Genomic DNA, 72,089 nt, shown 5'->3' with positions numbered 1-72,089 from the left:
CTCCTTAAGCCCTTAGATATTCATCCCACCCACAGCTCCTCTGCTCTTACGTCTTTAGGAGAAGACTTCTTTAGGAGGAGCAGCGTAGCTCAGTGGAAAGAGTGTGGGCTTTGGTGTCAGAGGTAATGTGTTCTAATCCCCGCTCCGTCACTTAGCAGCTGTGTGGCTTTGGCCATGCCACTTCACTTCTCTGGGCTTCAGTTACCTCATCTGCAAAATGGGGATGAAGACTGTGAGCCCCCTGAGGGACAACCTGATCACCTTGTAACCTCCCCAACGCTTAGAACAGTGCTTGGCACATAGTAAGAGCTTAATAAATGCTATCTAAAAAAAAGTCCATATCCTTACCCTCTGTTGCCTCCACTATGTATAATTTATTCTATAGGTTGTCTCCCCTTCTACACTGTAAACCCCCTGTGGTCAGGGATCAGATCTAACAATTCTATTGTATTGTAATCTCCCAGGGGTTTAGTGCAGGCCTCTGTACCTCAAGTGCTCAATACATACCATGGATTGTTGGAATTATTGACCGATTCATTCTTCTTTTTAAAAACCCATGTACTTCCGCCTCCCCCATCTCTTGTCCCCAGTGACCTGGCCTTTTTCTTCACCGAGAAAATTTAGACCATCAGGTGTGATCTCCCTAAATTCTTCCCTGCTCCTCTCCAATCCCCCTTCCTCCTGCCCCTTCTTCAACACTCCCATATCTCCCAGCAGTATCTCAAGAGGAAGTCGCCTGCCTTCTCTCCAATTCCACGCCCTACAACTACACATCCAACTCCATCCCTTCGCAATTATCAACGCACTTACCGCCGTCTTCAGTTGTTAGCTTTCCAGTGACTTTTTCCCCACTACTTTCAAACATGCTCATGTATTTCCTATCCTAAAAAAACTCTCCCATGGTCCCTCGGTGCTCTCCGATTGTAACCATATCGGCCTCCTACCATTCCTCTCCAAACTCCTAGATAGTTGTCTACATCTTTTCCCTCAAGTTCTTCTTCTCCAAACCTCTCCTTGAACCCCTTATATCGGGCTTCTGTCCCATTCACACCCAGGAAACCACTCTCTCAAATGTCACAAACGATCTCCTTATTCCTAAATCTCACAGCTTCTATTCCATTCTAATTCCTCCTCGACCTCGCATCCACCTTTGACACTGTCAAGCACCCGCTTTGCCTGGAAATATTATCCAATCTTGTCTTTACTGACACTGTCCTCTACTGGTTCTCCTCCTATCTCCCTGGTCACTCCTTCTCAGCCTCTGTCATGGGCTCCTCCTCTGCCTCCCACTCCCTAACTGTGGGCATTCTGCAAGGTTCAGTTCTGCATCCCCTTCTATTCTCCGTCTACACTCACTCCCTTGGAGAAATCATTTGCTCCCAAGCCTTCAATTTCCACGGCTATCCAGCTGATTCCCAAATCTACATCTCCAGCCCCAGTCTCTCTCCCTCTCTGCAGTCTCACATTTCCACTTGCCTTCAGGACATCTCTACTTGGATGTCCCCACAACGCCTCACACGTATCCTGTCCAAAACAGAACTCTTCATCTTCCCGCTCAAGAGCTGTCCTCCCCTGATTTTCGCATCACTTGTAGACATCACCACCATCCTTCCTGTCCCTCTAACCCATAACTTTGATATTGTCCACGACTCATTTCTCTCATTCAACGCACATCTTCAATTAGTCACTAAATCCCGTTACTCAACCTTCACAACATCGGTAAAATCCTCCCTTTCATCTCCATCCAAACTTCTACCACAGGTATCTGTGGTGATTCCAACGGTAATCCTATCCCACCTCAATTCCTATAGCGGCCTAATTGCTGCCCTCCCTACCTCTTTCCTATCCCTATTCCATTCCATATGTTACTCTGCTGCCTGGATCATTTGCCTAGATTTTTTCCATGAATCCAATTCATCCTTACTTGCTTTAACTCTGCCCTCTCCTCTGCCTCGCAAAAGTATTTCTCCATCTTTATTGACACCCATACTCATTTTCCTCACCAGTTGTTCCTGTTCCCTCACCTCCCACATCCCTTGTCCTTAATGTCCTGGCTTCCTTTTTTATTGAGAAAATTGAAACTATCAGCAGTGACCTTCCTAAAATCTCCCCTGCTCCTCTCCAGCTCCTGTCCCTTCTTCAACTATCCCTTCCTTCCCAGCAGTATGTAAATAAGAGATGTCCTGCTTTCTCTCAAAATCCATCCCTCTATCTACGCCTCCCACCCCAACCCTTTGCACCTTATTGAAACATTTTCCCCTACTCTTTTCCCTTCCTGATTGCCATCTTGAACAGTTTGCTCTCCAATGGCTTCTTCCCCACTGCATTCAGTAAATGTGGGGGAAGGAGATTTGAACCAGAATCATCTTTATTGTTACTGAGTAAAGAAACGGGAAAAGGGCAGAACCTGAAAGGACAGGATCAGAGGCCCAGAGTAGGGTCTGATTCAGAATTGCTGTTCCCAATCCGACTTATCGAGGATTCTCCTGGAGAAAGAGGGCAGATCTCCCTCTGCCTTTGGGAGCTGCTGTCTTCAACCTTCTCCTGGGGACAGAAATTGGCGCTTGGCTCAGCTTAACTCAGGCCGTCATGACCATCCATGAAGGGGAGGTTGAGAGATGAAGGGAAGGGTGGCACATTATAGATCTGGGAGCTGATGCTGGAGATCACCATATGATGAAAGAGCATACTTTGGTGAAGTATATTGCATCACGTGTCTGTGGGAAGTGGTTAACATTTGAACTCTCATCTCAGGGTACATTATCTCCTCAAAATGGTCCTAGTGATCTCCACTTCTATTATTCCATTTCATGATTCCCCTGTCGCTCCGATAGCTGTCATTTGGTGTTCCTGTCCGGCCTCAGCAGAATGATGTAGGCCTTGGGCCCAAAGATACAGCCCAGAAGTCTAGCACTGGAAGCCAGGTTGGAGAAAATCTCAGCTACCACCATGACCTTGCCCTTGATAATCAGATAGGTAGGCAGGAAGGGGACCCAGAAGCTGCAGAATACCAGTATGCTGAACGTGAAGAACCTGGCCTCGTTGAAGCTGTCGGGTAGCCTCCTGGCCAGGAACACCAATAAAGCTGACGAGAGCCAGGAACCCCATGTAGCCAAGGACGCAATAGAAGGCAAATGTGGAGCCCTCATTTTACTGGACACTGATGAGACCAGGCTCAGATACCATGTCCACGTCTGGGACCGGAGGGGAGGTTCCCAGCCAGGATACCCACTTGAACGAGGGAGCAGATGAGGACGATGGAACTGGGTGCCTTGGAGGCCCAACCAAGTCCTCATTCTGCTGATCAGCCGTGTGACTTTGGGCAAGTCACTTAACTTCTCTGTGTCTCAGTTACCTCATCTGCAAAATGGGATTAAGAGTGTGAGCCCCACGTGGGACAACCTGATTACCTTGTATCTACCTCAGCGCTTAGAACAGTTCTTGGCACATAGTAAGCGCTTAACAAATGCCATCATCATCATTCTGCTTCCTGGCATGGTGGCCCTGAAGGCCAAGACCACAGTGATGGTCTTTGCCAACACGGAGGAAATAGCCAAAGAAAAGACAACTCAAAAGACTATTTGTTGCAAGACACAGGTCACCAGGCCAGGACCGCCAATGAAGGTCAAGGAGGACAGGAAGCACAGCAACAGTGCTGTGAGGAGAGTGTGACTGAGAGTGTGGTTATTAGCTTTCACTATGGGCATGTCCCGGTGGTGTATAATTATCCCCAAATCCAGAGCAGTGAGGAGTGATAAACCAAGAGCTATGAACACCAGAGCCATTCCCAAAGGTGTGTCATAGGACAGGAAGGTCACTATTTTCAGGTTACACTGATCTCTTCGATAATTCAGATACTGATCTTCAGGACACTTTGTACATTGATCCATATCTGAACGGAATAAATGGGATTTCACACCATGCCTAGGATAAGGTGGGTAGTTCCAGTTGCTGAATTTAAGAAGTTCATAACAGAGGTGGAAAGGGGAAAAAGGAGGGGCAACAAGGATGATCAGGTGGAGGGAGGAGCTTCATGAAGAGGACAATCTGAATGATGGGTTCTGCTTAATCTAGAGAATCAAAGGCTGAAAGGGAAGTTGTTTGAAGTTTCCCAAATCTCAAAGAATGGACTGGGTAGAACGAGAAACGTTGTCCCGCAATCCAACAACCATCATGACAAGAGGGCAAATAGGAGGATGGGTGTCCAGGAGGGCAGCTAACACACACACACAACCTCTGAACATCCTGATGCCTCTGTCAGAGACTGAATCCCAAGTTGAATGGACAGGATGGCTGCTTTAGGTGGCATGGGTGAAAGCTTCTGAACAGTCATCACTCCATTATCAAGCAAATAGTCAGTCAATCAATCAAACAGCGGTATTCATTAAATAATTACTCCGTGCAAAACACTCTCCTAAGCACTTGAGAAAGTACAGTTGAATCACTAGACATGGTCCCTTCCCTCAAGGAGTTTCCAGTCCAGCCGGGAATAAAGACACCAAAAGAAATACTGGTAAGGAGAAAGCAATGGAGTTGAAAGGCATAAGTGTAACCCGGAGGGTGTGTGTGTGTGGGGGGGGGAACTGATGGCGGTTGACGACCCAGTGCTTAGTTGACTGTGGAAGTATTCCAGATTCTAGGCCTCCTAAAGTGTCAACTCCTAATCCCAATTGGTTTCTTGTTCTCAGAAAGCCCTCCCAGAAAGCTTTGTTCTGACCACCAGTCTTTTACCAGGAAAACCCGTCGCTGCAGACACCTACCTGCCTGATTGGTGATCTCTCATTTAGAATAGGGGACACAGTCATAGCAGCAGACAGCTTTTCCTTCCCCAGATGTTTTCTTGAACACTGGTCCACAGCTGTCACTGCACACGGAGCAAAGGATCTGATCAAGGACATGAAAGAGGGATTCGGCTTTCCTTTGTAAGACTCAGGGGAATGGAGGAAGAGAAGAAAGCCTGTGGTGATCTCAGGGCAGTACTACACTCCTTACAAAGAGGCACGAGACAGTCAATTCCAATCATGGACAGATACGAGACCATTGTTTCACCATTTTCCACAGCCCATGGGCCTTCTGGGTCGGAATGAAAATCTTGCATCTCATTCAATAACTCGCCCTCCCAGCTCAGTTGTACAATTCCTGGGATGGACATTAAAAGGTATGAAGCTTTACTAGGTAGGAGGAGATGGGGTACACACAGTACGAAAAGAACAGAACCAACCCAAATCAGAGACTCTCACTCATTCATCCCCCAAAATATCGAATCAACTGGATTCACCTGCCTCCATGCCTATCACTTCAGGGTAGGCCGAGATCATGGTCGCTCTTGTCCTTCAGAGATATCTTTGGATGGTTCGACACTTTTATCTGTAAATCTATTTGGGTAACATAGCTATCATTGTGTCTCCTACAGTGCAGAAACAAGCTCTTCTGCCAGTACGGTTGGTACATCTTCTTACATTTTTCCTTCCTCACTCTGTAATTTATTTAAATGTCTATCTCTCCCATTAGGTGGTACTTCATAGTAACACCTACTCCAGATACTAGTCACAGTAGTCTACACCCCATGAGACCCCAACTCCAACTTTATGAACCATTTTGATCCATTCCTCACATTCCTTCTCTCTTTTTCCATCCGTGTATTGATCCTTAGGGACTTCACTATGCACATAGATGTTCATGATGACCCTTCCTCTAGCAGGTCTCTATCACTCCTCAAGTCCACTGATCTTGTGCTCCACCCCAGCTCACCCACTCACCATTCATTCATTCCTTAATTGATTCAGTTGTATTTACTGAGCACTAACTGTATGCAGATCACTGTATTTAGCTCCAGGGAGAGCAAAATGCAACAGTAAACAGATTCGTTCCCTGCTCACAATGAGATTACAGACTAGAGGGGGAGACAGACATTAATGAAAGTATGTAAATTACATTACAAATATGTACATATATGCTGTAGGGCTGGGAGGGGGGATGAATAAAGTGAGCAATTCAGGGCAATACTGAAGAGAGTGAGAGAAGAGGAAAGGAGGGCTTAATCAGGGAAGTCCTCGTGGAGGAGATGTTTTTTCAATAAGACTCTGAACAGGTGGAGAGTCATTGGCTGTTGGATTTGAGGAGGGAGATCATTCTAGGCCAGAGGAAGGATGCGGTTGAGTGGTCTGCAGTGAGATAGATGGGGTTGAGAAACAGTGAGAAGGTTAGCATTAGGGGAACGAAGTGTGCTGGCTGAGTTGTAGTAGAAGGATAGGGGGCAAGTTGATTGAAGCAAATGGTAAGGAATTTCTGTTTGATGTATAGATGGATGGGCAACCACTGGAGGTTCTTGAGGAGTGGGGAGATATGGACTGAGGGTATTTGTATAAAAATGATCCGGGCAACAGAGTGAAGTATGGACTGGAGTGGGAAAAGACAGGAGGCAGGGAGATCAGCAAGGAGACTGGTACAGTAATCAAGGTGTGATAGGATAAGTGCTTGGATTAACAAGATAGCATTTTTGATGTAGCAGAAAGGGTGGTGTTAAATGATGCTGCGAAGATGGAACCGACAGAACACACACACACACACACACGCACACACACACACACGCACACACACACGCACGCACACACACACATACATAAACTTGGACACACAATTCATCTCATCATTTCCAGCCTCTGTACAATCTCTGTCATCACCAACTCGGAAATCCCCCTACCTGACCACAACGTCCTCACCTGGCTTCTCTCCTACACACCTCCTCCCGACAAACCTGTCCTATTCCCCGAAAGAGACCTCTGATATTTTGATCCATCCAATTTGCTCAAGTATGTATTTATTTTGATGCTATTGATGCCTTTCTACTTGTTTTGTTTTGTTGGCTGTCTCCCCCCACTTCCAGAATGTAAGCCCGTTGTTGGGTAGGGATTGTCTCTATCTGTTGCCGAACTGTACTTTCCAAGGGCTTAGTACAGTGTCGTGCACACAGTAAGCGCTCAATAACTACAATTGAATTAATGAATGAATACTCAAACTATCTTCCCTTGATGACCAAATTGGCACCCACAACCACCCACTCTACTGTACGCACATGCTCCCCTATTCCTTCGCTGATCTTATACCACTAACCCACAGCCCTGGATCACTTGCACAGTCTGCCTCCTTCGTTGTTGTGCACAAGCCACAGAGCGCCACTGGCAGAAATCTAGGTAACAGGCCAATTTTGTTCACTTCAAGTTTATCCTTGAGTACTTTAACTCTGCCCTCTTCTCTGCCCATCAAAATTCTTGGTCCATCCTTATTGATGCCCAACCCCATACCCCTTACCAGTTGTTTCATACATTTAATTCTCTTCTCCAGGCCGTTGCCCGTCCCCACCCCACCCCCACCTCCATATCTCTTGCCCCTAATGACCTGGCTACCTACTTTATTGAGAAAATAGAAACTATCAGGCATGATCTACCTAAAATCTCCCCTGCTCCTTTTCAGTCTCTCCCTTTTCCTGCCCCTTCTTCAACTCTCCTATAATAATAATAATGATGATGATGGTATTTGTTAAGCACTTACTATGTGCCGAATACTGTTCTAAGCTCTGGTGTAGTTATAAGGTAATCAAGTGGAGCTCACAGTCCTAATCCCCATTTTACAGATGAGGTAACTAAGGCACAGGGAAGTGAAGTGACTTGCCCAAAGTCGCAAAGCTGACATGTAGCAGCGCTGGGATTAGAACCCATGAACTCTGACTCTCAAACCCATGCTCTTCCCACTAAGCAAAGTTGCTTCTCAAATCCCATCCTATAGTCACAGTCCTATCTTTCCCAGCAGTATCTCTAGAGATTTCCTGCCGTCTCTTAAAATCCATCCCATATACCTGCACATCTGACCCTAACTACTCACACTTTATCAAAGCATTTTCCCTCACCCATCTTCTCTCCCTAACAGCCATCTTTAACTGTTTGCACTCCAATGATTTCTTCCCCACTGCTTTCAAACATGCTCATGTCACCCTTATCCTAAATAAACTCTCCCTTGATCCCACAGTTCCCTCCAATTATCACTCTACCTCCCACCTACCATTCCTCTCCAAACTCCTCAAGTGAGTTATCTATACCCACTGTCTCAAATTCCTCTTCTCCAATTCCCTCCTTGGCCCCTTCCAATCTGGCTTCTGTTCCCTCTGCTACTCAGGAATCAGCCTCTCAGAGTTCATAAATGATCTCCTTCTTACCAAATCCAATGGCTTCTACTGTATTCTAATCCTACTTGACCTCTTGTCTGCCTTCCACAGAGTCGATCACCCCCATCTCCTGGAACCATTACCCAACCTTAGCTTCGCTGACACTCAACTCTCCTGGTTCTCTTCCTATCGCTCTGCCTGCTCACTCTCAGTCTCTTTTGCAGGCTCCTCCTCTGCATCCCACCCGCTAACTGTGAGTGTCCCTCAGAGTTCAGTTCTGTATCCCCTTCTATTCTCCATCTACACACACTCCCTTGGACAATTCATTCATTCCCATGACTTCTGACTTCAACTACCACCTCTATGCAGATGATTCCCAAATCCACATTTACAGTCCTCATCTCTCTCCCTATCTGCAGTCTTTCAGTTGCTCTTATATTGAAGATATCACTACGTGGACGTCCTGTCATCAATTGAAACTTAACATGTACAAAGCAGATCTCCTTATATTCCACCCAAACCCTGTCCTCCCCCTTAACGTTCCTATCACTCTAGAAAGCCACCACCGTCTTTCCCGTGTCACTAATTCATAACCCTGGGGTTATCCTTGGCTAATCAATCTGATTCAGCATACCTACTCAATCTATCACTAAATCCTTTCAGCTCAATCAAATAATCAATCAATCAATAAATCATATTTATTGAGTGCTTACTGTGTGCAGAGCACTGTACTAAGCACTTGGGAAGTACAATTTGACAACATATAGGGACAGTGCCTACCCAACAGTGAGCTCACAGTCTAGAAGAGGGAGACAGAGAACGAAACCAAACATATTAACAAAATAAAATAAATAGAATAGATATGGAGAAGTAAAATAAATAAATAAATAAATAGAGTAATAAATATGTACAAACATATATAATATATACAGGTGCTGTGGGGAAGGGAAGGACGTAAGACGGGGGGATGGGAAGGGGGGTGGGGGGAGAGGAATTAGGGGGCTCATTCTGGAAAGGCCTCCTGGAGGAGGTGAGCTCTCAGTAGGGCCTTGAAGGGAGGAAGAGAGCTAGCTTGGAGGATGTTGGGAGGGAGGGCATTCCAGGCCAGGGGGACGACGTGGGCTGGGGGTCGATGGTGGGACAGGCGAGAACGAGGCACGAAGAGGTGATTAGCGGCAGAGGAGTAGAGAGTGCAGGCTGGGCTGTAGAAGGAGAGAAGGGAGGTGAGGTAGGAGGGGGCGAGGTGATGGAGAGCCTTGAAGCCCAGGGTGAGGAGTTTCTGCCTGATGCGCAGATTGATTGGTAGCCACTGGAGATTTTTGAGGAGGGGAGTAACATGCCCAGAGCGTTTCTGGACAAAGACAATCCGGGCAGCGGCGTGAAGTATGGATTGAAGTGGGGAGAGACAAGAGGATGGGAGATCAGAGAGGAGGCTGATGCAGTAGTCCAGACGGGATAGGATGAGAGCTTGAATGAGTAGGGTAGTGGTTTGGATGGAGAGGAAAGGGCAGATCTTGGCAATGTTGTGGAGCTGAGACCGGCAGGTTTTGGTATCGGCTTGGATGTGAGGGGTGAATGAGAGAGCAGAGTCGAGGATGACACCAAGGTTGCAGGCTTGTGAGATGGGAAGGATGGTAGTGCTGTCCACAGTAATGGGAAAGTCAGGGAGAGGGCAAGGCTTGGGAGGGAAGACAAGGAGTTCAGTCTTGGACATGTTGAGTTTTAGGTGGCGGGCAGACATCCAGATAGAGATGTCCTGAAGGCAGGAGGTGATGCAAGCCTGGAGGGAGGGGGAGAGAGCTGTGGCAGAGATGTAAATTTCGGTGTCATCAGCGTAGAGACGATAGTTGAAGCCATGGGAGTGAATGAGGTCACCAAGAGAGTGTGTGTAAATAGAGAACAGAAAGGGACCGAGAACTGAACCTTGGGGAACTCCCACAGTAAGGGGATGGGAGGGGGAGGAGAAGCCCGCAAAAGAGACAGAGAATGAACGACCGGAGAGATAAGAGGAGAACCAGGAGAGGATGGAGTCTGTGAAGCCAAGTTTGATTAGCGTGTTGAGGAGAAGGGGGTAGTCCACAGTGTCGAAGGTAACTGAGAGGTCGAGGAGGATTAGGGTAGAGTATGAGCCGTTGGATCTGGCAAGCAGGAGGTCATTGGTGACCTTTGAGAGGGCAGTTTCCGTGGAATGTAGGGAACAGAAGCCAGACTGGAGGGGGTCGAGGAGAGACTTGGTGTTAAGGAATTCGAGGCAGCGCGTGTAGACAACTCGTTCAAGGAGTTTGGAAAGGAATGGTAGGAGGGAGATGGGGCGATAACTAGAAGGTGAGGTGGGGTCTAGAGAGGGTTTTTTTAGGATGGGAGAGGCATGGCATGTTTGAAGGCAGCGGGGAAGGAACCAGTCGAGAATGAGAGGTTGAAGATGGAAGTTAAGGAGGGGAGAAGGGACAGAGCGAGAGATTTAATGAGATGAGAGGGAATGGGGTCAGAAGCACAGTTCAACCTTCACAACATCGCTAAAATCTCCTCTTTCCTCTCTATCCATACTGCTACCATGTTAATCCAAACACTTATCCTATCCTACCTTGATTACACTACCAGCCTCCTTGCTGACCCCTCTGGCTCCTGTCTCTCCCCACTCCAGTCCTTACTTCATTCTGCTGCCCGGATCATTTTTATACAAACACCTTCAGCCCATGTTTCCCCACATCAGGAACCTCCAGTGGTTGCCTATCCACCTATGCATCAAACAGAAATTCCTTACCATAGGCTTTAAAACACTCAGTCACCTAGCCCTTTCCTATTTGTTGACAGATACTGTGCTATCACAAGAACTCCCCGACCTCTATCCTCTAGGTGACTGAGGAATGAGTACATATGTAGACTGAGTTATCATGGTAACTTTCATATTCAGAAGAAGGCTAATAATAGAGTGAAAAAAGCAAATGCGATGATAAAGAGAATCTGAGTTTGCAAAACCATTAACATTCAACATACCACATTCAACAAACTGATTCTTGTTGTTGTTGGTTTTTCTGCTGGAGTTGGTTATTTCAGTTTGTGTGAATCATCAGTGGGAAGTAAAGCCCAGGGATGCTGCCTGGGAAGAATCATTTCCTTTTTGTGTCCCGACAGACAATGGAGTTGATTTTTACCTCCTCGATAGACTGTAAGTTCCTTGTGGGCAGAAAACCTGTCTCTTCATGCTTCTGTACTTCCCAATTTTTAATACAGTGCATTGCACCAAGTGGATCCTCAATAAATACTCCTCCCTGCCTCCCCACAGCCACCTCCCCCTCTTATCACTACTAATAGTACCACTACTACTATTCCTACTACTGCTAATCATATTACTACTACTACTACTACTACTACTACTACTACTACTACTACTACTACTACTACTGCTACTACTACTACTACTACTACTACTACTACTACTACTACTACTACTACTACATTACCTGAGAAAATAGCTGGTCCCACGTTATCTGCTACTTTCTGATGTTGAAACATTTTCCAACTGGAGCCAGGGGGACAAATTGTCCCACTTTGACATGGGCTCTGATGCCATTCTGTAAAATATGATCATCCAAGATTTCAATTCTACTCATTACCCTGTGGAGCCCATCCAAATCGACCTGGTCACCAGCCTTGGTGTGGAATCGAGTGTTCTTTAGGAGCGAATTGAGCTGGAGGGAGAGATTAACACCAGTGACTAGATTCCAGCCCATCACCGTCTGCTCACCCGTTGATGTTCCCATGATAAACTGAGCCAAAGGAGCTGAGGGGACTGGACAGACCAGCTGGAGATCTTTAAAGACAAGGTAGGTGTTAACTGGTGTATTCGGGAACTGATTCCATGAAGGAGGTGGATTTTAGTATCTCTAAACATCTCTGGCACTTCGGTAAATGATCCTCTGACCTAGTGATGGCCAGACCAGCCAGGACCAAAGTAAAAGGCACTCACGACCTAGAGTAACTGGGTTCATAATGCCAATGGCAACAGGCTGACAGTAGCCTCCTTAGGGAGCTGGAATTCAGGGAAGAAGGGAAGCATTACCTGCCATGGATGAGGAAATTGACGTTATCCATCCCTCAGCATCTCCATGTCCTTCCTGGCCAAGAGTTCTGGTGGAGGGCATGAGCTATGGCATACACAGCACTTTACACACTGTAACTCTGAAAAGACAGATCCATGCCCCAGAAGGCCATGGGCCGGCTCTCCAAAGTACCATTTTCATTACAGAGCCCTGGCACTGGCAATCGTTCCTGTTCTTCTACAAGTGGACAGTCAAAGTTCCATCCCCAGAACGACTGTAGAAACAACATCCAGTGGATATTTCCCAGGGTTCAGGGTCAGCTCAAAATCCCTGAAACCCAGAGTGTCATTCCTGTGGCAGAAAATAACATGGCACCTTGGAAAATGTTGTTACTTATGTCTAAGAAATTTGTGGTAAAATCCCAATCAGAGGTGGTGACCCAAACTATACCAACAACAGGAACAATATTCGTATTAAGTACAGATAACAATAAAGAGAATGTATCCCCTAAGACAATAACCACATTGGCTGATGATTTAATAATGTTTGTGTAATAAGACTCAAATTACTTTGAGTAATTTGAGTAAACTCAAATTTACTTTCAGTAAAATATTCCCGTATTCTCTCAGTGCAAGCCACATAGCTACCATTCCTGGACATTTCCTCTGTTATGGTCTTGGTGAACATCTCCACTCTAATGTCATTGGTGACCAGTAGGTCGATCCAGAACCAGTGAAAATGTTTCATGAGATGGATCATTCCCAAGTGCGGATCTGGAGACATCAAAGAGATTTGATAGAGAAACGGGAACTGAGCTTTATCCTTGAGAATGGGGTCCACTGGGCCATAGCAGATCTACATGGAGACAGAGTAGGTTAAGAGGTGGGGTGGACCAGGGAAAACAGTGACACACATATACAAAGCATACAAGGAAGTTCCATTTTCCCAAAGACTGCCTCTCCCATTGTGATTAAAGACTGGAGAAGTTCATTGCATTTACTTTGTCTCCCTCAAAACAATTCCCTGATTAGAAATGTCCCATATGGTTCAGGAAAGCAGAAAATGAAATGAATCAGATAGCATCATTTTGTCTGAAATTTCTGCTCCTAAGAATTCCCTTAAGAGGAAGTTTTGGCATGTCTCCAAGGCAGAAACAGAACTGAACACGTTTATCCTCTTCATCAGGATGGCCCACTCCTCAGAGGCAGCTCCCTGGCACTGAGACAAATGGCTTCCTAGAGCTACCTAGAGCTACCTGAGACAGGTGGCTGCCTAGAGCTTCTTATTCTCCTCTTGGTCAGTGTTAAGCATGCTGGTGCTTCATAAATAGACTTCCTGTGACCTCATGCTTGGGCCACGATGTCCCTGTACATGTACAGGATTTTAGCATTCACTGGAGGCAAGAGATGATGTATACCCGATAAACAGGCTCATTCTAAAAACTAAAGACCTTAAAAGTCAGTTCATGCTACTTCCAGCCCACCAGAAACACAGCGGCAGCTGAGGGAGCCAGGATTAGGTCAGGGGAGGGCTAGGTTAGAGGTGACAGAGGACATGGAGTGGGATAGTTATAGAAGTCCTGAGTAGGGCCATGACATTTAAACCCCTGGAAGCATTCAGCCTGGAGACAGGGAAAGTCTCAGCTTTTGCAGGGTGGGGGTGGGGGAGGGTTAGTTTTTCAGATAAGTCTTGGGATGGACTGAGAGAAAATCCACTTCATCTAGCTGTGCCCTATTTTCCCTCTTCATTCCACTGTGTGACTTAAGGTTTTGGAGAGGAATGGGGAGATGGAGGAATCTGGAGAGACTGGTACAACTAAGTGGATAGTATGGGGAAATTGTGTTGGGAAGAAACAGGCATACTAGTAGCTGGAGTTATGAAGGGCAATTATGGATAATCTTCACAGCCAATCCCTGAATTCCCTCCACCCTCCATTTTTCCACCACAGTCGGAAGTGATAATAGTAGTAGTAGTAGTAGCAATATTTATTGAGCTCCTATATGGAGCAGGTCATTGTACTGGGAACTTGGGAAGTATAGAATGATTAAGTGACAGATATCCTTCCCTCACACTCTAGAGGGGGAAACAAATTGGAAGTATTTACAACCCAAGGGGTTCAAAAAATGACTAAGGGCTTATATACACATCAATGCTGACGTTGGTAATAGATACATTCATAAGTACTAAAGTTGGCTGAAAGGATGGTATGGCTCAGAGCACTGGCAAAACAATTAAGGAAGTCTTGTTGAAGGAGGAAGGATATAAGCAGGTATTTGAATGTGTGAAGAACTGTGGTATGTCTGATGTGAAGAGGGAGAAGTTCCAAGTTGGCGCACGAGGGGCCAGATCCCCATTGTGAACTTTGTTACTATCAATTTGTCCCATACTTGAGATCCCAAGCCGTTTGTCACCCCATAGACTCAGTTTGTAGTTTCCATGAGCTTCTCCACACTCAACTACCCACCGTTTAAATTTATTGCATCAGTCACTTCTTCTGGGGACCCACTGCATTCTGCTCTCCCCACTATGCCATCAAAACACCTCACCCTCTTCCCATATCCCATCCATTTCTGTCATTTTCTTGGATTGAACTACACCCTCTGACAGACTCAGAATCCCTGCTGATCTCTGATTTTAAACCCTAGGTTTTATTCTCTCTACTGGTCCTGCTGACCTTTCTCCTGCCACTCAGCTTCCCATCTGCAAGATGTGAGAGTCCCATCTCTGAAGCACATGGAATGGGGATTTTCTGATGCTGATTAGCAATCCTACAGAAATGTTGGGAGACACATATCTGTAACCTTCCCAGTGAAATCAATATAAATATTCACGTAGAGCACATCAATCAATTAGAATCTGTGTAACCCCGTGGAAAGAGAACAGGCGTGAGAGTCGGATGACCTGGGTTCTTATCCTAGTTCTGCCATTTGCCTGGTATGTGATCCTTGACAAGTCATTTCACTTCTCTCTGCTTCAGTTCTGTCATTTACAACACGGAGATTCAATACTTGTTCTCCCTTCTGCTTAAACTGCGAGCTCCATGTTGTATCTGATGATCTTGTATCTAGCTCAGAGCTTAATACAGTCCTTGGCACAAAGTAAGCACTTAACAAATACCACAATTATTAGCCATAGATTTTGAGTTCCTTAAGGGACAACATCCATACGATGATTCCCAGTACTTAGTACAGTGTCCTGCATACAGTAAGAACATACTAAATATTATTACTAGTGTTTATCTGCACCTACTATGTGCAGACCCTCATACTGATGGTTTGGATGAGTATGATAAAGTTAGTAGACATTGTCACTATCCTCAAAGATCTTATAATCCAGTGGGGGAATCAAGCACTGAAATAAATTACAGGTACATGTCACAACAGAGTTTGAAGATATGTACATAAGCATTATGGATTAATGTCCACAGTAATCAATAGTCACTAATGCCAAAGTAGTGATGTAGTCTGTAGAGCTTTGAGACAAGAGCATATTTCTATTGTCATCATCATCATCAATCGTATTTAGAACACTGTACTAAGCGCTTGGGAAGTACAAATTAGCAACATATAGAGACAGTCCCTACCCAACAGTGGGCTCACAGTCTAAAAGGGGGAGACAGAGAACAAAACCAAACATACTAACAAAATAAAATAAATAGAATAGATATGTACAAGTAAAATAAATAAATAAATAGAGTAATAAATATGTACAAACATAGATACATATATACAGGTGCTGTGGGGAAGGGAAGGAGGTAAGATGGGGGGATGGAGAGGGGGAAGAGGGGGAGAAGAAGGAAGGGGCTCAGTCTGGGAAGGCCTCCTGGAGGAGGTGAGCTCTCAGCAGGGCCTTGAAGGGAGGAAGAGAGCTAACTTGGTGGATGGGCAGAGGGAGGGCATTCCAGGCCCGGGTGATGACGTGGGCCGGGGGTCGATGGCGGGACAGGCGAGAACGAGGTACGGTGAGGAGATTAGCGGCAGAGGAGCGGAGGGTGTGGGCTGGGCTGTAGAAGGGGAGAAGGGAGGTGAGGTAGGAGGGGGCGAGGTGATGGAGAGCCTTGAAGCCCAGGGTGAGGAGTTTCTGCCTGATGAGCAGATTGATTGGTAGATTGATTGATTGTCAGACTGACTGTCATGCCCGTGTCTATACAGGATAGACACAAATGGTAGAAATATTTTCCAACTCAATGAAATCACAGAATCGACTGATCCTGTACAAAGGGGGATTGAACTGATATATGCACAAGAGCCCTCACAGAAAACTTAACTGGAATCTGGTACCCTAATGCCGTTCTATTTCCATGGGAATAGGACTGAGTCTGGATCTCTTATGCTTGTGAACATGTAGAGACCCAGCACCCAGGAGCTGGTTATGGATACTGCTAGCAACATCCCTCCTATTCATTCATTCATTCATTGAGCGCTTTATTTAGATCTCTGTCCTTCTCTGCAATCTCGCATTTCCTTCTGCCTTCAGGACAGCTCTACTTGGATGTCTAGCCAGCATCTGAAATTAACATGTCCAAAGCATAAGTCCGCATCTTCCTACCTAAACACTGTCCTCCTCATGACTTTCCCATCACTGTAGACAACACTACCATTCTTCCTCTCTCACAAGCCCATAACCTTGGCATTATTCTCAACTCATCTCCCTCATTTAATTCACATATAAAATCTGTCCACAACTCTTTTATGTTTAACCTTCACTACATCGTGAAAATCTTATCTTTCATCTTCTACCCAAAGTGCTCCCATGTTAATCCAAAAACTCTACCTGTCCCACCTTGACTATTGCAACAGGCACTTTACTGACCTCCCTTCTTTCTGTCTCTTCCCATGCCAGCACATACTTTGCTCTGCTGCCCAGGTCTTTTTTTTTAAAAAAAATTGTTAAGTGCTTAATATGTGCCAGAAACTGTACTACACACCAGCGTCGGTACTAGTTAATCAGGCTGGACACAGTACTCATTCATTCATTCATTCATTCATATTTATTGAGCGCTTACTGTGCGCAGAGCACTGTACTAAGCGCTTGGGAAGTACAAGACGACAACATATAGAGACGGGCCTTACCCAACAACGAGCTCACAGTCTAGAAAGGGGAGACAGACAAAAAAAAAAACAACAAAATAAAACATGTGGACAGGTGTCAAGTGATCAGAACAAAACGAATTAAAGCCAAATCCACATCATTAAGAAAATAAATAGAATAGTAAATATGTACAAGTAGAATAGAGTAATAGATCAGTAGAAACATATATTAAGGTGCTGTGGGGAGGGGAAGGAGGGAGGGTGGGGGGGATGGGGAGGAGAGGAAAAAGGGGGCTCAGTCTAGGAAGGCTTCTTGGAGGAAGTGAGCTCTCAGTAGGGATTTGAAGGGAGGTAGAGAGCTAGCTTGGCAGATGTGTGGAGGGAGGACATTCCAGTCCAGGGGGAGGACGTGGTCCGGGGGTCGATGGTGGGACACACAAGAACGAGGTCAATCATCATCATCATCATCATCATCAATCATATTTATTGAGCGCTTACTGTGTGCAGAGCACTGTACTAAGCGCTTGGGAAGTACAAGTTGGCAACATATAGAGACAGTCCCTACCCAACAGTGGGCTCACAGTCTAAAAGGGGGAGACAGAGAACAAAACCAAACATGCTAACAAAATAAAATAAATAGAATAGATAGGTACAAGTAAAATAAATATATGAATAGAGTAATAAATATGTACAGACATATATACATATATACAGGTGCTGTGGGGAGGGGAAGGAGGTAAGGCGGGGGGATGGGGAGGAGGGGGAGAGGAAGGAGGGGGCTAAGTCTGGGAAGGCCTCCCGGAGGAGGTGAGCTCTCAGTAGGGATTTGAAGGGAGGAAGAGAACTAACTTGGCGGATGGGCAGAGGGAGGGCATTGCAGGCCAGGGGGAGGACGTGGGCCGGGGGTCAACGATGGGACAGGCGAGAACGAGGCACGGTGAGGAGATTAGCAGCAGAGGAGCGGAGAGTGCAGGCTGGGCTATAGAAAGATGGAAGGGAGGGGAGGTAGGAGGGGTCGAGGTGATGGAGAGCCTTGAAGCCGAGGGTGAGGAGTTTCTGCCTGATGCGTAGGTGGACTGGTAGCCACTGGATATTTTTGAGGAGGGGAGTAACATGCCCAGAGCGTTTCTGGACAAAGATAATCCGGGCAGCAGCATGAAGTATGGATTGAAGTGGGGAGAGACAAGAGAATGGGAGATTGGAGAGGAGGCTGATACAGTAATCCAGACAGGATAGGATGAGAGCTTGAACGAGCAGGGTAGCAGTTTGGATGGAGAGGAAAGGGCAGATCTTGGCAATATTGCGGAACTGAAACCGGCAGGTTTTGGTGACGGCTTGGATTTGAGGGGTGAACGATAGAGCAGTGTAGAGGATGACACCAAGGTTGCAGGCTTGTGAGACGGGAAGGATGGTAGTGCCGTCAACAGTGATGGGAAAGTCAAGGAGAGGGCAGGGTTTGGGAGGGAAGACAAGCAGTTCATTCTTGGTCATGTTGAGTTTTAGGTGATGGGCAGACATCCAGATGGAGATGTCCTGAAGGCAAGAGGAGATGGGAGCCTGGAAGGGGGGGGGGGAGAAAACAGCGGCAGAGATGTAGATTTGGGTGTCATCAGCGTAGAGATGATAGTTGAAGCTGTGGGAGCGAATGAGGTCACCAAGGGAGTGTGTGTAGATCGAGAACAGAAGGGGACCAAGGACTGAACCTTGAGGAATCCCTACAGTAAGGGGGGGGGAGGGGGAGGAGGAGGCAACAAAAGAGACTGAGAACGAACAGCCGGAGAGATAAGAGGAGACCCAGGAGAGGACAGAGTCTGTGAAGCCAAGGTTGGATAGCGTGTTGAGGAGAAGGGTGTGGTCTACAGTATCGAAGGCAGCTGAGAGGTCGAGGAGGATTAGGATAGAGTATGAGCCGTTGGAACTGGCAAGCAGGATGTCATTGGTGACCTTTGAGAGGGCAGTTTCCTTGGAATGTAAGGGACGGAAGCCAGATTGGAGGGGGTGGAGGAGAGAATTGTCGTTGAGGAATTCGAGGCAGCGCATGTAGGCGACTCGTTCAAGGAGTTTGGAAAGGCATGGTAGGACGGAGATAGGGCGATAACTAGAAGGTGAAGTGGGGTCAAGGGAGGGTTTTTTTAGGATGGGAGAGACGGGGGCATGTTTGAAGGCAGAGGGGAAGGAACCAGTGGAGAGTGAGCGGTTGAAGATGGAAGTTAAGGAGGGGAGAAGGAACAGGGCGAGAGATTTCATAAGCTGAGAGGGAATGGGTTCAGAAGCACAGGTGTCCGGAGTAGCACTTGAGAGGAGGGAGGAGATCTCCTCTGAGGATACTGCTGGGAAGAATGGGAGAGTAGCAGAGAGCATTGAGAGCCGGGATGTTGGAGAAGGGGGAGTACTGACTTTTGGAGCTCAGACCTGATGGATTTAATTTTATTAATGAAGTAGGACTGGTTGCAGCACCCTCTGCTGGGGAGCTGGAGATGGGAGTCAGGTGATTCTCAGCTCAGCATTTCTTACCAGCACTTTCTGACCATGTCACCTCTCCAGTCCTCTTGCCTGATGCAACCACTGCCAACCTCAACATCACATATCAATCAATCAATCAATCAATCAATCAATCAATCGTATTTATTGAGCGCTTACTGTGTGCAGAGCACTGTACTAAGCGCTTGGGAAGTACAAGTTGGCAACATATAGAGACGGTCCCTACCCAACAGTGGGTTCACATATGGGTCTGAAACTGCTGACAAAGGAAACAACTCCTTCCCACTCCTGCCCGTTAGCCTCCTAAGGCTGAGAAGACTGAGAGGAGGTTGACAAGCTTATTTTCAGCCTGTGCTGTGGTTGCAGGGACGCAGGTGTGGAGCTCTCTGGCATGAATGATCCCCGGAGCTCCCCAGACCAGGCTGATGCCATGTGGCAGAGGCTGGGACCCAAAGTCCCCAGATCAGGCTGAGGCCATGTGGCGGGGGCTGGGGTCCAGAGAGTTGGGGAGGGGTGGAGGAGGCTGGGTCCTTCCTCATCAAGCACCAAAACTTGGTTCAGTTCTACTTCAAGCTCAAGGGACCAGGCAGAGGCAGGAGGAAACTCTCAGAAGAGTTTCTCTTTTCACTGGTGTCTATCCTGGCTGTCAAGGTGAGGTCAGTGGGGTGGCATCAGGCAGGAGGCTGAAAAAGGTGAAACGGACACAGAAGGACAGGGAGAGAGATTGACTCACCCAGACTCCCTACCCTGGTCCCCACAGCAGAGAGTGCTGTGTCTAGGCAGGACAGCCCTCTGGGAGGACGTAGCTTTCCTCATACTGACCTAAGCTCTGAGGCCACCCTGCTTCCTGCACTGTGTGTACTTGGTACCAACACAGACATTGCCCCAAATTCAAATATCATCTTTCTTGCATTTTCTCTAACACCAGAGCCCAGAATCCAGCGTGGCTCAGTGGAAAGGGCACGGACTTTGGAGTCAGAGGTCATGGGTTCAAATCCCGGCTCTACCATTTTGTCAGCTGTGTGACTTTGGGCAAGTCACTTAACTTCTCTGGGCCTCAGTTCCCTCATCTGTAAAATGGGGATGAACACTGTGAGCCCCTCGTGGGACAACCTGATCACCTTGTAGCCTCCCCAGCGCTTAGAACAGTGCTTTGCACATAGTAAGCGCTTAAAAAATTCCATCAAAAAAAGGGAGCCTGACCTTCCTTCCCTTAATCTATTCCCCTCCACCCCAACAAAACTGCACCCCTCAGCTTTGGGCTGCCCCAAATACAAACATGAACCAAGAGGTTTCTTGGTGACTGTTGGAGGAGAGGCTGCACCGCTGTCAGAAAAGATGGGGCCTGGGTCAGATGTGTAGCTCAGAAACCACTCATGTATAAGGCCAGAATGGTCCTCATGCAAAGCCAGTTCCTGGTGTCTAACTGTGGCCTGCAGGATCAAATTCATCTTTCACCGAGTCTTGCCCCTCATATTGGCCAGCCAAGCACCCTCTCTATCAGGTCTACCAAGCCTCCACCTCTCTCTGACCCACAGCCTCTTCCTGCATCGCTGAGGGGAGGGTCTCGGGTGGAGGCTCAGGGCACTGTCTCACCGTGGGCCATGGGGGAGGCTGCACAAGACCTCAGAGCAAACATGAGCTCTGGGCCATGAGTCATAGACCACAGACCCATGGGCAAATTGGATGGAAACAGGCAGAACTGGATGGATTGTATCATCTGTGATTCCTATTTCCGACGTCATCTGTTGTTTGGGTCTTCCCGAGTTGGAGCCTGGGGAGAAATCTGAGGATGCGGCCATCCGAAGCTACTCACATTGTTTCTGAACCCAGCAAGAGTCTGGTTCCTTGTCCTTCTGGATGTCTCAGAGAGTAAAGCTCCTTGATGACAGTGGCCAGATCTCTTATTGAGAGGCAATGTGGCCTTAGGAAAGGTCATGTGCCTGGTAGTTAGGGGACCAGGATTCTAATCCCTGCCGTGTGAATTTGGACAAGTCTGTCAGTCAATCATAATCACTGAGCACTTTCTGTGTGCAGGGCAATGGACTAAGTACTTGGTAGAGTACAATATGACAATGTAGCAGACACATTCCTTGCTCCCAGTGAGCTTTACAAATAAATAAATTACAGATATGTGGGCAGGGAATGTCACTGTTAATTGTTGTATTGTACTTTCCCCAGTGATCAGTACAGTGCCCTGCACACAGTAAGCGCTTAATAAATGCCACTGAATGAATGAAAATACTGTGAGGCTGTTTTGGGTGGGGGTGTGAACAAAGACAGCACGTCAGGGTGATGCAGAAGGTAGTTGAAGAAAAGGAAAAGAGAGCTTAGTCAGGGAAGGTCTCTTGGAGGAGATGTGCCTTCAAGAAGACTTGGAAGAGGGGAGAGCATTGTGTGTTGGATATAAAGAGGGAGGGGATTCTAGGCCAGAGGCCAGACATGGGTGAGTGGTCAGCAGCAAGACAGATAAGATTGAGAAGGTTAGCATAAAGGGAGCAAAGTGTGCTTTCTGGGTTGTAATAGAAGAGTAGCAAGGTGAGGTAGAAAGGGGCAAGGTCATTGAGTGTGTTAAAGCCAATTGAGTTTCTGTTTGATGTAGAGGTGGAGAGGCAACCACTGGAGACTTTTGAGGAGTAAGAAAACATACCCTGAACTTTTCTGTAGAAAAACGATCCGGGCATCCGAATGAAGTATGGACTGGAGTGGGGAGAGTCGGAGTCTGGGCGGTCAGAATGAAAATGATGCAGTAATCAATGTGGGATATGATATGTGATTGAATGAACATGGCAGCAGTTTAGATGTGGAGGAAAGGAAAAACTGACATGATTAGTTATGGATTGAATATGTAGGTTAAATGAAAGAGAGGAGTCAAGGATAATGCCCAAGTTATGGGCCTGTAAGACAGTGATGGGAAAGTCAGGGGGAGGACACGTTTTGGGGAGAGAAGACAAGGAAAGTAAGGAAAGATAAGGAATTCTGTTTCAGACCTGTTAAGTTTGAGGCGACAAGAGGAAATCCAAATAGAGATGTCCACGCAGACAAGTCATTTACCTTTCTTTTTCCCTCAGTTTCCTCACCTGTAAAATGAGGGTTGAGGGTCATGGATCATGCCTACCATCTGCACTGTACTCTCCCACGTGCTTAGTACAGTGCTATGCCCAAATTAAGTGCTCAATACGTAGCACTGATCAACTGAAAATTAATTACCTATTCTCCCTGCCACTTAAGCTATTAGCCCCCATGTGGTACTGGGGCTGTTTCCCACCTGATTATCTTGTGTCTATTCCAGTGCTTGCTACAGTACTTGGCCTGTAGTATGCGATGAATGAAAACCATAGTTATTGTTAACTGTCAAGTAATTGAGAGGTGCACCATACACAACTCTTGGGAAGTACAGAATAATGAAATGACACATTCCTGGCCCACAAGGAGCTCCCACTTTATTGGAAAGTAAAATATAAAAATATTTACAGCCACTATCAGACTTCAGGGACGCTACCCCTCATCCCTCATGCATGTGCAGTAGGACGACCCCAGCTTCACTCCATGACTGCAACCCTGACTACTTTTCCCAGAATCTTTCAGGCTGAGGGTCTTCCAGTCCCCTGCTCAATCGCTTTCTACAGACATGGACCCCAGAACAGAGGTTGGTTTCAGGGTGATTGGCATAATGAGAATCATGTGGACTCGGAGGGAGGGTTCTGACTGGTGGGAAGAAGGGTACCTGGACAAATAGCACAGTGCCCAGGCCTTCCTGGATGACGTTACTCTCATCTGCCTCACTGTGGGTAGGGAATCTGTCCGTTAGATAGTTGTTTCATAGTCTCCGGAGTGTTTAGTACAGTGCCCTGCACATAGTAGGTGCTCAATAAATAAGATTGATTGACTGATTGAGTTCATGGACAGGAGGTGTGGAGGCCTTGGATCCGTAACTGAGCTCAGGAGAATGTAAAGAAATGGAGTCTAGGTCTACTTCAGGACTAAACTTTCCTCTGTGGAAATATGGGTCGCTGCATGTGACTTCGACTTGAATTTTGAATCCAATCTTTCCTATCGTCCTTCCCAGCTCCTTTCAGTGTGAGGCTCCTATGGGCCCGGAGGCCTGAATTCCTCTGTTTCCCTAACCCCTAGTTTTGTGCTGGTAATACAAATGCTCGATAAATGTTTCTGATGCTACGATCTGAGAAGTAGTGAATCTTAGTGGTTAGAGCACGGGCCTCGAGTTAGAAGGAGCTGGTTTCTGATCATGTCTCCAGCACTTTTCTGCTGGGCAACTCTGCACAAGTTGCTTAACCCCGCTATGCCTGTTTGCTCATCTATAAAATGGGGATTAAATCCTTTTTGTCCCTCTCTCACTAGACTGTGAGCCCTATGTGGGACAAAGACTGTTTTCAGCGTAATTATCTTTTGCTTGCCCCACTTGTCTAGCTCACTGCTGGGCACAAAGCTAGTGCATAACAAATCTGTAATGTTTAATGATCATTGGGGCACAGGGCTGGGAACATTTCTGTGAGAGCAGGTTATAGGAGGGGAGCCTGGGTCCCATGTGTTGTGAGCTCCAGAAAAGTTCACAGAAGATCCTAAGCCTGTGGGGGCAGCAGCGCTTCCAGGCAGTGACCACCAGGTGAAGTCTATTGGTGTAGGGAACTCTGGGGACAAGGCAGATCCCAAACCTCAGGCTCTTCTCTGTCTTTTAACGTGCATCTCCAATCAGTCACCAACTCCTGTTGGTTCTACCTTCAGAACATCTCTAGAACCCACCCCATCATCTCTATCCAAACTGCCACCAAGCAGATCTGAGCATTTGTCAAATCCCGCCGTGTGTCCTGGTTCAGCCTCCTCACTGACCACTCTGCATACAGCCTTTCCCCACTCCAGGCCATACTCCACTCTGTTGCCTGGATCATTTCTGGAAAGTCATCCAGTACCTAACCCCTCAAAATCCCCCAGGGGTTGCCCATCGTTGTCCACATCAAGCAGATACCCCTTGCCATCAGCCTTAAAACACTCAATCAGCCTTCTCCCTCCTACTGATCCTCGTTCATCTCCCACTACAACCCAGTCAGTACACACTGCTTCTCTAACAGGAACCTATTTACTGTATTCTTTCTTTTCTGTCTCTCTGTTGACCCTTTGCTCACATCCTTCCTCTGGGCTGGAGCTTCCTTCCTCTTCATATCTGACAGACAATAACTCTCCTGATCTTTAAGGTTCTACTAAAATCATATTTACTCCAGAAACCCTTCCTTGACTAACCTCTCATCTCCCCACACTAATTCTTCCTTCTGCATCTCTTATGCACTCGTGTTCATTCCTCCTAGCACTTTGATATTCACACCACTCCAGAGCCCTGATGTATGAATCCTTCTACTCTGTTGCTTCTTCTATCTGTAATTACTTTTCCTCTCCGTTTCCCTCTCTAGACTGTAAGCTGCTAATGGGCATGGATGATATCTACCAACTGCATCATTCTCTCCCAAGGGCACAGATTCATTCATTCAATCATATTCCCCGAATGCTTACTGCTGCACTAAGTGCAATCATAAACAGACTCATTTGCTGCCTCTGACAAGCTTACAGTACAGAATCAGGGAGACAGATATTAACATCAATGAATGAATTGCAGATATATACATTTAGTACTATAAGACTGGGAGAGGGAAAGAACAAAGTGACCAAGTCAAAGTGACAGAGAAGGAAATGTGAGAAGAGGAAAGGGGAGTATAGTCAGGGAAGGCCTTCTGTAGGATACGTGCCTTAAATAAGGCTTTGAAGCTGGGGAGAGTAATTGTCTGAGGGATTTCATTCATTCATTCATTCAATCAATCAATCGTATTTATTGAGCACTTACTGTGTGCAGAGCACTGTACTAACTCTTGGGAAGTACACGTTGGCAACACATGGAGATGGTCCCTACCCAACAACTTGCTCACAGTCTACAAGGGGGAGACAGACAACAAAACAAAACATATTAACAAAATAAAATAAATAGTATAAATATGTACAAGCAAAATAGAGTAATAAATATGTACAAACATATATACATATATATAGGTGCTGTGGGGAGGGGAAGGAGGTAAGGCAGGGGGGAGGGGGAGGGGGAGGAGGGGGAGAGGACGGAAGAGGCTCTGTCTGGAAAGAGACTAGGGGAGATGAGGAGAACAGCGTTCCAGGCCAGAGGCAGGATGTGATTGAGAGGTCGGTAGCGAGATAGGCGAGATTGAGGCACAGTGAGAAAGTTCACATTAAAGGAGCAATGTGTGTGGGATAGGTAAGCAGTGAGGTGACATAGGAGAAGCAGGTTAATTGTATGCTTCAAAGCCAATAGTTAGGAGTATTTGTTTGATGGAGCGGTGCCTGGGCAACCACTGGAGTTTTTTGAGGAGTGTGAAAACATCCTTAAAGTTTTTGTAGAAAAATGATCCGGGCAGCAGAATGACGTATGGACTGGAGTGGGGAGAGGCAGGGGGCTGGAAGGTCAACAAGGAGGCTGATGAAGTAATCCAGGCAGAATGGGATGAGTGCTTGTTTTAACGTGGTAGCAGTTTGGATAAAGAGGAAAGGGAAGATTTTGAAGATGTTATGACATTGGGACTGACACCACCTTTAGTGATGGATTGAATAAGTGGGTTGAATGAGAGAGAGAGGAGTCAAGGATAACATCAAAGGTATGGGCTGGTGAGACAAGAAAGATGGTGCTGTGGTCAGGGGAAGGACAGGGTTCGGGTGGGAAGATAAGATGTTCTGTTTTGGACGTGTTAAGCTTGAGGTGACAGGAAGATACCAAGAAGAGATGTCTTGAAGGCAGAAGGAAATGCAAGACAGCAGAGAGGGAGAAATATCAGGGATGGAGATGTACATTTGGGTATTGTCATGAGCCCACCTCTGGAAATTCACCTTCCCCTACTCTAAGGCACTCAAGACAAGCACTAAGTGGAAAGCGACAGAATCTTCTACTTGTTCTCCACCTATTTACTTGGCCACAGATTCTCAGTCTCTTTCATGGGCTCCGCCTCTGCCTCCCACCTTATATTTGTGGATGTCCCTCGAGGTTCAGTTCTGGGTCCCCTTCTTTTCTACATCTACACCTACTCCCTTGGAGAACTCATTCTTTCTCATGACTTCAACTAACAGACGAATCCCCAATCTATATCTCCAGCTCTTCCTCTCTGCAGTCTCGCATTTCCTTCTGCCTACAGGGAAGACATCTGCACTTGGATGCCCTGCCATTACCTCAAACTTAACATGTTGAAAACAGAATTTCTAATCGTTTCCTGCAAACCCTGTTCTCCCCATGACTTTCCCATCACTACAGATAGGACCGAAAATCCCTCCTATCTCACAAACCCCTATCCCTGGTATTTTCCTTGACTCCTCTCTCTCATTCTATCAAATTCAATCAGTCATTCAGTGCTGATGGTTCAACCTTTACTACATCTCTAGATTAATTGATTACTTTACAAGTTTCCTTTCTGACCTCCCAGTCTCCTGTCTCTCCGCATTCCAGTCCATACTTTACATTGTTGCTATGGTCATTTTTCTGCAAAAATGTTCAGTCCATGTTTCTCCATTCCTCAAGAACCTCCAGTAGTTGTCCTTTCACGCCCGCATCAAACAGAAATTGCGTTCCATTGGCTTTAAAGCACTCAATCAACTTGCCCTCTCGTACCTCATCTCCTCATCTGCTACTTCATCGTGCTGCTGTCCTTCTACAAGCCAGCCTGGACACTTCACCCCTTTAATGCCAACACACTGACTTCATTGCCAGTCTATGCAGTGTACCTCAATTCTGTCTATCATGCCACCAACCACTCACCCGCATCCTGCTCCTGACCTGGAACCCCTACCCTCATCAAATCTAATGGAAAATTACTCTCCCTACTTTCAAAGCCTTACTGAAGGGACATCTTCTCCAAGGAGCCTTTCCTGACTAACTCTCATTTCCTCCTGTCCCACTTCTTTTTGCATTGCCCTTGCACTTGGATTTACTCCCCCTATCATCCCCTCCTAAGCTCCACAGCATTTATGTTCATAGTAGTAAATTACTTATTTATATTAATGCCTGTCTCACTCTCTAAAATGTTAGCTTGTTGGGGGACGGAAACATGTCTACCTACTCTGTTATGTTCTTATATTGTTCTCTCCTAAACTCTTAATGCAGTGTCCTGAATAATGGTAACAGTTCAATAAATACTATTAATTAAAAATTCTAAAAGCATTAATCAGGAAATTAATGATGTTTTATCAGAAAACACACAGTTCCCATTCCCACTGCCTGCTTCTACTCATCTTATCCCACAACAGCCTGAACTACTGCCATTTCTCCATCTTGAGGATTGCGGATAATTGCTAACATTTTCCCATACACTGAAAAGGTTCTGGGGTTTTAAAGCCTATTGCAACCTGGAGTTACTACCTAGAGTACCACAAAACTGCAACACATCTTCTGTATACAAACTCCTGGCCCCCGGGGTCAAAGGTCTTTCAGATCCTCTCAGCTCTGATGTCCTCTCCTTCAGGAAGTTCTGCTCTCAGGATGTGGCCAAGTCCATGATTCTCCTAGCCAACTCCAGGACTCTTCCTGTGATGTTGAGGCTGGAGGGGAGAGGGGGTGGGAGGAGCACAGTGGGACACTTTAGTGAGCTGCAGCTCCATTTATGAACCCTCTGTGACCAGGCGCACTGAGACAGAGGACCACAGGCACAAAGCCAAGTGCAAGACTTAGAGCCCTTTCAGGAGGGGAGAGTAACAGAACCCAGAAATAACCTTGCTAACTTAGCCAAGATTGTGGGGAGGGTTTTTTGTGCTATTTGTTTAGCTCTTGCTTTGTGTCTTGCATTGTACTAAATGCTGGAGTAGAAACAAGAAGCTCAGAGTGCACACACTCCCTGCCCCTTTGAGGGCTCACCTTCTAAGAAGGGGGGAATAGGATTGGATCTCTATTTTATCAATGTGGAAACGGAGGCATAGAGAAGTTAAGTGAATTGTCCAGGGCCATATAGCAGATAAATAGTGAAGCTGGGATTAAAAACCAGTCTTCTGACTCCCAGCCTGGGGTATTTCCACTAATTCATGGTGACTCTGTAAATTGCCTAAGTGGGTAATGGATGAGGAAATAGAAGTTGATCTGTCTTAGTCACCCAGCCCAGGAATTGGGGAAGTCTCTCTTCCTCTCTCTCTCTTTATTTCTCTCTTTCTCTTTATCTCTCTCTCTTTCCCTCCCTTTCTTCTTTCCAGCCTCGCAAAGCTGGAGCCCTGAAAGGGATCCCTCAGAGTGGTGGAAAATGGCAATCTAAATGTAGAGGGGAGAGAGGGAGCTCTGGAGACAGCAGTGTCCCCAAGCCCCTCGGATATGCCTATCCAGGACTCCAGCCAGTCTGACAGCCCCTGGATCATATCGTGGAGAATTCAGGTGACTTTTTCCTGCCCCCCAGTTTGTGGTTTTTGTGGGAGCCTTGGAGGGGTGCTACCCGATGTGTTTTCAGGTAGCTGAAGAAGCAGCATGGCTTAGTGGATAGACCATGGGCCTGGGAGTCAGAAGATCATGGTTTTGAATTCCGGCCCTGCCACGTGTCTTCTGAGTGACGTTGGGCAAGGCATTTCATTTCACTGAGCCACAGTTACCTCATATGTAGAATGGGGATTAACAGTGTGAGCCCTATGTGGGACAGGGACTGTGTCAAACCTGAATATATTGCATTTATCTCAGCACACAGAAGAGTGCTTGGCACATAGTTAGCACTTAACAAGCACCATGATTATTAGTATTATTATTTTCATTTTCAATCTGTTCATTACCAAGGACCCAGAGCTGATAATACAAACCAGGTCTATTGCCACCCATAGAAGCATTCAATAGTGGGTTTTTTTGGTATTTATGAACTGTGTAATATGTGCCAGGCACTGTTCTAAGCGCTGACTTAGATGTAAGCTAACCAGGTAGGACAAAGCCCCTGCTCCACATAAGGCACACAGTCTTATTCCCCATTTTACAGATTGAGGCACCTGAGGCTCAGAGAAGTGAAGTGACTTGCCCAGGGTCACACAGTGGAAAAGTGTCAGAGCCACCCAGGTCCTTCTGAATCCTGTCCTGTTGGAAGGTGGAGGATCTGATTGTTGGACATATCTTAGACTGTGGGGATGAGCTGGATTCACAGGGTCCTCTACTGTGGTTACTGCCAAAGGAGTGTGTGAGGCCTGTGGCCAGCTTCCTCAGTACTTTTTTCTGTCCTTGTCACTACTCTCAGACACCTGCCCGATGTGAATGCTGCCAACCGCAGAGTCTATGCAGGGACTGGCATTGTTGTGGTGGGTGCATAACAGAATTCTGGGAGGCTCCTCCAGTTCCAGAATCATCCCCAAGCCCCCAGCCCTATCTGCCATCTCAAACTCCCTGGGGACCCAGGAGGGAGGGCAATTCTTAATTGTTTTTTCCTCTGATGTTTTTGAGAAAGTTTCAGGGATGCAGCTGCAGTGCTTCGGGCAAGGAAAATCTCCAGAGCCCCTGCATGGGTGATTTCTCTTGTCCCAGAATGGGTTCCTCCCATTCCCAACTACAGGCAAACCACGGCAATAGATTGGAACCATCATTTTTAAAAGTTCAGGCAAATCTTCATAAGCACCCCCTTTTCCCTTGTCTCTGTGTCTCCTGGATGCAGCGTCTCCCACATTTTACTGACATATTCCCTGTGGTGGGAGTGGAGACTGGAGTCCGATCCTTGTGCTAGAGGAAAAGAGACTCCGTACTCTGATCGTCCCTCACAGCTTGTCCTTGGTTCACCTCACCTCGATGCCCTCTCTGCTTACCCTGTTTCTGCTCCTCCAGCTTCCCCAATCTACCAGGGGTGAAGAGAAGACCCCCTGCTGTCTGGACAGACAGTATCCAACCACCTACTACAGGGATGGGGACCTGATCATTGCAGGGATGTTATCTCTGCAGACCATGACTGTTTCTCAGAGTGGAAGGTTCATCAATAATAACAACAAGAAGAACTATATTCCCGAGTAAGTGGTTTTGTTGGTTTTGTGGTTATATTTAATTAATTTAGTTAAATTGTTGTACTTACTAAGCGCTTAATGTGTGCCAAAGACTGTTCATAACACTAGTTGGACAAAGTCCCTATCTCCCATGTGGCTCACAGTCTAAGTTTGAGGGATGAGGTTTTAATCCCCATTTTACAGATGAGGTAACTGAGGCACAGAAAAGTTAAGTGACCAGTCCAAAAATCACACAGCAGTCATTTGGCAGAGTTGGAAGAACCCAAGTCTTCTGACACCCAAGCTCGGGGCCCACTGATTCTTTCATTTTCTCTGTTTCTATGGTGATTGATGATTGAGCAGTAACTGCATCCAACACTGAGTTTCTGACCTCCTTCCTGAGAGATCCAAGTCCACATTCTGAACCCTCATCATCACCACACAGACTGGACTCTCTGTCCTTCCTTCTCTCCCTTCAGTTCTTGTCCCTCAGATCATCATCACGGGTTTGAAGGAGAAATATTTCCCTCCACTCCTTCCACTCCCTCCCTCACCTCGTAACCATCAGAGCTGTGGCTTCGGGCCAGGGAAGACTTGGGGCGGGTGATGCAGAAGGGGATGCAGGGTGGCTGATACTGGTGATTCAGGACCCTGGGCCGGGTGATGCTTGCTGCCACTGGACTTTTTACCCGATCTGTTTGCTTGGTAGTAAATGTCCCCTGGAATGCAGGGTGGAGGTTCAGGGTGGACCCTGGGGGTGAACACTTCTGCCTCATTTCAGGTGGGTTTACAAAGACTTCCAGCATTTCCTGGCCCTGCTGTTTGCTGTGGAGGAGATCAACAAGGATCCTGGCCTTTTATCCAATGTGTCCCTGGGGTTCCACATCCACGAAAACTACCACCATGCTGATAATGCCATAGAGGGTGCCTTGATGTGGCTGTCGGGAGGACGACAGACCATCCCTAACTACGGCTGTGAAAGACGGGAAAAGTCTGTGGCTGTCATCGGAGGAGCTACATCTGCCCTGTCCATCAGCATGGCAAACATCCTGGGACTCTACAAGCTCCCACAGGTAGGAGACCATTCAACTAGTCTGGTGGCATCCCTATGTAGATAAGGAATGACCAGATTGGCGACATGTCTTGTGGAATAGAGTTTCCCTTCACCTCTTTCAATCCCACACTGCATGTTGAGAAGGGATGTTTCTAGGAAAGAGCAGTTTTTCAGACACAACCTAGCACTGTGTGTGCTTCGAGGACAAGCCAGGTCCTGAGGGTTCATATATCCAGAGTATGCAAACGTTCAAGTGAATTTCCATCACACTTTTTTCCATTGTTGTTTTTTTCTTGCTCCTAGTGCACTCCCTGTCCATTCTGCAATTTTCCCTTTAAGAGGGTTAAGAAGAAATGTTAAAAGGAAAGATATGCGTGGGGTATGGAGTCACCAGAGCATACAGAAGCCAGGGACAGGGGATACACATGTGGGTATCATTCATTAATTCATTTATTCTTTCAATCGTACTTATTGAGTGCTTCCTGTGTGCAGAGCACTGTACTAAGGGCTTGGGAAGTACAGGTCGGCAACGTATAGAGACGGTCCCTACACAACAATGGGCTAAAAGTCTAGAAGGGGGAGACAGACAACAAAGCAAAACATGCAGACAGGTGTCAGAATCATTAACAAAATAAATAGAATAGTAAATATGTATCAGTAAAGCAAATAGAGTAATAAATCTGTACAAATATATACAAGTATTGTGGGGAGGGGAAGGAGGGAGGGGAGAGGGGGAGGATGGGGAGGAGGTGAGGAAAAAGGGTCCTTAACCTGGGAAGGCCACCTGGAGGAGGTGAGCTCTCAGTAGGACTTTGAAGGGAGGAAGAGGGTTAGTTTGGTGGATGTGAGGAAGGAAGGCATTCCAGACCAGTGGAAGGACGTGGGCTGGGGGTCGACGGTGGGATAGGCAAGAACGAGGCACAGTGAGGAGCTTAGACGCAGAGGAACTGAGGGTGCAGGCTGGGCTGTGGAAGGAGAGAAGGGAGGTGAGATAGGAGGGGGCGAGTTGATGGAGAGCCTTGAAGCCGAGAGTGAGGAGTTTTTGCTTGCTTCATAGATTAACAGGCAACCACTGGAGATTTTTGAGTAGGAGAGTGACAAGCCCAGAGCATTTCTGTACAAAGATAATCCAGGAAGCAGAGTGAAAACTCTGTTCTTTCTCCCCTTTTCATCTCACTTTGCACTCAGTTCTTTTGGAGAGCTCCTCCACTCCCATGGCTTCAGCTACCCAGGCCAAGCAGTAACTCTCCAGTCAGTCTCACAGTACTAAGTTCCCACATCCTCTGCCAATCTAACATTTCCACTTGACTTCCAGGTATCTGCACAGGGATGTCTCTCTGAAGCCTCAGTTTCATAAGAATGAAACTGAACTCTTCATTTTCCCTCCCGTATCCATTCCTCTACCTAAGTTTCCTATCAGGACTGGTAACACCACTGTTCTCCCTGTTACCAAGACCCTCATTCCTGGCATGAGATTTTCTAGGTAGTCTCTTATATCAGTGTCCTCATCGATCTGCTTATCTGTAGATAATTTTGCTTTAATCTCTCCTGCTAGCCAAATGCAGTCTATGAAACTGTTCCATCATGACAAAGCTTCCCTTCATCCTCGGGGATTTCAATATCCATGTGGTTGTTCCCGATAACCCTTCTGTTGACCGTTTCCTCTCACTCCTTCACTCCTTGACCTCCTGCTCCATCCCATCTTACCCAGTCAACAGCTTGGACACACTCGATCTCATCCTCGCTATTTCCCCTCACCAACTCTATCCTCACCAACTCTGAAATTTCTTTATAATGAAAATTACTAATAATTGTGGCACTTTTAGGTGCTTACTATAGGCCAAACCTTGTACTAATTCCTGCAGATGTTAATGATGATTAGGTCCCACATGGGGCTCGCAGTATTAGTGGTAGGGAGAATATGTTTTTTGAATCCCCAGTGATAACCAAGGTCCAGAGAAGTGAAATGACTTGCCAACGAGACTTGGGCTGGCATTGGAAACCAGGGGTTCTGTCTTCCAGCCTCGTGCTTTTTCCACTAGACCACAATGTATTCAACTGAAAGCTCCTCATCTGACTTCCATCCTCCCAACCCAACTTGGTCATCTGAGGTGTTTCCCCATAGAGACGGTCAATCTATTAATTCACACCACTATTCTCAAATCATCATGTCCCACTTGGTCTCCATAACCAAACTACCTACCCTGATGCACAAATTGACACTCTCAACACCTCCTCTCTACTGGTATCAATGCACTTGCTCCTCTATCCCTTCTCCATTATCTTACCACTAACTCAAAGCACTGGATTACCTCCATAGCACTCTTCCTTTGCTCCCATGGACAGGCCACGGAACAGTGCTGGCAGCAATCCATATATCAGGCCGACCTAGTTTATGTCAAGTTCATCTTTTCCTGCTCTATCTTGCCCTTTCACCTGCCAGACAGCAATCCTGCTCCATGATTATTGACCTCTATGGCCATTGTCTTTGCCAGGTGTTTCAGACATTTAAGTCCCTCCTCAAATCCCAACGATCTTTAGTCCCTCTCCTGGCTATGTACTTTGTGGATAAAATTGAAATAATCAAGCATGATCTCCCTAAAATCCTCCCTCGTCCTGTCCAGTCCCTCCCTCCCCCACTCCATTTTGAACCTCTCATCTTTCCCTGAAGTGTTCCAAGAGGAGAATGCTTGCTTCCTCTCAAAATCTCCCCCTCCTACCTGTTCTTCCAAACCTTTTCCTTTGGATCTTATTGCAGCACGTGACCTCTCCTTTTTTTCCTTGTTGACCACCTCCTTCACCTGTTCATTATCCAATGGCTTCTTCCCCACTGCTCGAAACCATGCTCATATATTCCCACTCCTGAAAATAACCCACCTTGACCCTTCAGCTCCCTCTGGTTAAAGCTCCATCTCCTCCTAACATTCCTTTCCAAACTCCATAAGTGAGTTGTCTGCACCTACTGTCTCTACTTCCTTGCTGATTTCCTACTACAACCGAGCCCGTACCGTCCGTCCTCTAATGCCAACCTAATCGCTGTTCATTGATCTCATCTATCTTTCTGCTGACCTCTGGCCTATGTTCTGCCTCTGGCCCATAACTCTCTCCTCCATCCTACCCGAAAGATGATCACTTTCTTTGTCCACGTAACCTTGCTAATGTCACGACTCTTCCAAGAAAGCTTCCCTGATCAGACCCTCATTTCCCCTACTCCCTAGCCTTTCTGGTTGCCTATGCACCTTTGGTTCGCCCCACCCCTCATCGCCAAACTACTTATGTACATATCCATAATATAATTTAACATCCATCTCTTGATCTAGTCTGTTAGCCCACTGTGGGTACAGAACATGCTTGCCGGCCCTGTTATTTTGTACTCTTTCAGGAACTGAGTACAGTGCTCCGCATGCAGTAATTGCTCAATAAATATGACTGATTGATGAAAATCTCTTTGAAGATAGGTATTGTGTTTTTTGCCCTTTTTATCATTTCCCAAATGATAAGATCATTGATTCAATTGTATTTATTGAGCGCTTACTGAGTGCACAACACTGTACTAAGCGTTTGGGAAGTACAAGTCGGCAACATATAGAGACGGTCCCTACCCAACAACGGGCTCACAGTCTGGAAAGGCGGAGACAGACACCAAAACAAAGCATGTAGACACGTGTCAAAGCGATATGAACATCATTAACAAAATCAAAGAATAGTAAATAAGTACAAGTAAAATAAATAGAGTAATAAATCTGTATAAATATATGCAAATGCTGTGGGGAGGGGAAGGAGGTAGGGCAGAGAGGTTGGGGAGGAGGAGAGGAAAAAGGGGGCTCAGTCTGGGAAGGCTAAGAGTTTACTTAACTCCTTCTGGGAAGATCAGTGCTCTTCCCAAAGAAGGAGCTAAGTAAACTCTTTTTATGAATTTACCAATATCCTCACCCATCCCAATCAGCTTTTTCGTTCTCTACCCAGATCACCTATGGCCCGTTCGATCCGGTCCTGAGCGACAAGACCCAATTTCCATCTCTCTATCAGGTGGCCCCCAGGATCTCCTCTCTGCCTCGGGGGATAGTCCGTTTAATGGTACATTTTGGCTGGACCTGGGTTGGGCTGCTGGTGTCAGATGATATGATAGGAGAGAGATTCCTCTCGGATGTGACCGCGGAAATGGTCAGGAATGGTGTCTGTGCAGCTTTTACCATAAAGATCCCCAGTGAGAGCTTCCACATTAATTTAGCCTGGAAAGTCTACTACAGGGTCACGGCTACATCAGCCACAGTGATGGCTGTCTACGGGGATGCAGAGTCCCTAAGCCTCCTGAGAGCTGCGATAGAGAGATTTGGACTATCCAAGATGGTTTTGATCACCACCTTTAACTGGGACTTTACTTTGAACATTAAGAAAGTAACAAACTACAACTTTCATGGAACTTTCACAATGGCAAACCTTGTTAAAGAAGTTCCCCATTTCAGGGATTTTTTACAGACAGTTAGACCAGAGAAATACCCAGAAATCATTGTCTTGAAGGAGTTCTGGGAGTCTGCCTTTGACTGTTCCTTTTCATTTCCTAAACCGGGTGGAAGAAAATGCTCAGAAAATGCTTCCTTGGAGTTGCTGCCTGTGCACCATTTTTCCCTGACGATGTCTGCCCTGAGTTACAGTGTGTACAATGCCATGTATGCTGTAACTCAGGGTCTCCAGGAGTTGCTCCTGTCCTGCTCAGACCTGGAATCTCGGGGAAACAAGGATTGTCTGGTTTCTCATCTGTGGCAGGTAATGTTCCCCCCCTGGAACAGGGGGCTGCAAAATTAGTCAGTTAATCATTGGTGTGTATTGAGGGCTTACTGTGTGCAGACAGTAGTCCTGACCATTCAGGAGAGTACATTACAACAAAGTTGGTAGACAGATTTCTTGTTCACAAGGAGCTTTTAGTCTAGAGGTCACAAAAGGAAGGCCCTGCTGAAGTGCAGGAATGGAGGGCCTGGTCGATACTTACACCTTTGGAGAAGGCTTATCCGTTATACTCTGGCATATATAGGACTGAGTTCAGAGATCGAGTCCTAGAAATTCATTCACTGAAATACAATTGCAGGTAAAAGAGAGGAGGAACACTGCACTAATGCAAGAGGTCCTTCCTGGGCATCTGGTTAAACTGTAACTAAATTTGGACCAATGGAAATTGGTTTGTTTTAATCATAGTCATTGGTGTATTAGCTGCCCCAGCCTCACACATTCTGGCAAAGAAGGAAGATATAAATCAATCAATCCTTCAGTGGTACTTATTGAGCGCTTATTGTGTGCCACGCACTGTATTAAGAACTTGGGTGTGTACCATACAACAGAGGTGGTAGACATGTTCCCTGCCCATAAAGAAGAATTGGTAAATCACAAATATTATCGATCCCAATACTTATTTAATAAGTGGTTCATCGATTGCAGGTTGAAGATAACACAGTGCAAGGCACTGAAATCATTAAACTTAACAACATGACAAGGGACAGCATTTTTGAATGGCACTTTGCTCCCCAGATCGGACCATCAGTGCTGCGTTCTTCGAACTTGAAGGGTGACCCATATCAATTGGAATAACTAAGACTATCCCACTAGGGATAGCGAGGCTGGGGAGGTGGTCACAGAATGCAGCTTCATGGGTCACCATCCTCATCATCGTGATCCTCGCCATCTGCCCTCCTCTCTCCTGTGCACAGTTCCCCATTACTGATTGCCACAAACTAACTGCTGAATGAAAGAGGTCGGCAGTGTCCCTGGACCTAGGGTGAGGCTTCCCTCCACTGTTAGGCAGACATATCCCTCCCTTCCCTCCTCCTTGTCTATGCATGGATGAGATGGAAAATATTCCCATGAGGAGGTCTGCCTTTCCTGGGTTCCCTTCCATGCCCTCCATTTCATGCCAGGAAATAGAGAGAAAAAGACAGAGAGAGAGATTTCCCCGATTCCTGGGCTGAGTGATTAAGGCCTGGGGGAGGGTGGGGGCTCTGGAGAAGCAGAGCAATCAGCAGCACCAAAGATGGGGAAGAAGAAATCCCCTCCCAGTGGGACGATTGCTCCCAGACTCCAGGTCTCCCCTGTTGCCTCCCTGTAGCGGTTTTCCGGGAAGTCATGATAATAATGATAATAATATTGGTGATGGTATTTGCTAAGTGCTTACTAGGTGCCAGTACTGTATTCAGCACTGGGATAGATAAGGGATAATCAAGTCAGACGCAGGCCTTATGTCAATTGGAATAACCAACACTATCCCACTGGGGATAGCGAGGGTTGAGAGGTGGTCACAGAATGCAGCTTCATGGGTCACGATCCTCATCATTGTGATCATCGCCATCTGCCCTCCTCTCTCCTGTACACAGTTCCCCATTACTGATTGCCACAAACTAAGTGCTGAATGAAAGAGGTCGGCAGCGTCGCTGGACCTAGGGTGAGGCTTCCCTCCACTGTTAGGCAGACATATCCCTCCCTTCCCTCCTCCTTGTCTATGCATGGATGAGATGGAAAATATTCCCATGAGGAGGTCTGCCTTTCCTGGGTTCCCTTCCATGCCCTCCATTTCATGCCAGGAAATAGAGAGAAAAAGACAGAGAGAGAGAGATTTCCCCGATTCCTGGGCTGAGTGATTAAGGCCTGGGGGAGGGTGGGGGCTCTGGAGAAGCAGAGCAATCAGCAGCACCAAAGATGGGGAAGAAGAAATCCCCTTCCAGTGGGACAATTGCTCCCAGACTCCAGGTCTCCCCTGTTGCCTCCCTGTAGCAGTTTTCCTGGGAAGTCATGATAATAATGATAATAATATTGGTGATGGTGTTTGCTAAGTGCTTACTAGGTGCCAGCACTGCATTAAACACTGGGATAGATAAGGGATAATCAAGTCAGATGCAGGCCTTGTCCCAAATGGGGCCCACAGTTCAACGGGGAGAAAGAAAGGTATTGAATGGCCCACGGAAGTTAAGCCACTTGGAGAAGCAGCATGGCGCAGTGGATAGAGCATGGGCCTGGGAGTCCGAATGTCATGGGTTCTAATTGTGATGCAAACAAACAAACTGACCCCCCCAAAACCCCACTGCAGCTGATCTCACCTCCCATGGGGTAGGGAGTCTCTAGAATTTACTTTTATCCATTTTCAGCTCCATGAGTTTCTGAGAAAGGGTCAGTTTGACAACCCTGTCGGGGAACTGGTGATTCTGGACGAGAACCGCAGATCTGCTGCAAAATTTGACATTCTGAACTTTGTAATTTTTCCCAATGGAAATGGTGAGTTGGTGAAAGTCGGGGAGGTGGACCCCCAGGCACCCCCCGACCAAGACATCATCATCAATGAGACAATGATCGTGTGGCCTGGGGGAGCCTCTCAGGTAAGCAGCCAATGGGAATGCCCGGATGTCCTGAAGTGGTAGTCCCAGGCTTCTAGTCGTGATTTTACTGATGGAGCACTTACTGGGTGCACAGCACTGGAACTAGACTGTAGACTGTAAGCTCGCTGTGGTCAGGGAATGTGTCTGTTCATTATCATATTTTATGTTTCCAAGTTCTCAGTTTACAGTTCTACACACAGTAAGTGCTCAATAAATACTATTAAATGAATGAATGAATACCTGGTTCTGGGAAAAAGTACTTACATGGCAATGAGACACTGAGTTTGGTCCTCAAGGGGTGCATGATCTGAGACTATGAGGTGTAGAGGGAACTCAACTCCAACTCTCTCCTAGACCCCCTCCAATCTGGCTTCCATACCCTACACTCCACCGAAACTGCCCTCTTAGAGGTCACCAATGACCGCCTTCTTGCCAAATCCAATGGCTCCTATTCTATCCTAATCCTCCTCGACCTCTTAGCTGCCTTCGACAGTGGACCACCCCCTTCTCCTCAGCACACTATCCAACCTTGGTTTCACAGACTCTGTCCTCTCCTAGGTCTCTTCTTATCTCTTCGGCCATTCATTCTCAGTCTCCTTTGCGGGCTCCTACTCCCCCTCCCATCCCCGTACTGTAGGGGTTCCCCAGGGTCAGTTCTAGGTCCTCTTCTGTTCTTTATGTACACTCACTCCCTTGGTGAACTCATTCGCTCCCATGGCTTCAACTATCAACTCTATGCTGATGACACCCAAATCGACATTGCCCTTGCTCTCTCTCCCTCCCTCCAGGCTCGTTTCTCCTTCTGCTTTCAGGACATCTCCATATGGATGTCTGCCCGCCATCTAAAACTCAGTATGTCCAAGACTGAACTCCTTATCTTCTCTCCCAAACCCTGTCCTCTCCCTGACTTTCCCGTCACTGTTGACGGCACTACCATCCTTCCCATCTCACAAGCCCGCAACCTTGCTGTCATCCTCGACTCCACTCTCTCATTCACCCTACACATCCAATCCGTCACCAAAACCTGCCGGTCTCACCTCCACAACATCGCCAAGATCTGCCCTTTCCTCTCCATCCAAATTGCTACCTTGCTGGTTCAATCTCTCATCCCATCCTGACTGGATTACTGCATCAGCCTCCTCTCTGACCTCCCATCCTCCTGTCTCTCCCTGCTTCAGTCTATGCTTCACTCTGCTGCCCAGAATATCTTTGTACAGAAACGCTCTGGGCATATCCCTCCCCTTCTCAAAAATCTCCAGTGGTTTCCTATCAACCTACGAATCAAGCAAAAGCTCCTCACCCTCGACTTCAAGTCTCTCCATCACCTTGCCCCCTTCTACCTCACCTCCCTTCTCTCCTTCTACAGCCCAGCCAGCACCCTCTACTCTTTTGCCGCTAACCTCCTCACTGTTCCTCGTTTCTCACCTGTCCCGCCATCGGCCCCCGGCCAGCGACCTTCCCCTGTCCTGGAATGACCTTCCTCCACGCATCGGCCAAACTAGCTCTCTTCCTCCCTTCAAAGCCTTACTGAGCGCTCACCTCCTTCAGGAGGCCTTCCCAGAATAAGCCCACCTTTTCCTCTCCTCCTTCCCATCCTCCCCGCCCTACCTCCTTCCCCTCCCCACAGCACTTGTATATATTTGTACAGATATATGACTCTATTTTACTTGCACATATTTACCACTTTATTCATTTTGTTGTTAGTGATGTGCATAAAGCTATAATTCTTTTTATTCTGACGGTTTTGACACTTGTCTACGTATTTTGGTTTGTTGTCTGTCTCCACCTTCAAGACTGTGAGCCCGTTGTTGGGTAAGGACCGTCTCTATATGTTGCTGACTTGTACTTCCCAAGCGCTTAGTACAGTACTCGGCACACAGTAAGTGCTCAATAAATATGATTGAATGAATGAATGAACTGCAGACAGACACATCTGGGGCAATTAACCACTAAATCAAGGCCCGAAGCAGGGATGACTAGGGGATCCTATCAATTCTCCCAATCCCTAGGTGAAGGGGTTCAATTATGAGCCAAGGTGGTGTGCTTCCTCCTCTACCTGTCATGTGATGCCACGTGATGCCAGCCTAATGCCAAGATTGCACCCAGCCCTCAGTGCGAGTGGGTTCTGGAGATGCAGTGACGCAGTCCAGCAAGGGGGATGCTGATGGAGCTTGGCTGCAGTTTAAATCCTTACATCCTGCTGTGGATAGATCATGCTGGGAACTGGGGCTCGGTTATACCAGAGGTGCTGTGACAGTTACAAGTGGCTCTGCTCGGCTATCTCTTCGGCCTAGCTCAGTACGGATTGTTCCATTCTGTGTGGGGTTCATGTGGAGAGAGCCCTGACCTGGCATGGTTCCTCTCTGATCACCTGCTTGGACTGGAGCTGGTGATGGGTCAGTCACCCTGGCTACAGTGTCACCTGGGGAATGTGATCCCCACATTCTTACTGTGGGACCGCGTATTGGTGGTCATGAAAACACAGCTTGGGAAACTGGGGATCTCAGAGCGCAGGAAGGGTTGTGGACACATTGGGAGGCAGAGAGCTATTTCCCCAGGTAGACCTCTGGGACCAGAATGTCATCTCCAAGACAGGAAACAGAAAAATGAAAATGCTTTAGCATTCATCTATTCAGAACCTTGGACCTTCCCGGCACAGTTTCTCAGACGCATCTTTCTGGATGCAGTTATGAATTCAAGGTTTGAGAGTTGAAGACACCTCTCTGCAGTCAGCCAAGGTGGGAAAAGGAAGGGATTCCTGAGCATCACTCTTGACCATGGGGTCGGCTCAGGTGGACCCCCACCACAGATCAGAATCTTGATGACCAGATTACTTCTCTCAACTCTACCCTCTCTACTCAACTCAACTGGCTCACTTCCCTTTCCCTTCGCCGTTCTCGTACCACTAACCCACAGCTTTGGATCACTGCCACTGTCCACCTCCTTCGCTCTTATGCTCGAGCTGCTGAACGCTGCTGGCGAAAGTCTGAACACCAAGCCAAACTTGTTACCTTCAAGTTTATCCTTTCCTGACTTAACTCTTCCACCTCTTCTGCCAGGCAAATCCATTTCTCCTCCCTTATTGACACCCATGCCCCATCATCCTCGTCAGCTCTTCCGTACATTTAACTCCCTTCTCAGGCCCCCTGTTACTCCCCCTCCTCCATCCCTCACCCCCAGCTATCTGGCCTCCTACTTCAGCATTAAAATTAACTCCACCAGGTCTGAGCTCCACAAAGTCACTCCTCCCCATTCTCCAACCCCCCGCTCTTAACCCTCTCCACTACTCTCCCATCCTTCCCAGCAGTATCTTCAGATGGGATCTCATCCCTCCTCTCAAGTACTACTCTATCCACCTGTGCTTCAGGCCCCATTCCCTCTCATCTTATGAAATTTTTCGCCCCTTCCCTCCTCCCCTCCTTAACTTAAATCTTCAACCGCTCACTCTTCACTGGTTCCTTCCCCTCTGTCTTCAAACATGCTCATGTCTCCACAATCCTAAAAAAAACCCTCTTTTGACCAAGCATCTCCTTCTAGTTATCGCCTTATCACCCTCCTTCCATTCCTTTCCAAATTCCTAGAACGAGTCGTCTACACCCCTGCTTCGAATTCCTCAACACCAACTCTCTCCTTGACCTCCTCCAATCTGGCTTCTGCCCACTACACTCCACTGAAACTGCCCTCTTAAAGGTCACCAATGACCTCCTTGTTGCCAAATCCAATGGCTCCTACTCTATCCTAATCCTCCTCGACCTCTCAGCTGCCTTCGACACTGTTGACCACCACCTTCTCATCAACACGCTAGACAACCTTGGATTCACAGACTCCATCCTCTCCTAGTTCTCCTCTTATCTCTCCGGCCATTCATTCTCAGTCTCCATTGCGGGCTCCTCCTCCCCCTCCTATCCCTTTATTGTAGGGGTTCCCCAAGGGTCAGTTCTTGGTCCTCTTCTGTTCTCTATCGACACTCACTCCCTTGGTGAGCTCATTCTATCCCACGGCTTCAACTATCATCTCTATGCTGATGACACCCAAATCTACATCTCTGCCCCTGCTCTCTCTCTCTCTCTCCCTTCAGGCTCGTGTCTCCTCCTGCGTTCAGGAGATCTCGATCTCGATGTCTGCCCGCCATCTAAAACTCAATATGTTCAAGACTGAACTGATCTTCCCTCCAAACTCTGCCCTCTCCCTGACTTTCCAGTCACTGTAGATGGCACTAGCAACCTTCCTGTCTCACAAGCCCGCAATTTTGGTGTCATCCTCGACTCTGCTCTCTCGTTCACCCCTCACATCCAGTCTGTCACCAAAACCTGCCGGTCTCACCTCTGTAACATCGCCAAGATCCGCCCTTTCCTCTCCATTCAAATAGCTACCTTGCTGGTTCAATCTCTCATCTTATCCCGACTGGTTTGCTGCATCAGCCTCCTCTGTGATCTCCCATCCTCCCATCTCTCCCCACTTCAGTCTATACTTCACGCTGCTGCCCGGATCATCTTTGTGCAGAAACCCTCTGGGCATGTTACTCCCCTTCTCAAAAATCTCGAGTGGCTTCCTTTCAACCTATGCATCAAGCAAAAACGCCTCACTCTCGGGTTCAAGGCTATCCATCACCTCGCCCCTCCTACTTCACGTCCCTTTTCTCCTTCCACAGCCCAGCCCGCATCATCTGCTCCTCTGCCGCTAACCCCTCACTGTATCTCGTTCTCACTTGTCCTGCTGTCAACCCCCGGCCCACGTCCTCTCCCTGGCCTGCAATGCCCTCCCTCCACACATCCGCCAAGCTAGCTCTCTTTCTCCCTTCAAAGCTCTGCTAAGAGCTCACCTCCTCAAAGAGGCTTTCCCAGACTGATCCCCCTTTTTCCTCTCCTCCTCCCCATCCCTCCCGCCCTACCTCCTCCCCCTGCCCACAACAACTGCATATATGCTTGTACAGATTTATTACTCTATTTATTTTACTTGTACAAATTTACTTTTCTATTTATTTTGTTAATGTTGTGCATTTAGCATTAATTCTATTTGTTCTGACGACTTGACACCTGTCCACATGTTTTGTTTTGTTGTCTGTCTCCCCCTTCTAGACTGTGAGCCCGTTGTTGGAAAGGGACCATCTCTATATGTTGCCAACCTGTATTTCCCAAGCGCTTAGTACAGTGCTCGGCACACAGTAAGCACTCAATAAATATGATTGAATGAATGAATGAATAAATGAATGTACCAGAAGTGGGACCTGATACCCCGACCCCCTGAAACCCTTGACTCTTAACAGGGAGAAGGAAAAGGGGGGAGGTGCACGACGGGGGCACTTGTAGCTCATCCTTTGTTGGGGCTCAGACCTGTATGGGAGGTGGTGGAGAAGCCTCTGGGTTGGAGGCTCCAGGATCACCTAGGTAGGTATAGAACTGTGGAGCTCCACTCTCACTGTCACTATCCTCTGTCTTGAAAATTCAGGCTCCACATTCGCAGTGCAGCAGGAGCTGTGGACCAGGATTCACGAAACGTGCTCAGCAAGGGGCGGCTGCCTGCTGCTATCTTTGTGTCAGGTGCCCAGAGGGAGAGATTTCCAATCAGACAGGTAGATATGTGCAGAGACCCAGATCCTCACATGACCCAGAGTCTGTGGGTCAGCTAGACTCACTTAGCTAGACTCACTCGCTCCCCCTTTCCCTTCACCGCTCTCGGCACCACTAACCCACAGCCCTGGATCACTGCCACTGTCCGCCTCCTTCGCTCTTATGCTCTAGCTGCCGAACGCTGCTGGCGAAAGTCTAAACACCATGCCAACCTCGTTCACTTCAAGTTTATCCTTTCCTGCCTTAACTCAGCCCTCTCTTCTGCCAGACAAAACTATTTCTCCTCCCTTATTGACACCCATGCCCATCACCCCCGCCAGCTCTTCCGTACAGTCAACTCCCTTCTCAGGCCCCCGGTTCCTCCCCCTCCTCCCTCCTTCACCCCCACCGATCTGGCCTCCTACTTCATTAACAAAATTAAATCCATCAGGTCCGACCTCCCCAAAGTCTCTTCCTCCCTTTCTCCATCCCCCCGGCTCTCAACACTCTCTGCTACTCTCCCATCCTTCCCAGCGGTATCCTCAGAGGAACTCTCCTCCCTCCTCTCAAGTGCTACTCCGGCCACCTGTGCTTCTGACCCCATTCCCTCTCATTTTATGAAATCTCTCGCTCCACCCCTTCTCCCCTCCTTAACTTCCATCTTCAAACCGCTCACTCTCCACTGGTTCCTTCCCCTCTGCCTTCAAACATGCCCATGTCTCTCCCATCCTAAAAAACCCTCTCTTGACCCCACCTCACCTTCTAGTTATCGTCCCATATCCCTCCTACCATTCCTTTCCAAACTCCTTGAACGAGTTGTCTACATGCGCTGCCTAGAATTCCTCAACAACAACTCTCTCCTCGACCCCCTCCAGTCTGGCTTCCGTCCCCTTCATTCCACGGAAACCGCCCTCTCAAAGGTCACCAATGACCTCCTGCTTGCCAAATCCAATGGCTCATATTCTGTCCTAATCCTCCTCGACCTCTCAGCTGCCTTTGACACTGTGGACCACCCCCTTCTCCTCAACACGCTATCTGACCTTGGCTTCACAGACTCCGTCCTCTCCTGGTTCTCCTCTTACCTCTCCGGTCGTTCTTTCTCAGTCTCTTTTGCAGGCTCGTCCTCCCCCTCCCATCCTCTTACTGTGGGGGTTCCCCAAGGTTCAGTGCTTGGTCCCCTTCTGTTCTCAATCTATACTCACTCGCTTGGTGACCTCATTCGCTCCCACGGCTTCAACTATCATCTCTACGCTGGTGACACCCAGATCTACATATCTGCCCCTGCTATCTCCCCCTCCCACCAGGCTCGCATCTCCTCCTGCCTTCAGGACATATACATCTGGATGTCTGCCCGCCACCTAAAGCTCAACATGTCGAAGACTGAGCTCTTTGTCTTCCCTCCCAAACCTTGTCCTCTCCCTGACTTTCCCATCTCTGTTGACGGCACTACCATCCTTCCCGTCTCACAAGCCCGCAACCTTGGTGTCATCCTCGACTCCGCTCTCTCATTAACCCCTCACATCCAAGCCGTCACCAAAACCTGCCGGTCTCAGCTCCGCAACATTGCCAAGATCCGCCCTTTCCTCTCCATCCAAACTGCTACCCTGCTCATTCAAGCTCTCATCCTATCCCGTCTGGACTACTGCACCAGCCTTCTCGCTGATCTCCCATCCTCGTGTCTCTCTCCACTTCAATCCATACTTCATGCTGCTGCCCGGATTATCTTTGTCCAGAAACGCTCTGGGCATATTACTCCCCTCCTCAAAAACCTCCAATGGCTACCAATCAATCTGCGCATCAGGAAGAAACTCCTCACCCTGGGCTTCAAGGCTCTCCATCACCTCGCCCCCTCCTACCTCACCTCCCTTCTCTCCTTCTACTGCCCAGCCCGCACCCTCCGCTCCTCCACCGCTAATCTTCTCACTGTACCTCGTTCTCGCCTGTCCCGCCGTCGACCCCCGGCCCACGTCATCCCCCGGGCCTGGAATGCCCTCCCTCTTCCCCTCCGCCAAGCTAGCTCTCTTCCTCCCTTCAAGGCCCTGCTGAGAGCTCACCTCCTCCAGGAGGCCTTCCCAGACTGAGCCCCTTCCTTCCTCTCCCCCTCGGCCCCCTCTCCATCCCCCCATCTTACCTCCATCCCTTCCCCACAGCACCTGTATATATGTACATATGGTTGTACATATTTATTCCTCTATTTATTTATTTATTTATTTATTTTACTTGTACATTTCTATCCTATTTATTTTATTTTGTTGGTATGTTTGGTTCTGTTCTCTGTCTCCCCCTTTTAGACTGTGAGCCCACTGTTGGGTAGGGACTGTCTCTATGTGTTACCAATTTGTACTTCCCAAGCGCTTAGTACAGTGCTCTGCACATAGTAAGCGCTCAATAAATACAATTGATTGATTGATTGATTGATTGATTGTGGGGCACTAGGCAGATGGTGACAGATGAAGGGCATGGGGAGCCAGAGACAGTTGATGGGAAAGTCCATGGGGCAGGCCAGAGATGGACATGCCTGACTGCAGCCGTGGATGTCCAGGAGCTTTTACTCAGCAGCTTCTTTGCCCATGGGCTGAGGTGACTGCAGGGTTGGGAAACACAATCTCGGCACTAGGCAAGGGTGCTTGGGAGAGAATGTTAGACCAGACGGGTCAGGTTTAATGAAGAGGCAAAAATCCCAGCCTGGGCTGTGGCCCTGACCTAGGTGGAGGGAAATATGTTGCTGTAGGGGGAGGTGAGACTCTGCTCCTTTTTCATTTCCTCCATCTTTAAGACACTCGATATTCACCCAACACTCAGGCCCACAGCAGTTTACGTGCATATCCATCATTTATTAATTTATTTAAATTACAGTTTCTATCCCTTTTTATACTGTGAACTCCTTCTGGGCAAGGAACGTGTCTACCCCAAGCTGTTGCATGTACTCCTCCAAGCACTTAGTACAGCATTCTGCACACAGTAAGTGCTGATTGACTGTCTGATTGATTGATTGAATGATTCTTTCCATTCAGACGCAAAGCAGTGTGTGAAGTGTCCTGAAGATCAGTATTCAAACATTGCGAGAGATGGCTGCCTTCACAAAGTGGTGACTTTCTGTCCCCCAAAGAACCACTGGGGATGATCCTGGTCTGCATGACCCTCTCCTTCTTTCTCCTCACAGCCCTGGTTTTAGGAGTCTTCATTAAGCACCGAGACACCCCCATAGTCCGTGCCAATAACCACAATCTCAGCTACACCCTCCTCATCTCCCTCAAACTTTGCTTCCTCTGTGCCCTGACCTTCATCGGCCAACCCACCACAGCCTCCTGCCTCCTCCGCCAAACGGCTTTTGGCGTCGTGTTCACTGTATCCATCTCCTCCATTTTGGCCAAGACTGTCACCGTGATTATGGCCTTCAGGGCCACGAGCTTGGGGAGCAGAGTCAGAAAGTGGGATCGGGGCCCAGAGCCTCCATCTCAATAGTCCTGTCCTGCTCCCTGGTCCAGGTGACCATCTGTGTGATCTGGTTGGGCACTGCTCCCCCCATTCCCGGAGATGAACACACACGCTGAGCCCAGACTCATTATCATAGAGTGTAATGAGGGCTCCGTGATTGCCTTCTACTGCGTCCTGGGCTACCTGGGCTTTCTGGCCCTAGTGAGCTTCACTGTGGCTTTCCTGGCCAGGAGGCTGCCAGACAGCTTCAATGAAGCCAAGTTCATCACGTTTGGCATGCTGGTGTTCTGCAGCGTCTGGGCCTCCTTCCTCCCCGCATACCAGGGCACCAAGGGGAAGGCCACAGTGACCACAGAGATCTTCTCCATCCTGGCCTCCAGTGCCGGGCTTCTTGGCTGCATCTTCATCCCAAAGTGCTATGTCATCCTGCTGCAGCCTGACAGGAACACCCGGGGAGTGGTTGAAGAGGAAATGATCCCTGGGACATTAGTTCAGGGCTGCTATGTTTATTGCTTAACATTTTTCTCTACCCCAGTTTTCTTACAGGACCAAAGGAGAGAGAAATCCAGCCAGGGATATCCAGAAGGGATTCCCTGGCCAATCCGAATCAGAGGTCAGGCCTGGGTGCTCCCATGGATCATTGGATGTTTGTCCCATGGCCTCCTGTACTCTTCCCTTCTCCAGGTGGGACTCCCACAGAGTCATCTGCCATCACCTGCTGGTTGTGCGGGAGACCACAGTGAGCTCGAGTTCACTCAAACCTGGGGCAGCAGATGGGGGAGGGAACAATGAGGATCAACGTCTCAGAATGGGAAGGTGGAGACCCTTCCCAGTGGAACAGAACTCTCAGGGAGGAAGGAAGCATCAACCCCATTTCCCTTTCCTATTTACCCTACTTTCTACATCAGCTATTCACTTGGGTCTTCACTCCTTAAGCCCTTAGATATTCATCCCACCCAAAGCTCCTCGGCTCTTAGGTCTTTAGGAGATGACTTCTTTAAGAGAAGCAGCGTGGCACAGTGGAAAGAGTGTGGGCTTTGGAGTCAGAGGTAATGGGATCTAATGCCCGCTCCGTCACTTAGTAGCTGTGTGGATTTGGGCAAGTCACTTCACTTCTCCGGGCCTCAGTTACCTCATCTGTAAAATGGGGATGAAGACCCCCATGGGACAACCCGATCACCTTGTAACCTCCCCAGCGCTTAGAACAGTGCTTGGCACATAGTAAGCGCTTAATAAATGCCAACTTAAAAAAGGCCATATCCTTATCCTCTGTTGCCGCCACTATGTATACTTTATTTTATGGTTTGTCTCCCCTTCTACACTGTAAACCCCCTGTGGTTAGGGATCAAATCTAACAATTCTATTGTATTGTAATCTCCCAGGGGTTTAGTGCAGGCCTCTATACCTCAAGTGCTCAATATATACCATGGATTGTTGGAATTATTGACTGATTCATTCTTCTTTTTTAAAACCCATGTACTTCTGCCTCCCCCATTTCTTGTCCCCATTGACCTGGCCTCTTTATTCACCGAGAAAATTTAGACCATCAGGTATGATCTCCCTAAAAACTTCCCTGATCCTCTCCATTCCCCCTTCCTTCTGCCCCTTCTTCAACACTCCCATATCTCCCAGCAGCATCTCAAGAGGAGGTCACTTGCCCTCTCTCAGATTCCACGCCCTCCAACTACACATCCAACTCCATCCCTTCGCAATTATCAACGCACTTACCACCGTCTTCAATTGCTAGCTTTCCAGTGACTTTTTCGCCACTGCTTTCAAACATGCTAATGCATTTCCTATCCTAAAAAAACCCTCCCTTGGCCCCTCAATGCTCTCCCATTGTAACCCTATCTGCCTCCTACCATTCCTCTCCAAACTCCTAGATAGTTGTCTACATCTTTTCTCTCAAGTTCATCTTCTCCAAATCTCTCCTTGAACCCCTTATATCTGGCTTCTGTCCCATTCACACCCAAAGACCACTCTCTCAAATGTCACAAACGATCTCCTTCTTGCTAAATCCCACAGCTCCTATTCCATTCTAATTCCTCCTCGACCTCGCATCCACCTTTGACACTGTCAAGCACCCGCTTTGCCTGGAAATATTATCCAATCTTGTCTTTACTGACAATGTCCTCTACTGGTTCTCCTCCTATCTCCCTGGTCACTCCTTCTCAGCCTCTGTCATGGGCTCCTCCTCTACCTCCCACTCCCTAACTGTGAGCATTTTTCAAGGTTCAGTTCTGCGTCCCCTTCTATTCTCCATCTACACTCACTCCCAGAAATCATTTGCTCCCAAGCCTTCAATTTCCACGGCCATCCAGCTGATTCCCAAATCTAAATCTCCAGCCCCAATCTCTCTCACTCTCTGCAGTCTCACATTTCCACTTGCCTTCAGGACATCTCTACTTGGATGTCCTCACAACGCCTCACATGTATCCTGTCCAAAACAGAACTCTTCATCTTCCCGCTCAAAAGCTGTCCTCCCCTGATTTTCCCATCACTTGTAGACAACACCACCATCCTTCCTGTTTCTCTAACCCATAACCTTGATAGTGTCCTCGACTCATTTCTCTCATTCAACGCACATCTTCAATTAGTCACTAAATCCTGTTACTCAACCTTCACAGCATCGGTAAAATCCTCCCTTTCATCTCCATCCAAACTTCTACCACAGGTATCTGTGGTGATTCCCACGGTAATCCTATCCCACCTTAATTCCTATACCGGCCTAATTGGTGCCCTCCCTACGTCTTGCCTATCCCTATTCCATTCCATACTTCATTCTGCTGCCTGGATCATTTGCCTGGATTTTTCCCCTGGATCCAGTTCATCCTTGCTTGCTTTAACTCTGCCCTCTCCTCTGCCTCGCAAAAATGTTTCTCCATCTTTATTGACACCCATACTCATTTTCCTCACCAGTTGTTCCTGTTCCCTCACCTCCCACATCCCTTGCCCCTAATGACCTGGCTTCCTTCTTTATTGAGAAAATTGAAACTATCAGCAATCTCCCTAAAATCTCCCCTGCTCCTCTCCAGTTCCTGTCCCTTCTTCAACTCTCCCTTCCTTCCCAGCAGTGTGTAAAGAGGAGATGTCCTGCTTTCTCTCAAAATCCATCCCTGTACCTACGCCTCCCATCCCATCCCTTTTCACCTTATTGAAACACTTTCCCCTACCGTTTTCCCTTCCTGACTGCCATCTTGAGCGGTTTGCTCTCCAATGGCTTCTTCCCCACTGCTTTCAGAGAATGTAGGGGAAGGAGATTTGAACCAGAATCATTTTTATTGTTACTGAGTAAAGAAATGGGAAAAGGGCAGAGCCTGAAAGGACAGGATCAGAGGCCCAGGATAGGGCGTGATTCAGAATTGCTGTTCCCAATCCGACTCATCGAGGATTCTACTGGAGAAAAAGGGCAGATCTCCCTCTGCCTTTTGGAGCTGCTGTCTTCAACCTTCTCCTGGGGACAGAAATTGGCGCTTTGTTTAGCTTAACTCAGGCCGTCATGACCATCCATGAAGGAGAGGTTGAGAGATGAAGGGAAGGGTGGCACATTATAGATCTGGGAGCTGATGCTGGAAATCACCATATGATGAAAGAGCAAACTTTTGTGATGTATATTGCATCACGTGTCTGTGGGAAGTGGCCAACATTTGAACTCCCATCTCAGGGTACATTATCCCCTGAAAATGACCCTGGTGATCTCAACTTCTATTATTCCATTTCATGATTCCCCTGTCACTCCGATAGCTATCATTTGGTGTTCCTGTCCGGCCTCAGCTGAATGATGTAGGCCTTGGGCCCAAAGATACAGCCCAGTAGTCTAGCACTGGAAGCCAGGTTGGAGACGATCTCAGCTACCACCATGGCCTTGCCCTTGATAATCAGATAGGTAGGCAGGAAGGGGACCCAGACACTGCAGAATACCAACATGCTGAACGTGAAGAAGCAGGCCTTGTTGAAGCTGTCGGCTAGCCTCCTGGCCAGGAATGCCACAATAAAGCTGACGAGAGGCAGGAACCCCATGTAGCCAAGGACGCAGTAGAATGCAAATGTAGAGCCCTCATTTTACTGGACACTGATGAGCCCAGGCTCAGATACCATGTCCACGTCTGGGAACGGAGGGGAGGTTCCCAGCCAGGATACCCATTTGACCGAGTGAGGAGATGAGGACGATGGAACTGGGTGCCTTGGAGGCCCAACCAAGTCGTCATTCTGCTGATCAGCCGTGTGACTTTAGGCAAGTCACTTAACTTCTCTGTGCCTCAGTTACCTCATCTGTAAAATGGAGATTAAGAGAGTGAGCCCCACGTGGGACAACCTGATTACCTTGTATCTACCCCAGCGCTTAGAACAGTGCTTGGCACATAGTAAGCGCTTAACAAATGTCAACATCATTATTCTGCTTCCTGTCATGGTGGCCCTGAAGGCCAAGACCACAGTGATGGTCTTTGCCAACACGGAGGAAATAGCCACAGAAAAGACAACTCAAAAAACTATTTGTCGCAAGGGACAGGTCACCAGGCCAGGACGACCAATGAAGGTCAAGGAGGACAGGAAGCACTGCTACAGTGCTGTGAGGTGGGTGTGACTGATAGTGCGGTTATTAGCTTTCACTATGGGTGTGTCCCGGTGGTGTAGAAATTTCCCAAAATCCAGAGCAGTTAGGAGTGATAAACCAAGAGCTATGAACACCAGAGCCATTCCCAAAGGTTCGTCACAGGACAGGAAGGTCACTATTTTCAGGTTACACTGATCTCTTCGATAATTCAGATACTGATCTTCAGGACACTTTATACATTGATCCATATCTGAAGGGAATAAATGGGATTTCACACCATGCCTAGGATAAGGTGGGTAGTTCCGGTTGCTGAATGTAAGAAGTTCATAATAGAGGGGGAAAGGGGAAAAGGGAGGGGCAACAAGGTTGATCACGTGGAGGGAGGAGCTTCATGAAGAGGACAATCTGAATTATGGGTTCTGCTTAATCTAGAGAATCAGAGGCTGAAAGGGGAGTTGTTCGAATTTTCCCAAGTCTCAAAGAATGGACTGCGTAGAACCAGCAATGTTGTCCCGCAATCCAACAAACATCATGGCAAGAGGGCAAATAGGAGGATGGGTGTCCAGGAGGGCAGCTAACACACACATAACCTCCAAACATCCTGATGCCTCTGTCAGAGACTGAATCCCAAATTGGATGGACAGGATGGCTGCTTTAGGTGGCATGGGTGAAAGCTTCTAATCAGTCATCACTCCATTATCAGGCAAATAATCAGTCAATCAATCAAAGGGCGGTATTCATTGAATGCTTACTCTGTGCAAAACACTCTACTAAGCACTTGGGAAAGTACAATTGAATCACTAGACATGGTCCCTTCCCTCAAGGAGTTTCTAGTCCAGCTCGGAATACAGACACTAAAAGAAATACTGGTAAGGAGAAATCAATGGGGTTGAAAGACATAAGTGTAACCCGGGGGCAGGGTGTGGAGGGAACTGATGGTGGCTGAGGACCCAGTGCTTAGTTGATTGTGGAAGTGTTCCACATTCTAAGCATCCTAAAGTGTGTACTCCTAATCCCAATTGCTTTCTTGTTCTCAGAAAACCCTCCCAGAAAACCTTGATCTGACCACCGCTCTATCACCAGGAAAACCCGTCGCTGCAGACACCTACCTGCCTGATTGGTGATCTCTCCTTTAGAACAGTGGACACAGTCATAGCAGTAGACAGCTTTTTCTTCCCGAGTTGTTTTCCTGAATACTGGCCCATAGCTCTCACTGCATACGGAGCAGAGGATCTCAACAAGGACTGGAAAGAGGGATTTGGCTTTCCTTTGTAAGACTCAGGGGAATGTTGGAAGAGAAGAAAACCTGTGGTGATCTCAGGGCAATACTACACTCCTTACAAAGAGGCACGAGACAGTCAATTCCAATCATGGACAGATATGAGATCATTCTTTCATCATTTTCCACAGCCCTTGAGCCTTCTGGGTTGGAATGAAAATCTTGCATCTCATTCAATAACTCCCCCTCCCAGCCCAGTCGAACAATTCCTGGGATGGACATTGAAAGGTTGGAAGCGTTACCAGGTAGGAGGAGATGGGATACACACAGTAGGAAGACAACAGAACCAACTCAAATCACAGACTCTCACTCATTCATCCCTCAAAATATCAAATTAGCTGGGTTCTCCTGCCTCCATGCCTATCACTTCAGGGTAGGCTGAGATCATGGTTGCTCTTTTCCTTCAGGGATATCTTTGGATGGTTCTACACTTTTACCTTTAAATCTATTTGGGTAGCTTATTTATCATTCTTTCTCCTACAGTGCATAAACAAGCTCTTCTGCCAACATGGTAGGTGTATCTTCTTACATTTTTCCTTCCTCACTCTGTAATATATTTAAATGTCTATCTCTCCCATTAGATGGTAATTGATAGTAACACCTACTCCATATACTATCCACAGTAATCTCCACCCCATGAGACCCCAACTCCAACTTTTTGAACCATTTTGATCCATTCCTCACATTCCTTCTCCATTTTCCATCCGTGTACCGGTCCTTTAGGACTTCACTATCCGCATAGATGTTCATGATGACCCTTCCTCTAGCAGGTCTCTATCACTCCTCAAGTCCACTGATCTTGTGCTCCACCCCAGCTCACCCACTCACCATTCATTCATTCCTTAATTAATTCACTTGTATTTACTGAGCACTTACTGTATGCAGAGCACTGTATTTAGCTCCAGGGAGAGCAAAATACAACAGTAAACAGATTCATTCCCTGCACACAATGAGCTTACAGTCTAGAGGGGGAGACAGACATTAATGAAAGTATGTAAATTACATTACAAATATGTACATATGTGCTGTAGGGCTGGGAGGGGGGATGAATAAAGTGAGCATGTCCGGGGGATACAGAAGAGAGTGAGAGAAGAGGAAAGGAGGGCTTAATCAGGGAAGTCCTCGTGGAGGAGATGTGCTTTCAATAAGACTCTGAACAGGTGGAGAGTAATTGTCTGTTGGATTTGAGGAGGGACATCATTCTAGGCCAGAGGAAGGATGCGGTTGAGTGGTCTGCAGTGAGATAGATGGGACTGAGAAACAGTGAGAAGGTTAGCATTAGAGGAAGGAAGTGCGCTGGCTGAGTTGTAGTAGGAGGATAGTGAGGTGAAGTAGGAGGGAGCAAGTTGATTGAAGCAAATGGTAAGGAATTTCTGTTTGATGTATAAATGGTTGGGCAACCACTGGAGGTTCTTGAGGAGTGGGGAGTTATCGACTGAGGGTATTCGTATAAAAATGATCCGGGCAACAGAGTAAAGTATGGACTGGAGTGTGAAAAGACAGGAGGCAGGGAGGTCAGTAAGGAGGCTGGTACAGTAATCAAGGTGATATAGGATAAGTGCTTGGATTAACATGATAGCATTTTGGATGTAGAGGAAATGGTGGCTTCTAACGATGCTGTGAAGATGGAACCGACAGAAAACACATACACACATGCACACTCGCACACACACACACACACACACACACACACAAACCTGGACACACACTTCATCTCATCAATTCCAGCCTCTGTACAATCTGTCATCACCAACTCTGAAATCCCCCTATCTGACCACAACGTCCTCACCTGCCTTCTCTGCTACACACTTCCTCCCGACAAACCTGTCCTATTTCCCGACAGAGACCTGCGATATTTTGACCCATCCAATTCTCTCAAGTATGTATTTATTTTGATGCTATTGATGCCGTTCTACTTGCTTTGTTTTGTTGGCTGTCTCCCCACCTTCTAGAATGTAAGCCCGTTGTTGGGTAGGGATTGTCTCTGTTGCCGAACTATGCTTTCCAAGGGCTTAGTACAGTGCTGTGCACACAGTGAACGCTCAATAACTACGATTGAATGAATGAATGAATACTCAAACTATCTTCCCTTGATGACCAAATTGGCACCCACAACCACCCACTCTACTGCACGCACATGCTTCCCTATTCTTTCGCTGATCTTACACCACTAACCCACAGCCCTGGATCACTTGCACAGTCTGCTTCCTTCACTCTTGTGCACGAGCCACAGAGCGCCGCTGGCAGAAATCTAGGTAACAGGCCAATTTTGTTCACTTCAAGTTAATCCTTGAGTGCTTTAACTCTGCCCTCTTCTCTGCCCATCAAAATTCTTAGTCCATCCTTATTCATGCCTATTCCCATACCCCTTACCAGTTGTTTCAGACATTTAATTCTCTTCTCCACCCCGCTTCCCCTCCCCACCCCACCCCCACCTCCATATCTCTTGCCCCTAATGACCTGGCTACCTACTCTATTGAAAAAATAGAAACTATCAGGCACGATCTACCTAAAATCTCCCTTGCTTCTTTTCAGTCTCTCCCTTCTCCTGCCCCTTCTTCAACTCTCCTATAATAATAATTATTATTATCATTATTATTATTATTATTATAATAATGGTATTTGCTACGTGCCAAATACTATTCTAAGTGCTGGTGTAGATATAAGGTAATCAGGTTGTCCCACGTGGGGCTCACAGTCTTAATCCCCATTTTACAGATGAGGTAACTAAGGCACAAGGAAGTGAAGTGACTTGCCCAAAGTCACAAAGCTGACATGTAGCAGCGCTGGGATTAGAACCCATGAACTCTGACTCTCAAACCCATGCTCAAACCCATGCGAAGTTACTTCTCAAATCCTATCCTATAGTCACAGTCCTATCTTTCCCAGCAGTATCTCTAGAGATTTCCTGCCTTCTCTTAAAATCCATCCCATCTACCTGCACATCTGACCCTAACTCTTCACACCTTATCAAACCATTTGACCTCTCCCATCTTCTCTCCCTAACAGCCATCTTCAACTGTTTGCGCTCCAATGCTTTCTTCCCCACTGCTTTCGAACATGTGCATGTCACCCTTATCCTAAATAAACCCTCCCTTGATTGCACATTTTCCTCCAGTTATCACTCCATCTCCCACCTACCATTCCTCTCCGAACTCCTCAAGTGAGTTATCTATACCCACTGTCTCAAATTCCTCTTCTCCAATTCCCAATTGTCTCAAATTCCTCTTCTCCAATTCCCTCCTTGACCCCTTTCAGTCTGGCTTCTGTTCCCTCTGCTACTCAGAAATCAGCCTCTAAAAGTTCATAAATGATCTCCTTCTTACCAAATTCAATGGCTTCTACTGTATCGTAATCCTACTTGACCTCTTGTCTTCCTTCCACAATGTCGATCACCCCCATCTCCTGGAACCATTATCCAACCTTAGCTTCGCTGACACTCATGTCTCCTGGTTCTCTTTCTAACTCTCTGCCTGCTCACTCTCAGTCGCTTGTGCAGGCTCCCCCTCTGCATCCCAGCCGCTAACTGTGAGTGTCCCTCAAAGTTCAGTTCTGTATCCCCTTCTATTCTCCATCTACACCCACTCCCTTAGAAAATTCATTCATTCCCATGATTTCTGACTTTACCATCTCTATGCAGATGATTCCCAAATCTACATCTACAGCCCTCATCTCCCTCCCTATCTGCAGTCTTTCAGTTGCTCCTGCATTTAAGATATCACTACGTAGACGTCCTGTCGTCATTTCAAACTTATCATGCACAAAACAGATCTCCTTATCTTCCACCCAAACCCTGTAATTCCCCTTAACATTCCTATCACTCTAGACAACACCACCGTCGTACCTGTGTCACAAACCCATAACCCCGGGGTTAACCTTGGCTCATCACTCTCATTCAGCATACCTATTCAGTCTATCACTAAATCCGTTCAGTTCAACCTTCACAACATCGTTAAAATCTGCTCTTTCCTCTCTATCCATACTGCTATCATGTTAACCCAAGCACTTATTCTATCCCACCTTGATTACACTACCAGCCTCCTTGCTGACCCCTCTGGCTCCTGCCTCTCCCCACTCCAGTCCACACTTCATTCTGCTTCCCGGATCATTTTCATATAAACACCTCCAGCCCATGTTTCCCCACAACAAGAACCTCCAGGGGTTGCCTATCCACCTATGCAGCAAACAGAAATTCCTTACAGTAGGTTTGAAAACACTCAATCACCTTGCACCTTCGTATTTGTTGCCACATATTGTGCTATCATAAGAACACCCTGACCTCTATCCTCTAGGTGACTGAGGCATGAGTACATATGTAGACTGAGTTATCATGGTAACTTTCATCTTCAGAGGAAGAGGAATAATAGAGTGAAAAAAGCAAATGTAATGATAAAGAGAATCTGAGTCTGCAAAACTATTAACATTCAATATACAACATTCAACAAACTGATTCTTGTTGTTGCTGTTTTTTTCTACTGGAGTTGGTTATTTCAGTTTGTGTGCAACCATCAGTGGGAACCAAAGTCCATGGATGCTGCCAGGGAAGAATCATTTCATTTTGTGTCCCGACAGGCAATGGAATTGATTTTTACCTCCTCAATAGACTCTAAGTTCCTTGTGGGCAGAAAACCTGTCTCTTCATGCTTCTGTACTTTCCAATGTTCTAATAAAGTGCATTCCACCAAGTGGGTCCTCAATAAATACTCCTCCCTGCCTCCCCACAGCCACCTCCTCCTGTTCCTACTACTAATAGTACTACTATTACTATTCCTACTACTGCTAATCCTATTACTACTACTAGGACTACTACTACTACTACTACTACTACTACATTACCTGAGAAGATAGCTCGTCCCACGTTATCTGCTCCTTTCTGATGTTGAAATATTTCCCAGCTGGGGCCAGGGGGACAAATTGTCCCACTTTAACATGGGCTCTGGTGCCATTCTGTAAAATCTGATAATCCAAGATTTCAATTCTACTCATTACCCTGTGGAGGCCATCCAAATCGACCTGGTCACCAGCCTTGGTGTGGAATCGAGTATTCTTTAGGAGCGAGTTGAGCTGGAGGTAGAGATTAACACCAGTGACTGGATTCCAGCCCATCACCATCTGCTCACCCCTTGATGTTCCCATGATAACCAGAGCCAAAGGAGCTGAGGGGACTGGACAGACCAGCTGGAGATCTTTAAAGACAAGGTAGGTGTTAACTGGTGTATTCAGGAACTGTTTCCAGGAAGGAGGTGGATTTTAGTATCTCTAAACATCTCTGGCACCTCAGTAAATGATCCTCTGACCCAGCGATGGCCAGACTAGCCAGGACCTAAGTAAAAGACACTCAAGACCTAGAGTACCTGGGTTCATACTGTCAATGGCTACAGGCTGACAGTAGCCTACCTAGGGAGCTGGAATTCAAAGAAGAAGGGAAGCATTACCTGCCATGGATGAGGAAATTGACTTTATCCATCCCCCAGCATCTCCATCTCCTCCCTGGCCAAGGGTTTCTATTGGAGGGCATGAGCTATGGCATACACTGCACTGCACACACTGTAACTCTGAAAAGACAGATTCCTGTCCCAGAAGGACATGGGACTCCTCTCCAAAGAACAATTTTGATTACAAAGCCCTGGCACTGGCAATCTATCCTGTTCTTCTACAGGTGGATAGTCAAAGGTCCATCCCCAGGACGACTGTATAAACACATCCTGTGGCTATTTCCCAGGGTTCAGGGTCAGCTCGAAATCCCTGAAACCCAGAATGTCATTCCTGTGGCCTGAAAATAACACGGCACCTTGGAAAACGTTGTTACTTATGTCTAAGAAATTTGTGGTAAAATCCCAATCAGAGATTCTGACCCAAACTATACCAACAACAGGAACAATATTCATATTAAGTACAAAAAACAATAAAGATAATTTATCCCCATAGACAATAACCACATTGGATGATGATTTCATAATGCTTGTGTAATAAGACTCAAATTACTTTGAGTAATTTGAGTAAACTCAAATTTACTTTCAGTAAAGTATTCCCGGATTCTCTCAGTGTAAGCCACATAGCTTCCATTCCTGGACATTTCCTCTGTTATGGTCTTGGTGAACGTCTCCCCTCTAATGTCATTGGTGACCAGGAGGCAGAACCAGACCCAGTGAAAATGTTTCATGGGACGGATCATTCCCAAGTGCAGATCTGGAGACATCATAAAGATTTGATAGAGAAATGGGAACTGAGCTTTATCCTTGAGAATGGGGTGCACTGGGCCATAGCAGATCTACATGGAGACAGAGTGGGTTAAGAGGTGGGGTGGACCAGGGAAAACAGGGACACACATATACAAAGCATACAAGGAAGTTCCATTTTCCCAAAGACTGCCTCTCCCATTGTGATCAAAGACTGGAGAAGTTCATTGCATTTACCTTGGCTCCCTCAAAACAATTCCCTGATTAGAAATGTCCCATATGGCTTGAGAAAGCAGAAAATGAGATGAATCAGATAGCATCATTTTCTTTGCAATTTCTGCTCCTAAGAATTCCCTTCAGCGGGAGTTTTGGAATCTCTCCAAGGCAGAAACAGAACTGAGCACACTTATCCTCTTCATCAGGATGACCCACTCCTCAGAGGTAGCTCCCTGGCCCAAAGACAGATGGCTTCCTAGAGCTACCTAGAGTTACCTGAGACAGATGGCTGCCTAGAGCTTCTTAGGCTCCTCTTGGTCAGTGTTAAGCATGCTGGTGCTTGATAAATAGACTTCCTGTAACCTCATGCTTGGGTCATGATGTCACTGTACATGTCCAGGATTTTAGCATTCACCGGAGGCAGGAGATGATGTATACCCGATAATCAGGCTCACTTTAAAAACTAAAGACCTTAAAAGTCAGTTCATGCTAATTCTAGCCAACCAGAAACACAGCAGCAGCTGAGGGAGCCAGTATTAGGTCAGGGAAGGGCCAGGTTAGAGGGGAGGGAGGACATGGAGTGGGATAGTTATAGAAGTGCTGAGCAGGGCCATGACATTTAAACCCCTGGAATGTGACTTAAGATTTTGGGGAGGGAAATGGGGAGATGGAAGATTCTGGAGGGACTGGTAGACTAAGTGGGTAATATGGGGAAATGTGTTGGGAAGAAACAGGCATACTTGTAGTTGGAGTTATGAAGGGCCATTATGGATAATCTTCACAGCCAATCCCTGAATCCCTCCACCCTCCAGTTTTCCATCACAGTCAGAAGTGATAATAATACGTAGTAGTAGCAATATTTATTAAGCACCTATATGGAGCAATTCATTGTACTGGGCACTTGGGAAGTATAGAATGATTAAGTGACACATCTCCTTCCCTCACAGTCTAGTGGGGTAAACAAATTGGAAGCATTTACAACCCAAGTGGTTAAAAAAATGAATAAGGGCTTATACACATCAGTGCTGAAGTTGGTAATAGATACATTCGGTAAGTACTAGAGTTGGCTGAAAGGATGGTATGGCTCAGAGTACTGGCAAAGCAATTGGGGAAGTCTTGTTGAAGGAGGAGGGATATAAGCAGGGATTTGAATGTGTGAAGAACTGTGGTATGGTCTGATGTGAAGAGGGAGAAGTTCCAAGTTGGCGCACGAGGGGCCGGATCCCCATTGTGAACTTTTTTACTATCAATTTGTCCCACAGCTTGAGACCCCAAGCCGTCTGTCATCCCATAGACTCCAGTTTGTAGTTTTCCATGAGCTTTCTCCACATTCAACTACCCACGCGTTTAAATTTATTGCATCAGTCACTTCTTCTGGATCCTTCTGGGAATCCACTGCATCTGCTCTCCCCACTATGCCATCAAGACACCTCACCATCGTCCCATATCTCATCCACTTCTGTCATCTTCTTGGATTGCACAATACCCCCGAAAGACTCAGAATCCCTGCTGATCTCTGATTTTAAACCCCAGGTTTTATTCCCTCTACTGGTCCTGCTGACCTTTATCCTGCCACTCAACTTCCATCTGCAGGATGGGAGAGTCCCATCTCTGAAGCACGTGGAGTGGGGGATTTTCGATTGACGATCAGCAATCCCACAGAAATGTTGGGAGACATATATCTGTAACCTTCCCAGTGAAATCAATATGAATATTTACCTAGAGCACTTCAATCAATTAGAATCTGTGTGACCCAGTGGAAAGAGAACAGGCCTGAGAATCAGATGACCTGGGTTCTTATCCTAGTCTTTGCCACTTGCCTGGTATGTGATCTTCAGGCAAGACATTTCACTTCTCTCTGCTTCAGTTCTCATTTACAAAATGGAGATTCAATACTTGTTCTCCCTTCTGCGTAGACTGTGAGCTCCATGTTGTTCTCAGTGATCTTGTATCTAGCTCAGAGCTTAATACAGTCCCTTAGCACAAAGTAATCACTTAACAAATACCCAATTATTAGCCACAGTTTTTGAGTTCCTCAAGGGACAACATTCATATGATGATTCCAAGTACTTAGTACAGTGTCCTGCATAGAGTAAGAACATAATAAATATTATTACTAGTGTTTATGTGCACCTACTATGTGCAGACCCTCGTACTGAGGGCTTGGACCGAGTACAATAAAGTTAGTAGACATTGTCACTGCCCCTCAAAGGACCTTATAATCTAGTGGGGGAATCAGGCACTAAAATAAATTACAGTTAAGTGTCACACAGAGTTTGAAGTTATAGTACATAAGCATTATGGATTAATGTCCACAATAATCAATAGTCACTGATGCAAATGCTAGTTGAGGGGTAGTCTGTAGAGCTATGAGACAAGAAATACTTCTATTGTCAGACTGACTGTCATGCACGTGTCTATACAGGGATGGACACAAATGGAAGAAATATTTTCCAACGCAATCAAATCACAGAATCAACTGTTCCTGTATACAGGGAGATTGAACCTGATATATGCACAAGAGCCCTCTACAGCAAACTTAACTGGGATCTGGTACACTAATGCTGTTCTATTGCCATGGGAATAGGATGAGCCTGGATCCCTTATGCTTGGGAAACCTGTAAAGACCCCAGCACCCAGGAGCTGGTCATGGATACTGTTCACAACATCCCTCCTATTCATTCATTCATTCATTCAAACAATCGTATTTATTGAGCGCTTACTGTGTGCAGGAACACTGTACTAAGCACTTGGGAAGTACAAGTTGGTAACATATAGAGACGGTCCCTACCCAACAGTGGGCTCACAGTCCTAGAAAGGGGAGACAGACAACAAAACAAAACATATTAACAAAATCAAATAAATAGAATAGTAGAATATGTATAAGTAAAAATAGAGTATTAAAATATGTCCAAACATATATACTGGTGCTGTGGGGAGGGGGGAAGGAGGTAAGGCAGGGTTGATGAGGAGGGTGGAAGGGAGTGTGAGGGGAAGGAGGAGGCTCAGTCTGGGAAGGCCTCCTGGAGAAGGTGAACTCTCAGTAGGGCTTTGAATGGGGAGGAAGAGAGCTAGCTTGGCCGATGTGCGGAGGGAGGGCAATTCCAGGCCAGGGGGAGGATGTGGGGTTGGGGGTGCGGTGGCGGAATAAGGAGATAATGAGGCCACTTGAGGAGGCTAGCAGCCAAGGAGCGGAGGGTGCAATCTGGGGCTGTGGAAGGAAAGAAGGGAGGGAGGTAGGAGGGGGGCGAGTTGATGGATACCCTTGAAAGCCGAGAGTGAGGAGTTTTTGCCTGATGCGTACCGCTACCCTGCTAATTCAGAAGCTCTCATCCTATCCCGTCAGGACTACTGCACTAGCCTTCCCTCTGATCTCCCATCCTCGTTTCTCTCTCCACTTCAATCCATACTTCATGCTGCTGACCCGGATTATCTTTGTCCAGAACGCTCTGGACATATTACTCCCCCTCCTCAAATAACCTCCAATGGCTACCGATCAATCTGCGCATCAAGCAGAAACTCCTCACCCTGGGCTTCAAGGCTGTCCATCACCTCGCCCCCTCCTACCTCACCTCCCTTCTCTCCTTCTACTTGCCCAGCCCGCACCCTCCGCTCCTCCACCACTAATCTCCTCACTGTACCTCGCTCTCAGCCTGTCCCGGCCATCAGACCCCCGGGCCCACGTCATCCCCCGGGCCTGGAATGCCCTCCCTCTGCCCATCCGCCAAGCTAGCTCTCTTCCTCCCTTCAAGGCCCTGCTGAGAGCTCACCTCCTCCAGGATGCCTTCCAGACTGAGCCCCTTCTTTCCTCTCCTCACACCCCTCGTCCCCCTCTCCATCCCCCCCGTCTTACCTCCTTCCCATTCCCCCACAGCACCTGTATATATGTATATAAGGTTGTACATATTTATTACTCTATTTATTTATTTATTTATTTATTTTACTTGGTACATTTCTATCCTACTTATTTTATTTTGTTGGTAATGTTTGGTTCAGTTCTCTGTCTCCCCCTTTTAGACTGTGAGCCCACTGTTGGGGTAGGGACTGTCTCTATGTGATGCCAATTTGTTACTTCCCAAGCGCTTAGTACAGTGCGCTGCACATAGTAAGCGCTCAATAAATACGATTGATTGATTGATTGATTGATGATTGACTGGCAGCCACTGGAGATTTTTGAGAAGGGGAGTAACGTGCCCAGTGAGCGTTTCTGCACAAAGATGATCCGGGCAGCACCGTGAAGTGTAGAATGAAGTGGGGAGAGCCATGGAGGATGGGAGATCAGAGAGGAGGCTGGTGCAGCAATACAGTCGGCATAGGATGAGAGATTGAACCAGTAGGTAGCAGTTTGGATGGGAGAGGCAAGGGTGGATCTTGGCAATGTTGCGGAGGTGAAAGCGGCAGGTTTTTGGTGATGATTGGATGTGGTGGGTGAACGAGAGAGAAGAGTCAAGGATTACACTAAGGTTGTGGGCTTGTGAGATGGGAAGGATGGTAGTGCCCATCAACAGTGATGGAAAGTCAGGAAGAGGGCAGGGGTTTGGGGAGGGAAGATAAGGAGTTCAGTCTTGGACATATTGAGTTTTAGATGGCGGCAGACATCCAGATGGAGATGTCTTGAAGGCAGGAGGAGACCCGAGCCTGAAGGGAAGGAGGGAGAGCAGGGGCAGGAGATGTAGATTTGGGGGTGTCATCAGTGTAGAGATGATAGTTGAAGCCGTGGGAGCGACTGAGTTCCTATACACCAGCTTGCCCTGCCGCTCCTGCTCACAGCTGTAGTTGGGACCCACTGGCAGCAGTTCTTCCCGAGAGCAAAGCCATAGAACTCTCTTTGTCAATATGGTTAAGGAAAGTGGATGTTGAAGAGGTAGAAGCCCAGAGAAATGTTGGGTAAGAGAGAAAAGGGCGGATCTTAGTGATGTTGTTGAGGTGAGACCGGTAGGTTTTGGTGACGGATTGGATGTGTGGGGTGAACAAGAAAGCCGAGTCGAGGATGACACCAAGGTTGTGGTCTTGTGAGACGGGAAGGATGGTAGTCACAGTGACAGGAAAGTCAGGGCGAGGGCAGGGTTTGGGGAGGGAAGATAAGGAGTTCAGTCTTGGACATATTGAGTTTTAGATGGCGGGCAGACCATTCAGATGGAGATGTCCTGAAGGCAGGAGGAGATGCGAACCTGTAGGGAGGGACAGAGAGCAGGGGCAGAGATGCAGATTTAGGTGTCAGCATAGAAATGATAATTGAAGCCGTGGGAGTGAATGAGTTTCACCAAGGGGAGTGAGTGTAGATAGAGAACGAGAAGGGGACCTAGAACTGAGGAACCCCTACAGTAAGAGGATGGGAGGGGGTAGGAGGAGCCCGCAAAGGAGACTGAGAATGAATGGCCGGAGAGATAAGAGAAGAACTAGGAGAGGATGATGAGTCTGTGAAGCCAAGATTGGATAGCGTGGTTGTGGAGAAGGGGTTGATCCACAGTGTTGAAGGCAGCTGAGAGGTCGAGGAGGTTTAAGATAGAGTAGGAGCCATTTGATCAGGCAACAAGGAGGTCATTGGTGACCTTTGAGGGGGGGTAGTTTCGGTGGGAGTGTAGGGTATGGAAAGCCGATGGAGGAGGTCAAGGAGAGAGTTGGTGTTTAGGAATTCAAGGCAGCGAGTGTAGATGACTCAGTTCTAAGAGTTTGGAAAGGAATGGTAGGAGGGAGATTGGGTGATAGCTAGAAGGGGAGGTGGGGTTCAAGAGTGGGGTTTTTTTTAAGATGAGTGAGACATGGGTATATTTGAAGGCAGAGGGGAAGGAACCAGTGGGAGAGTGAGTGTTGGAAATGAAAGTTAAGGAGGGGAGGAGGGAAGGGGCGAGGGATTTCATTAGAATAGAGGGAATGGGGTCAGAATCACAGGTGGATGTAGTAACACTTGAGAGGAGGGAGGAGATCTCATCTGAAGATACTGCTGGGAAGGATGGGAGAGTAACGGAGAGGGTTGAGAGCAGGGGGGATGGAGAAGGGGAAGGGGTGACTTCTGGGAGCTCAGACCTGATGGAGTTAATTTTACTAATGAAGTAGGAGGCCAGATCGTTGGGGGTGAGGGATAGAGGATGGTGAGGAACAGGGGGCCTGAGAAGGGAGTTAAATGTATGAATAGCTGACGGGGATGATGGTCATGGATGTTAATAAGGGAGGAGAAATAGTTTTGCCTGGCAGAGGAGAGTGCAAAGCTAAGGCAGGAAAGGATAAACTTAAAGTGAACAAGGTTGTCCTGGTGTTTAGACTTTCCCCAGCAGCCTTCAGCAGCTCGAGCATAAGAGCGAAGGAGGCAGACAGTGGCAGTGATCCTAGGCTGTGGGATAGTGGTTTGAGACCAGCGAAGCGAAAGGGGAACGTCGAGCCGAGCTGAGTAAGAGGATAGAGTTGAGAGCAGTAATCTTGATCATCAAGATTGGATAGAGAGGAAAGGAAGGGCGTAGTGGGGTGTGAGGGCGCTCAGAAAGATGGTTGGGGTCCAGAGAGCAGAGGTCTCTTTGTGTAGTAATATGGATTTACAGGGGAGAGGAGTGGGAGTGAAGAGGCAAATGAGAAGGTTATGATCAGAGAGAGGGATTTCAGAGTTGGGTGAGGGTGGAGATAGTGCAGCGGTAGGAGATGATGAGGTCGAGGCTGTGACCAAGTTGGTGAGTCGGCGAGGTGAAGTGGAGCAGGGAGGGTTGGAAGAGTCAGGGAAAGATAGAAGGCGGTTTGGCAGAGTAGTCACCAGGGACATCCATGTGGATGTTGAATTCTCCGAGGATCAGAGTGGGCATGAAAAAGGGAGAGAAGGAAGTTAGATAAAGGGGTCAAAGTCATTTTAAAAAGTTGGAGGTGGGGCCAGGGGGCGGTAGATGATGGCTACAAGAATCTGGAGTGGGGTGGTAAAGGCGATAATATGGGCTTCAAAGGAGGGGAAGGAAAGGGAAGGGGGTGAGGAGCATAGTGCTAAAAGCACATTGGGGTGCAAAAAGGAAGATGACACCTCACTCCTTTGCAGGTTAGCTCTGGGGGAGTGGGAGAAGAAGAGCTTAGTGAAACCTGTGCCATGCACATAGTAAACGCTTAATAAATGCCATCAAAAAAAAAAAAAAAGAAAGCAGCAGAAGAGACCGTGTCCATCCGGAGTGAGCCATGTTTCAGTTAGGGCCAGGAGGAGAGAGCTGGAAAGGAACAGGTCAGCGATGAAAGGGAGCTTACCTATCAATGGAGCGAGGGTTCCAAAGACCCACACATAGGAAGCAGCTAGTGGAATGGAAGGGAGGGAGGGGAAAGGGTGGCGAGTGGTTTGGAGGGAGGTTTGGATTGGAATGAGTTGGCGAGGGGGCCTGGGCGGGGAGAGAGAGAAGAGGGGGTGGTGACGAGAAATGAGAACTGGGATGTGGGTGGGGGCGGGGAGGGAGAGAGGGAGGGGGTTGGAATGGAGGGGTAGGAGGTTTGCGCTGGGTACAGAAGGATTCTAGGGAGGGGGTGAGATGGAGGGGTGGGGGTGGGGGAAAAGGGTTGAAAGAGCTGGGTTGGAGAGGAGAAGGGGAAGGTGAGGAATGGGGAAGGGCAGCTGGGAGCAGGGGAATTGATAGTTTATGGTGAAGTCAGCAAGGGTAAATGACAGTAGGAGCAGGTAGTTAACAAGTACAACATGTAATGGCAATAAAATTAAGCAGATGACATCACAGTGATCAGTTAACAATTAACATGTGATGGCAATAAAATAAGCAGATGGTGAAACGCTATTATAGCTGTTAACAATTAACATTCGATGGTAATAATAAAATGGGCAGATGATGACATCACAGAGAGCAGTTCACAGTTAACATGCAGAAGCATCCATTAAATAGGCAGACGAATGTCCAAAGCAGGAAGGATGAATTGTCCATGGGGTCAGTCAAATCAAATAAAAACGGCTAATGGCAAGGAGAGGCAGGGGGCCCGTGGCAGACATGTCTCAGAGGTTGTGGAGGATGGAGTCCTATGGATGACAGTTCTGGAGTAGGGCGGAACTGTTTAGGGGGGTCCATGGGAGGGGAGACGACTGGGAAAAGGCATAAACAGACAAATAGCATCTGTGGGCTGACTAGGTGGCAAATGGGGTTGTTGTTTTTCCACTATGGCTAAGAAAGAATTTGATAGGGAAAATTTATTGGTGTAATAGAAGATAGCTAATAAAAATCGTGGGATAAAGTATCTCATATATTTCTCCTCCAGTAAAGCATAAAGCATGCAAAACAAAAACGCAGTGTAAATAATGAATTACTGGATTTTGTAGGTAAAAACTTCACCATGACAGTAATATATTGGGAAGACTTTTCTGATCTGTTCTGGATCAGCCAAAAACAATGAGACTTCCTCTGTTTCTGTCTCTGTCTCTCTGTGTCTCTGTCTTAATTCCCTATCTCTTCTTCTCACTTTCCCTCAAGCATTTTCTCCCCACTCGAACTCTTTTCCTCTGTTTTCAGATATACTCAAAAAAAGGAACAATCCCACAATCCTGATCTAAACTTTGTTGATACTTTTACATGGATCATTTACCACTTAAAGCTCACATTCATGCATAGTGGGCCCCAGACAAAAGAATAGTGCTTATTTTGTGTAAATTCTCCCTAGTTTTTCCCTGTGTCCCTGTATCTCTCTTTTGGAATGCCAAGATTGGGATCGCACCCCCCTCTCCCGTCACGTCAGTCTAAGTCAGCTCTTTGTCTCTGCTGCTTCCTACCAGAGATGCAGAGAATATTTTTTCCTCACTTTTCACTTCCCTCCACAGTCATTGGGGGGCTTTCCCCCTCTCTGCCCTTGTGCCACTGCTGCCCTAAGCTAGTGATCTGTGCTTGTCTCCTGTCCCTCCGCATTACAGGTACTTCAAAAAACACTACCAGCACCCTCATGTTCCCCGTGTTTTCTATGGAGATCAAGAGGAGATATGCCGTGTAGACTACTAGGAAAAGAGCAGGGGCCTGGGAATGTGTAGGAACTAGGTTCAAATCCCTGTTTCACCATTTATTGCTGTGTGATCTCCACTACCCCCAGGGACACTGCCAGACTAAGACACTAGCAATGGGGCTCTTCCGGATGGTGTAATCGGAATCACCAAAAATTAGCAAAGTTTGTATTCCACCCAGGGCTTGGAACTACTGGAAAAAATGGGTGGGAAACCCCACACAGGCACTTGCATATGGCAGATGAACATGCTCTTACTGAACACCAATACTGGCAGAGATATTTGTATTACAGTCTTAAGAGGGTTTGGAACTCTGAGGACTAGAGAGGGGAGACATAGAATACATTTGGTAAGCAGGACATGCCCCTCATTACGAAGACCTGAACTGGGCGAGTGCAATAAACCAATTAATCCATCATATTGGGTTTTTCCTTTCATTTTTATGGTATTTGGTAATGATGATGATGATGATGATGGTATTTGTTAAGGGCTTACTATGTGACAAGCACTGTTTGAAGCGCTGGGGGCCTGTTGGGTTAACGAAATATTTCTTCAGTTAACCAACGAATAAGGTTCAGAGCCACGACTACAAGTCCCTTTTTTTCAGAGAAAGAAGCGCAGACACATAGCAATATAGGTGCATCGTTACAATTTTAATAGAAGGACAATTTAATAGAAGGAAGGGAATATGAAAGAAGAAAAACCAATACAGAAAAGGGTTAAAACAAACACCACACAAAAAAGGGGTTACATCACCAATTCGGGGGAACACCAACTTCTGAAGTTTCATGCTGGGGAAATCCCGGATTCAGCTTTCAGGGTTCCGAATGGGAGGGTCCCAGGCAGAGCGTCCTCCTCCGTAGGTGAGATTCCGAGTTACCTCCAACATACGAGCCTTAATAAACCCTTTGCAAACCAAGAAGATATTTTGCCAATTGCACAAGTTTCCCGGGCGACTGGCCAGGTCACCCTGGGAAGATGTGTTTATTCAAGATGTTTCTGTACTGTGGGAAATGGGCCCGTTTCCAGAGTACAGAGATAAGTTATTTTTCTTCTCCTTTGTTTTGCAACTGGTTATCTGTCAAGCCCAGTCGAGGTCGCCCAGCAGACAGGTCGGTCTAGCCGTTGCCAAATCGAAGCCTATACTTAATGTGCAAGAGTTCCTAAATTTACCCATCATTCGGCCTCATAATCAGGCCCAATTAACAGTATAGGCAGTTAATAAGCTTGGGAGTAAAGTTAAGTATACAACATTTTAATCCTACAAAACATATAACAATTGCATAAACATAAAATAATTAAAATGCAGGCAAATATTAGCAAAGGGTTAGCCAGAACATTAAAATACTTCTGTGCCGTCACTGATTTGAAGAAGAAATCATACCAATGATGATCTGTGTCTGTTACTATTACATGAGATGCGTCTATCAGTTTTCCAGCAACTGATGTCTCATAAGTTTGTATGCGATGTTCATTAAGATCTCTTTGATTTTTAATAAGCAATCGATGTAGTAACTATGACGTATTCAGGATGGCTACTAGGGGTCAATAGATACATAGGTAGTGGGTAACGGGAGGGGTTTCGGGATCCAAGTGAGGTTACATCATTCACCTGTACAGGGGCAAAGTAAAAATCATCACCCTGCCAGTGAAGAAAACTAATATTTCGTAGGACACCGGAGAAAGGGGAAGCCTTCCCGACAGATTCCAAATCAGTACTATTACTAGAGGTAATGCATATATGCTGAGGGGATACCTCATATAACAAGAGAAGTTAGTTTGTGGATAGAGAAATTAATCTACATAAGTTAGAGGAATGGTTTAACCAACAGGGTTCCATCTGTCGTGTGGCCATTCCACAAACCATCCCTTCGGGGATTGTTACATTGGTCTAAATATTCACCATTCAATTGGGGGCAAAATGAAATACGAAGACAAGACAAAAGGAATGACATGATTAATTGCACAATGATCATAACAGAGCTAACCTTAAAGGTGAGTAATTGTCCCTGTACATATATCCTCAGTACATTGCGTTACAATTCTATTGGATATCCAGTTATCTTGAGGAATGTAACGAGAAAGAATTTGTCTCCAAATGTCCTGGGTTCCAGCCAATAACGTTTTTTGAACCCATTCTTTTTGGTACCAAGCTACAGATATTCTCCAATGAACACCTTGTCCAATCAAATAGCTTAGAAAAATCAGTGTCTAATGTTGAGAGAAGCTAACGTTGCAGCATTAAAAAACTGTAGGAATTGCCCTTGGAAGTTTATAGGTACGTTGGTGGGGCAGGATCGTGTGTGGGTAACCATTGAGCATTTATTGTGAGAGCCTGAGAGTACATCATGGTCCAACACTGCGCAGTCTATTGGCCAGGGTTCTCAAGGTCTACTGAATTTACTATACCAAACCTGTTCTCTGCCCCTCCAAGGAGAGTATCAAACCATGATCCCCACCGCCTGTGTATAAGGTTTCCAGGAGGGAAAAGTTATGTTAAAATGTAGCAAGTTTTTCTCGGTGTTAAACGTCACATTCTGACAACTTCCAGGTACTCGAATGATAATTAATTCTTGTGAAATGGGGGGAAATATTGGGTCAATAACCCCACTACCTACCCACCAAGTCTTATTAGTTTTGGTTGTGGTGTTTAAGAACAAAACAATGTGTGCGGCGTGGTTTCACAGCTAATAGTAAAGTTATGAGCTCTGGTATTGTGTAACAGTGGTTTTACTGTTACTCTTGCTACATTCGGCGTATTAAGGCAAAGATATCATCTAGGGGAGAAGGAGGAGGTAGCATTATAGAGTCGTTAT

The 72,089-nt window shown here is 47.0% G+C and overlaps 1 protein-coding gene and 1 pseudogene across 1 annotated transcript; both read left to right on the top strand.

Annotated features, from left to right (window-relative positions):
- The first annotated feature begins 31,732 nt into the window (after positions 1-31,732).
- On the top strand, positions 31,733-47,780 carry LOC119923539 (vomeronasal type-2 receptor 26-like). The gene is made up of 5 exons (XM_038742899.1): positions 31,733-31,768; positions 35,716-36,516; positions 38,880-39,107; positions 44,556-44,679; positions 47,671-47,780. The coding sequence occupies exons 1-5, from the start codon at positions 31,733-31,735 to the stop codon at positions 47,778-47,780; spliced, it is 1,299 nt and encodes a 432-aa protein (XP_038598827.1).
- Positions 47,781-47,791: 11 nt separating this feature from the next.
- LOC119923449 lies at positions 47,792-51,626 on the top strand (annotated as a pseudogene).
- Positions 51,627-72,089: the final 20,463 nt, after the last annotated feature.

The sequence above is a fragment of the Tachyglossus aculeatus genome, unplaced genomic scaffold (assembly GCF_015852505.1).
Source record: "Tachyglossus aculeatus isolate mTacAcu1 unplaced genomic scaffold, mTacAcu1.pri scaffold_1_arrow_ctg1, whole genome shotgun sequence".
NCBI lineage: Eukaryota > Metazoa > Chordata > Mammalia > Monotremata > Tachyglossidae > Tachyglossus > Tachyglossus aculeatus.
The sequence above is the reverse complement of the archived record's forward strand: the minus strand, read 5'-3'. Positions and strand labels throughout refer to the sequence as shown.

Excerpts from the sequence above, each read along its gene's own strand:
- LOC119923539 (XM_038742899.1), top strand. The coding sequence starts at position 31,733 with ATGGCAAACATCCTGGGACTCTACAAGCTCCCACAG. Across the intron at positions 36,517-38,879 it reads TGGTTTCTCATCTGTGGCAG|CTCCATGAGTTTCTGAGAAA; the intron begins GTAATGTTCCCC and ends ATCCATTTTCAG. Across the intron at positions 39,108-44,555 it reads GGCCTGGGGGAGCCTCTCAG|GCTCCACATTCGCAGTGCAG; the intron begins GTAAGCAGCCAA and ends TTGAAAATTCAG.